The sequence below is a fragment of the Cyclopterus lumpus genome, chromosome 22 (genome assembly GCF_009769545.1).
Source record: "Cyclopterus lumpus isolate fCycLum1 chromosome 22, fCycLum1.pri, whole genome shotgun sequence".
Classification (NCBI taxonomy): Eukaryota; Metazoa; Chordata; class Actinopteri; order Perciformes; family Cyclopteridae; genus Cyclopterus; species Cyclopterus lumpus.
The window spans coordinates 9,758,115-9,826,992 of record NC_046987.1 but is presented as its reverse complement, the minus strand read 5'-3'; the positions used below and the strand labels follow the sequence as shown (position 1 = coordinate 9,826,992).

The window sequence follows — 68,878 nt, the reverse complement described above, 5'->3', positions numbered from 1 at the left end:
TATCTCAAAAGCTGTGAATGTGTTACAAAACAAAAACCCTAGCTCAGCATTAGGGTGGCACTCATATTTGTGTGTTCTCATGTGTGTACTCTGTTGGGTAGAGGCAGTTCCCATCAATTGAGGATTAAAATAGAAGGGATTCAAGAGTAGCAGCAGTATAATTAACAGTGATGATGCGAGTAGGAGGGCTGAGTGAATAGTTTGTGCGTTTGCCGTCTATAATTCAGCTTCTCCACGTGCCAGAGGACTGGGGATGGGGGCTTAGCCAGGGGGCCCGCCAAACACTTCCCAAGCCTGCTATTACTTCATTCTCGGATCACCGGCACTCACGAGCAAAACAGATCAGAGTGAGCCTGCAGTGCTGCTCACACATCGTATGTATCTAGCATGTTCTGATTGCTTTTGACTGCTCCACTGGATCAATGTCACATCACCGCTGGTGGCAACAGTGTTGTGGCGCTGGAGAACGTTTGAACATAAACAGATAAACAGAGTGGGTCAATTAAAATGTCAATTACATCACAGTATTTTGATTGTGCAAAAGCAGGTGCCGGAGATGGGATGTTTTAGCGTGTGGCGTGCACAGCTCGAGGCTAGGACATCCAGTGGTCACACACACACACTGCATGTAAGAGAACGCTGCTGTGTGCATGTGTGTGGCCATCAGTGACTATTGGTCATTTGGCGCATGCCGGTCCTAGCTGGGCCAGGCCAATGCAGCCATTTACTCCTGTGGCCCATGGACACTAGCAGTGGAAAAAAAATGGACGCAGTCAATAACGTTCCTGAAAATCATCATGCTTAGAGACAACAAGCGTGCATGACACATACAGCTGGCAGGAGATCATCTGGAGCCGGAGGAGTTTCATAAAGAAGTGCAGGCTCTGTTGGCAAAAGGGGATTCGTGCAATGACACCATCCTCCTGGACTGCCGCAATTTCTACAAGAGTCAAATTGGGCAGTTTACTCAGTGTCTGGGCCCGAGCAAGTTCAGATACTTCCCGGACTACGTCGACCAGAAGCTGGAACTGTTCAGAGACAAGAAGGTGTTGATGTACTGCACAGGAGGGCTCTGCTGTGAGCGCGGCTCCGCATACCTCCACTCCAAAGATGTGTGTAAAGAGGTTTACCAGCTGAAAAGGTGGAATCCACAATTATCTGGAGCGATTCCCGGAAGGTTTCTATTGAGGGAAGCTTTATGTGTTTGATGAACGCTACGCCATTTCCTCCAACTGGGACCAATACGAACTCTGTTCCACCGAGTTCTGCTGTCAGCTGGTTCTGTCCTGTCCCGCCTAAAGACGGGACGACGGACACACTGCTTGCTGCCCCACCTGCCTAACCAAAGGACAGGCTCCGCACCACAGAGAGGAGTGTGAGTGCACTGACGGACGTCCCAGAATCCCTCAGGATGCGTAGCGACAGAGAACGTCACGATTGGACGTCAACACCCGCAGCCACATGAAAGGGGAAATTAATCCCAATGTACAATTAAAGCTGCAAGCAGCGATGTGCGGGGCCTCGCACCTTTGCGCACATCGGATGTACTGGCGGGATGCCGGCTTGAGCAACCGAGAATGTATGCAACCATCGGACCACGCCTCCACGAGTTAGACGTTATTTTCCTGCATCGAGTGACACTGGAATTTATGCTTTGCAAACAGTTTATGTTAATTACATGCTTTATTTATTTGCAAGAAATGGTCAAGGTAAAGATGTTTATTGTCATTGTAAAAACATACAACGAAATTAAGTCGGCGACTCATCAGTCAGTACAGCGATAACAAAAAAACGAGAGTGCCGAGCCGCTGCGTACATGCGCGCCGCCATCTTGGAAAGATATGATCAACCGAGAACTGACCTCGACCAAAAATATTATTAGTTGACTTACACTCATGCGATCTTGTTGACAAATCGATTATTTGATTTAAATCGACGATTCTGTAAAAGAGAATCACACAAAGGCAATCTTGTGTTTACCAAAGATGTGCTCATAAGTCATTCAGAAGCATAGTAAAATGATCTAATGGTTTCACAGACTGTTTTAAATTTAATTAATTTGTTATGCTGCATAAAAAGAAGTGTAAATATATCAAAAACACTTCCTTGCGTAACTTTCTTGTGCTCTCTAAACCATGCAGTCTCTTAGGGTAGTAGGTCACTGAGACTGCAGGTGTCATTGAAACCAGAAGCAGCAAACACATCTCTGTTCTTTACTCAGGATGACACATTTGTTTGATAAATGTCACCCATGTGTAACGTAGTACGAACCAGTGTCCGTTTGAAACCACGCAAAAACAGGCCAGTGATGTCCGGCTGAGAGTTAAATCTTTAGGGGAAATTCACATAGGTACACTTTTATTGTGCTTATATGTGAATTGTTTTTGTCCATAGGTCACTGTGTCTATCGATGAATCTTAGTTGCATTACGTTATTGAACATTTTGTAATTTCAAAAAATCTAGCCAGGGACAGCAGATGAAAATTAGCCTGTTGATTGGTTAAATAAACAAATAAAATGAAAGTCTTGATTTTGTTTCTGTATTACTGTATTTCAAACTGCAAAAAGTTAATAACATTGTATGTATGAGGGCAGAGCCAGGACTGTGTATGAGCAGCGAGGTCAGTTGACAGCAGCCTGACGGATTCTCAAGGCAGAGGGGTCAATATGACAGATGTCTGTGACGTCTGGAAGTCATCCACTGCCCTGTCCTCTCACATCCTCTGCCTGATTACACAGGTAGCAAACCAGCCCAATCACAGGGGACTACAAAGACAGAATCCTGATTGAACCAGCTTTACAACAATAAAGTACATTTTCATTTGTTGCAAACTAAGAAATAATCAAGCGTTTGGAGTTAAAATCATAGCCTATGTGCCCATTCAACACCAACCTTGTATCTGTTGCTAAAACACAGACGCAATAAATTAATGCTCTGATCAGATAACAGCCTGCCAGGAGAAAAGAATGAAAACATTGTCAGCAACAAAGAAATAGCTCGCAAGGAACATGAAACCAACCACAGGACCCCTCTGTGTTGCTGAAACGGTATTTTAAAAATGGAATACTTTGGGAATGACATACTGGTTTGTTCTTTGTTTTCATAGTACTGTCTGGACAAGTTGTGGCAAGGTGATGTTATGGGAGAGGAGCCCTTGTTATGGTTTGAATGGGCAGTTTGGGAAGGGTCAGGACCCCGCTGAGCAAACATGAGAAACATGAGCTTCACTGCAGCAGCAGCAGCAGCAGCATTGACCACAAGCTATTTAAAAGCCCCCCAGAGAAAGAAATTAAATCTATCATAAGATGCTCTAAACATCCTTGGGAGTTCATTTTGTCAGACAACTTGATCTATCAATCGATCAACAGCTGGCTGGCCAACAAATACACCTCTGCAGCAATAAGGGTGAAGCACATCATCCAATTTAATAACCGAGATGAATGGGGGCAGCCATAATGGGATGCATTTCCCCACAGACTAATATCAGTGACAGAGGAGCATGAGAGTGCTGCTAGGAAACAATAGGATCCTTAGTTAACAGGGCAGCAGTAAAAAGGAATACAGAGGCGGCCGCCGTGGAAGGCCAGAGTCAAGGTGAAAGCTTGATTAATGATCCCCCACATGGGCCAAATAGCTGTTGTGCTGCCACAAGACATTAATTGTATGACTTGTGCATATGCTCTTCTCTGCAATTTAGTAACTTAGTTTGCAAGGATGCATGCAGAAACATGAGAATAGGATCTTGCCAGGTAAGCGATTTAACAAGGCAACAACATGGGCTGCAGCACTGGGGACACGAGGATCAGCACGGTGAGGGCGTGTTATCCTGCCGGAAACCTCAGGGGGATTCTCCGCCATGTCTCTGGAGAAGCCTGGCAGACTGTGTCGTCCCCCACAATTTCGAGGGCAGCCTAATTCCCCAACTGTGGACTCAGTGGAAAGCTCAGGTGTGCCTCAGTCGTCAACATTATTTGTCAGAAATGGCAAATAGTTTCTGAATGTTCAGTCCTGGACGTGTAAGGGCTTGATGCGGACACAAAGTCCACAACAACAGCGTAGCAGAGTTTTTTTTACGAGTGAACCATATTGATTTTGGCACGTTTCCAGCGCATCGCACAGTGCACTTCCAGTCTAATTATGAAGGTTAATCAATTCATACAGAGTCATTTGGACTGTGATAAGTCAGCTAGTGTTGCATAACAGTGGTGCCCTGCTATATCACAGTTTGTGCCAGCACACCACAGCAGCACACCTGCAACGCGCTGTGCTGCTGCTGGCTTGCAGCTCTGCAACTGTGGTTTGTCATGCATGTGAGCCAGTTCCATGAAAGCCACATCTCATTTGAAATATGGGGTGCAATGTTTTCAGTACTTTTGTTTCCATTAAACACCAGAACCCCACAATATTGAAAATACATAACAGCAAAAGGCAAGCAAATTAACAGTTGTCCCAGTAATTATTTTGAGTGAAGCGGAACGCAATTAACACCTCCTCCCCACCCCTCTCCCCTCTTATCTCCCCTGGCTGGCAATAATCAGGACGTTGCATCCCCATAAGTCACACAGAAGAAAAACATGCCAGTTTTGACTGGCGCTCTCAGCGAGTCCCTCTTGTGCATCTACCATCATGAGTGTTTGCATACCAAATGTATTTGTATTATTGTATTTTAGGCTAAGTTAAAAAATAGGCAAACGGTTAATATTCATGGCTCAACAGCAAACCAGGCTGTACAGGTGAATGTTTTATCTCTCTTCCTCCTAATTAACATTCAAGGCAAGTCCGAGTGCTTTGTAAACACAAACATGGCAACAACACTACCACCGCACCTCCTTACCCAGCAGAAACGGTGATAATAACTGCTGAACTAAGCACAGTTGCTCTTGTGTCAATGTTCAACTTTGCATCCATGTATTTTACAGGCCCGGTATCCTGGAATACATCAATGAAACACACAGGAAACAGGCAGCGAGAGAGAGGAAAGGCTGGGAAAGCTGCCATGTTTGTTATTAGCCAGCCCTATCTGCCCTTTGCACCTGGAGCGACTTGAAAAGCGAAACTAATGCTGAATTCATCAGATAGTGTTCCGTTATAAACTCTACAGCATGATTATTTCAATATTGTAATATAATACATGTTTTTGTAATTTTTGGGGTAATAAAACAGAACTACTTGGACATACTGCATTTTCCTACTCACTTCACTCAGTCCACCTAAAACTACTATTTGTTTAAAAAGTCATCTGAATTGGGCAAAAGAACGCCTTCACACTGGTCTCATTCTTCCCTCTTGGCTTTGCTACGAGCAAAGCAGGAACTCGCCGGGTGGAAATGAACTCCCTGGTTCCAAAGCAAAGGATGTGAAATGTTTGGAGCAATCTGAGAAGAGATTTTAATTTAATATATATATATTTTGTAATGGAAACACAACACACAACACAAACTACAGAGAGAATGTTTGGACTATTTTAGACACCTTTAAGCAGCTCAGCCGCAGACAGTGTTCAGAGAGCAGTGTTTCTCAGGGGGAAACCTCACCTCATTGTTGTGCCAGAAATCCTGTTTTACTACAACTCACATGGTAAAAGTGGCACCTGAAAGTAACAAAAACAGTTGTAAGCATGCAGAGGAATGAGGACAAGCTGAACAGACCTGTCTACACATTGAGATCTGTTTTGAGCTCAGCCATGACCAAGCCCTCACGCATTCCTGCCTGCTTCTCAGATTTCTGTCCACAGGAGGGACAACAGCAAAGACCTCTCTGTTTTTTGAACGTAGAATTATTTTTCCACCGCTGCTCACACAGGCTCTGCATGGGGCACGGGGCCTTTAGCTCTGCGTGATGTTTTGATTCCTCTCCAAGCAGAGTCCTGTAACCCATTCTAGCCGAGCACAGAGACAGGGTTGCAACTGGCAGACATGTCGAGACAATATCGAGCACGTCATCGCTGTGCGGCAGCAGAGAGATAGCCTGCGGCAACACATCATCATCACCAGAATTCTAGATTTTATGATGGAAAGTTTATTTTTCTTAATCTTCTCTCACTTTAAGTTTTTCTTCAGTGGTTGTTGGACAAACTGTTCATGTTTTTCTTCCCCACCTTCCGATCTTTACGCCATGTCGTACTATTTTCGGCATGCATGAGGTTTGATGGAAGCAGAAAAGGGGAATTACACAGTGTCTGATCTCTGCATGACTGTGGGTTTTGGTTTGGGCTTGAGAGTTGGAAGCAGCATGACAGAACCCAGACACAGAGAGGTTGCTTTAGTACATGAGCGCATAAGTAACAGACAACCAAATAAAGACACAACTGTCAATCAGGTTTAAGGTTCAGACCACAGTCAACAGCAACACTTTGCACCCGTCCCACCGCTAAACTCCCTCAGTGGCGTTGAGCCCCACATAATCTCTTGCATAGATAATTACAGTGTCCGAATTGCCGAGCATTTAATTGGGAGGCAAAAATTCCCCAAACTCTGTAGCAGGTGGGTTCAAGGGGAGTGGAATTTCCCCTTGTCTGCATTGATTTACTCTGTGACAGTGCGCTGGAAAGGGATTACATCATCACTATTGTAGTTTCCGAGCCCTCTGCTTTCCTCCATTGGCTGGTATACAGTGGACTGTCCGATCCAGACAAAGACGGAGCATTCCAACAGTTTAGCATGCAGGAAACGCAGACCCGTAGTCACACTACATTACAATCAAACTCATCAACCCCCTCAGTCACCAGCGAAAAGACACTCACACAAAAAAAAAACGCTGGAGGCCATATTACCATCAAGACTTCTGACTATCGGTGACTCATACCAGCCGGACCTATCACTCATCTTAAAACTGACTAAGCTTCCCTTTTTTTTTCAAGAAAAGTGATATATTTCCAGCTACAACTGAAGGTTGTGTCAAAACTCATGAATACATGACTCATTTTGGTGTCAGCCATAGAGTAAACAAGCATGAAGGAATTGGCCTTGTAGCCACACTGGTGCACCAGATCATCCAAGGCCATTTCTGAAGGTCTATGTTATTAGTTGTCGAGTCCGTCAGTAACAGCTACAAGTGACAGGGACACAAGCTTAATAGCAGCTAGTCAGGTGGTAACAGATGCATCCAAAAGATGAGTTCAAGAAGTTTGGAAAAATGATGCAAACTCAAAGCTTTGAGAAACGAGTGTGGTCAAAAACCTACTTCACACATTACGATCATTAAAACAATGAAGATAAATTCACTTTGAACTTGAGAATCAATCATAACAACAATATAATTATTTGTTATACAATTAATTACAACTGTTAATTCAAACATTTCGTGATGGCAACTTAACATAATTGCAGCACACACATTCCGGAGAGGCAAATTATAAAGCAGCACAATGCTCCTCTTGTCTTTTATCTTTGCTCGAGCTGTTCCCTTCGAGCCAATGCACGAGAGACAATAGAAACATAGGCTCAGTTTAGCAACAGGAAGCATCCCTCTGTGCACGACTCTACGACAAACGAAGCACAATAACTATTGTTATTGTTGTGTGAGAAGTATGATGCAAAAAGTGAAAATAGAAAGACCGTCCTTCAGTGATAAACCAGTCGGAGGACTATTAATGCTGGTAGACGTGAGAAGCAATGGCTTTTTTTTTCCTCAAGGAACAATCACATTTAGAGTTTGCATGCAGATGCATTTTGATGAGAGCAGGCAGGCAGCACAAATCTGATCTTTGGACTTGATCTACTTAAATGAGATGTTTTTAGTCCCACGCAGGTATGTTTCATCTCAACCTTGAGTGGGATTTTGGTCGGCAGCATTAAACACAGACTTGTTGGCCCAGTGTGGCAGATTAAAACAAAGCATGCAGACTTTCCCCGCAATAGTGATGCAAAGCTCTTGCCTCTGCATGAGATTATTTCTCTCTAAACAATCCCATCAGAGAAAGCAAGAAGCAGTCCAGTGTGAATAATTGCTATGATTGAGATGGGACAAAGCTGAGATTAGACTCACTCGTAAAATATTGCAGTGCAGTGTATGATCAGTCATGCCCACCGCGCCGCAGGTCAGCTAAGCCTATTAAGAATGCTAAAAATCCTTGATCCTCGCAACAAGCTAGACTCCAAAGCTTCCTTTTTTCACCTGACTCATTCAATGGCCAAGTTATCCACCTCCAAGCTACCGGAGCAGGCACTGTGATCCAGTTAGAGGGGATGTTCATTGTCACACCTGCATAGTTGGAACTGGTTTGATACTGCTGATACTTTGTGAATATGCTTGTTTAGACACAATAATGCTTATGTTTGAACTTTGAAAGGTTGCCACTGTTTTCTGGTAGTTACTACTGTTACGTATGTTTGCATTCTTGTCCAGCATTGCCAAATATTTCCTATTCTAATCATGGTCTGTATTCTCTATACATTTCAAAGTGGCCTATCTATAACCACAGTGGACAAAGGTAGTATGGTTTCTGTATATTCTGCACATTATGCATACATAAAATCAGCAAATGGAGAGTCTGATTGGTTGACATCTGATCAAAGTGTCATGGGCGTGACTATCGTAGACACCCTGTTACACAAGATTTAACATGGGTTACTTCCTATAAGATGAGCCTGCATGCAATCAGCTTGGCCTTAGCAGAAGCAACAGCAGAGCTCTCGGGGCCAGGCAGATGTGGCGCAAGGAAATCACCTGCCTAAAATCTGTCCTCGTGCAGCAACAGCAACATGCTGCAATATGTACAGATTTATTCAGGGTGGTGACACTTACACAAGGAGACCTCCTATATATCTGTGCGTGTGTGTGTGTGTGTGATACCACCTGTACAGCGTCTGCCCAAAAGCAGTGCCATGGGGAGAACAATGCCCTTGACATGCAGCCTACAACGACGCCGCGGATGCCAACGTCTAAACCCAGTGTCGGTCGGGGAGAAACGTGAATTACCGAGTCCATGCCGTTCACCACCGACCCTGTCAGTAAGACGGAAACACCGGCACTGGTAGCGCATTGGCTCCACACTGCACCTCCACGGAGCAAAGATACGCTTTGTCCACAGACAGCCGACAGATGTTGCGTGTAACGTTATGGTTGCCCTGTGCGCGAGACGAGCGCCACGTTCCCGACTCACCTTTCCTCCTTTCTGCCTTGAGCTTTCCGATGTCACACAATGCGAGGCGGGGTTTTTTTCCTCTTTTTGTTTCAACTCGTTAACAAGGTCCTGTAAAGTCCGACACACACGCTGCGCACCACGCTTTCCTCTCCTTTCCGGGAAACGTGTTCGCTCCGGTTCGAACCGAAAATGCCCCGGTGTCGCCCTCCGACAGGCAACTTGGAAGTTTGATAGAAAGTTACGGGTTTGACTGGCTGCGCTATGCAGCTGCTGGAGGGATGAGATCATTCAAGCAGTCTCTCTCTCTCATTCTCTCTCTCTGTCTCTGTCTCTCTCTCTCTCTCTTCCCCCCCTTCCCCTCCCCTCTCTTCCCCGGAGTCTCGCGAGAAGCCTTCGTTGGGCAAAGCAAACGTTACCGTAGCAACAGTGCTCACCTGTAGTGGGTAGACGAGGAGACAGCAAAGGAAATGAGGAGCTCTCACTCTGCTGTGAAAACACAGGTTGTACATCCTGTGAGATAATGCGAGGCAGCGAAAGCCCTCCGAGTTTACTCCGAACGTTTATTTACATCCTTTCATCTGTAGGTACACACTTTGTTATGTTTATTATGTTTTGGTTTGGTCAAATCTGAGTAAAGTTATTTTAGATATTTCTGCGGAAATGTAACAGAACACATGAGCTCACATGAACCCATTGACTTATTGTTCGGAAAGTAACAACCTTTGACCTACTGTGGCAAATGTCCATTAAACGCACACACACACACACACACACATATATATAATTCGAGTTGAAAAGCGAGCTTTTACAATATCATAGCCTACATTGCCCTGTCTGATATCGGACATCATTAATCATCTCTGGAGTGGGCTGAACCAAAGGTGTGGGCCCAGGCAAAACATTGCCTTCTAGTAAAGAATTACATGCGTATTTCTATTATTTAGATACTATTTCTGCAGTTGCAGGAACGAAACGTATGCAAAACAAAAGTATTGTCTCGAGATAAAGTTAGAATTTGTGTTAAATTTGACACAAAGTAAAATGTGATGAGGTAGTTTTATTCTATTATTTTACATTAGAATTGGATAATCCAATTGAGTGATTCATCTCTCAAACTTAAACGATCTTTGGTGTTATTTTTCTGCAAGCTGAGTGTGCAGGGGAGCAGTGTGGAGTGTGGAGGAGAGGCCCCTGGTATTCCTCCTCCAATATTTGCTGTTTCTAATAAGCAACAATACTGGGCTGTAAGCCACAGACCAGTAGGCGTGTGGGAAATATATTAATCAAATGTCCTTGTGTATCACGACAATACAAATATTTAAATGTGATATGCAAAGACAGTGAGTCAGGCTATCTACAAGCATCTAAAACAGTGTCAAGTGACTGTTCCACTGTTGTCCCCACAGCAACCTGCCAAAGCCATTAAGGCACTGCCTGGCCTGTAGCCTGTGGCGCTGACATCATCAGATGATGTGGATGTGAGTGGATGTGCAGAAAACCCACAGCTAATCTGCAGACCTCGGAAACAATGCACGCTGTGCATAGAAAATCAAAGCATGGATAAGAGCTCATTACACTGCAAGGCTGATGCTCTTCTAAATGCATGATTTAGGACTTGTCTTCAAGTGTCACTGTGGTAGTAAAGCATCCCTGCTGCTCTGCAGGCTACTGGTGTCAGCAGACCTTACTTGGAAATGTATATCTTGTGAATATAAAAGATAAAGACTGAATCAGCAGAGGAGATGGTGCATAATGCAGAGGAGCCTGTGAGCTTTTAAATGAGCAATGAAAACATGCATCCGAGTTCTGCACCCTTCCCACTGTTTTTCAAGCCTCATTACTATGCCTACACAGAGCTTTTTCAGACATGACAGCATCTATTTTGGTCAACCTCGCATCAGAGCAACACATCTTTATAGGAGGTGCCTCGCTGGTTATATGGTCTGATTAAAAAAAGATACATCAGTGAGAGAGAATATTGTTTTTTTAGGGTTTTATTCCAGTGCAAACATTTTGTGAGCGTGTGTGTGTAGTGAATGTTAATTCATAACATGATGACAGGAGTTGTCTACTTGTAAGATCAAATCAGTAGCACCATCTGCTGGCCAGACTTTGGTAGGACAAGGAGCAGAATGACATGCATAAGGAAATACCCTGCTTACTCCCCTACTCTTAAGCACTTATAAGGCCTCAGATAATATCCCCTTAGCTTTTCAGAATATCACCGTCATTTAATAAGGCTTAAAAGTGAGGAGGACAGCATATCAGCTTTGACTGCGATTGATAAGAAGTCATTAAGAGGTGGAGACTATTCTTAGGTTTTGGTTAATCTTAATAGTCTCTGAATGTCAGGCTCAATATCAATGGTGGGGAACTTTTTGCTGTATCTTTTAAAGGGCTCTCCCTCCGGCCCAATGACAAATTTCTCAAAGTTCCAGGAGACGTCCGTCCTGCTGATGGGACTCCAAACCAGAAACTTGGGGTCCTGCATGAAGGAGGTAGGGTCATCATCAGGATAGGGGAGCTTATCTTTGAGATAGGCAAAGACTGGATGTGTGTGTGTCCCGTTGACGTCACACTTCTCAAAGATGGTAAAGCTGGGTAGAAAGCCGCCGCCAGGACGCACATGTTGCAGCGAATTCAGGATCTCACCATTGCTGCAGTTCTCCTGTAAAAGTATTCATTTGTTATATTTTCCAGTTGTTTTATACTCCACAGCAACATTGTAAAGACTTTGAGGTCATGCTTTGCCTATAGTTTTGGTGATAACAGGAATGGTTACAGTGTATCAAGCAAGCTCACTCTCGAGTGTCAGGCTGTCATTACAATCTAAATTCAGTATCAAAGCATCAGCTGCAGTTCTCACACGACGCAGTCATGCGGTTCTTTTGAATTACTTTAATGATGGATATAATGGGAATCACGCACAGAACGCACATAAGTACAATAAGGGATTGGAATTCACTTTAATTATCTCATAAAATGTAGGTGACCAATTACAAAAACAAATTAAAGTATATATATATATATATATATACACACATATACACATACACACACACAAGTGAACTAATACAACAGGTTCTACATCAATACAAACCCATCATCTGCATAGAAAGTTGTGTAATGGGCTTTCTGGTATCCAGATAACACATATTGATTGTAAGGTCAAACCATGCTGCTCGACTGACCTGATACCCAAACTGGTTACAGGGGAAACCCAGGACCACTAGCCGGTGGGGGTACTTGCTCTGAAGTTGGTTGAGCTCGCTGAAGTCCCGGGTGGTGGTGCCTCAGAGAGAGGCCACATTCTCGATCAGGACCACCCGTCCCCGAAACACATTGAAATCCACCGAGTCCCCCTCCAGCGTGGTGGCTCTCAGGTCGTAGAAGGTCTTGGCGATGAACGTCATCTTGCCCCCTGTGCTTCCTCACTGGAGGCAGACAGGATCTCAACCTGTGACTGTATCCAACCGCTTGGTCACCTGACTCACTCAGGGCAGAAATACGCCTTTCATGGGTGTCAAATGGCTCTGCAAGAAACTGATCTCCACCTCACAAACATTACTCTTCACAACTTTCAGATAGTTGGATTGTAAAACCACTAAAATACATGAGAGTTTTTGCATGATTTGCAATGACGTGCGTTATTTTGTTTCGGAGGAGTTTTTGAAAGGTGTTTACATTTTAGAATGTCTCTGAACCTAAATGTGTTGTAATCATTGGAAGTTTAAGTGAGTGTTATCCCCGGTATCTATTTGACATTCTCATTGTAAAGAGAAACAGGGGAAATAGCATGTATTATGGCATGCATTTGGGTTTGGCATCTCTATGACATGTTTCAGATTTCTTAGTGGTTAAAAATTTAACTCGTCTTTCAGCTGATGAAAAATAAATGAACCTGTCTGAACTTTCCGTGGACCTAACTTACCTAACCAAGTGACTCAGCAAGGCTCATATACCCAATACATCCGTTTTAAATATGGCAATTGAAATTTATTACCTGAAACATTGCTAGATTCTTTTGCAACATCCTCGAGATTCAAACATTACGTTAAAATTACATATCATGTGGCACCTCAGCAAACCCTGAAAACATCATTCTAAGCAGTCGCAACGCTGCTTAAATGTGTAACATACAGTAGGCAATGCCAGTCACGTTCGTAACACAAACTTACATATACATTTACATTCAGGGTGGTAAACAAACATGACTGAAAAGGTCACTAAACATGGCACAACACTGTCTCCCTTGAGCAATTAAGCCTATTGTGTAAAAGAATCCACCCCTGCATGGTTCGAGTTTCGAGGCGTAAATAATTCAACTCTGTCCTCTGGCTACCTTGTTGTTGTAGCTATATATATATATATATATATATATATATATATATATATATATATATATATATATATATATATATATATATATATATATATATGTGTGTATGTATGATACAACAACAACAGCTACACATTGTTAGGTTGTATGATACAACCTAACAATGTGTAGCTGTATAGAGCATTACACCAGGGAAAATCAAGCGAGCATGTGCATTGATAGGTTTGAGAGAGCAAAGTCACTGCAGCCGTTCTCTCCACTGGGTCCAGGGCTCAGCAGTCAGGCAACAGAAACTGCCCTCTGCTGGTCGCTGCTGCTAACTGCAGTTACCATCTCACCTACTTACAGAATGTAAACCAATTGAGCACCCTTCTGGCCAACAGATCCCAGTATCTATGAAGGAGGCGGAGGAGGGCTGAGTGGGGAACATACTGTATGTCTTAAGCTAAAGTATGAGCCATAGTACTGCGACCTGCCCCTCTCCTAACAGGTGCAGGCCTTCCGAATGTTGTTGCAGTCGGTGCCTTCACTGCCGTTCTCCTCTTCTAAAGCGGCCTTGTCCAGATAATCATCTAGAGATCCCAACAAGTTATCCACGTCTCTCTTGTGAGCCTGCAGCACCAGTTCTGTCACTCGAGTGAAGGCCTGAAGGAAGTAGGAAGTGAAAAACACAAGATAATACATTATAGTGAGTTCCCCGCAGTATTTGTGCACATCTCTAATGTGGCAGACAGTTTCTGTGGACATGACCTTGTATCCTACCTCACTGATTTTACTGCTGGTGGAAGCACTGGTCTCAAAGAACTCCATCCCATAGGTTTCTGCTAGCTGCAATATGCAGGTATGATATGGTAAGAAATAAGTATTTCATATAATTTATCTGTGAGAAAATTAAATTAATACAGGGTTCAGGAGACTGAGTGTTAGTAGTTATTAACCGGCCTAACATTTTTTTTTTTTTAAAGAAATATAATAGTGTCCACTTTGGAAAAATGTAAATAAAAGTAGCTCTAATTATGTCCAAGCAAAGTAAGTGATAAACAAAACCAATAAAAAACCTTCGCAATAAGCCGATTATGGTGAAATTCCATTATCGGGATAAACGTGAACATTGTCACGAGTGACTTGAAAATACTGTCGAGCTTCCGGTCATGTACAGAACAAAAAAATAGACCCCGATTAAAAGAAATACAGGAATTAGTATGTAAATAGAACAGGCTCACAACATGTTGTATTTATTGATCCTTTGTTTGTGCAGAGAGACCTTATGAAATTATGTGCTGTGATGCAATACAAATATTAGTGTCTTCAAGCATATTTTTATGATTATTGGGATAATATTGTGAATTGCAATTACTTTGACCAAGATCATTTCATGTTGTACCATGCCAATACCATAGTTAGTGAAATACTTGTCAAACTAATAAACTAAACTGAGATCTAGCCGGGTATCCTTTATAAATGCTTCCTATATTTAATCTTATATCACTGGATGGATAGCGGAACATTAGAAACAACAAAACTACTGAGTACTTTGGGATCTGCAACATCCCAAACACATGATCACTTATTATGGAAGTTATATGCAAAAATAGAAAAGAATCCTAATAAAACCCACAAAATAAGGTTAAATCGAACCTTGCTTCCTTGGTCCTTTGTTACCTGCCTCCTGAGCTCCTCATCAGACTTGTTTCCTACCAGGATCCTCTGCACCTCGTCCGGGGCGTACTGCAAAACAACAGCAGGAAAAAAAAGACAGTTGCGGAGAGATAGGCGGCCTGATAATCTTGTAACTCGCGGCAAGAGAGCACCATGTAGGTGTTTATACTTCGTCCACATCACTGGCCCACTTCACTATGTGCTGGAAGGACGACTCGCTCGTGATGTCGTATACAAAGATGATGCCCTAGACAAGAATCCACGAAGAAGGGTTAGAATGAGTGCTAAAGAGACCCATGAAGGCAATGTGTTCAGATGGGGGAGGGGAGGGGGCGGGGCGGGGTCACCTGTGCACGCCTGTAGTACTGCTTGGTGATGGTCTGATAACGTTCCTGACCCGCAGTGTCCCTGCACACAGGACAACACACACACACACACACACATCCGCAGAAGAAGAAGAAGATTACACAGCATGCAGGTCAGCATACTGCTCACGCAATACAAATTAGACATGACTTACCATATCTGTACTCGCACCTTGATTCCATCTACTTCTAGTGTTCTCATTTTAAAATCAACTCCTACGAAGTAAAAAAGGAGAAAAATTACATTTCATATTCACAGAAAAGCAGAGTCAACAGAAGCAACCACCTGCACAAGGTCAAACTGGAATCACTTCAAAACTGTGACAAATTGGTGAAACATACAGCTTTGTGGTATTTTACATGGACAGTTGTGCGTTTGTACTTAATAATTGTTGCTCAGACACTATTATCCCTAATGAATAGTTTCTCAGGCACTGCATACTGTCAGCTTTTAAATCACCAGGTCTCCACAAATGCAACTGAACAAGCTGCTGGGTAACAGGACAAGAGAGCTAAGAAATGTACAGCTGCCAACAAGACTTATGGATACATTAAAGTAAAGATAATATACTGTTCATATACTTAAATCAATTCTCATTTAGTTTTTCTATCCACACTAAAAAAAAGATGTATTTATGTTGTTCACGCTACATACTGTCTGTATTAGTACGGTTGTATTGCAATTTTGAGATTATCTATCCTAAATATACTATACGGAATAATATTTCATTAAAAAAAAGAAGAAGAAAGCTTCCCAATGAACAAGCTAACAACATCTTCAAATTGCCAGAGGTCACATGCGACAGATTAACGCAGCAAAACTGCTGAGTAGAGATATGATAAATTTATCCATTTTCAATATACAGACTAACTCACATTTCTCAGGAAGTCAAACGCAATCAAATATATATTTATATAAAATGGATAGTCTTAATCTGATTACTCTGTATTTGTGTGCATGCCTGCAAACATAACATCATCAGAGTATACAGCTGGAAATGTGTATTTAAAAAAAAAATGTTTAACTTGAAACTGTTGTTAATTTTCCACTCAAATTCTTAATTAATTGATAACATACTCAGTAGTTCTCATTTGTCATGCATTTAATTCACACAGGAGTATGCAGAAATATGCTTTACCATGTGGTTATGTCATATAGACCACTATTAAATTAGCAGAAAACATGATGGTCATGTATATCGTTGTCGAGATATGAGATTTGCTTTATCGGGATAAGAAAATGTTGTCCATATCACCAAGATAATGTAAATTATTGCTTGAAAAATAAACTAAATACAAAATAAAAGTAAAATCAATGTTATGGGCCTTTTTTTTCATGATAGGAAAAGCACAGGTGTTGAATGCATTAACAACGGCCCTGTTCTATATCCAAGTGTCCCAGTGAGCCATAACAGTTTGACTGTAAAGATTAATTTTACTGCCAGTCAATAATCGATTTGTGTCTCTGCTTCAGGTCACATCCAAATGAGTTGTATTTGAATGTTTCTAATGAAATCTGAAAAAGTGCCTTCTGTGCATCTCAGTAAAATGATATCAAAAGTAAAATTGCGTCCCTAGTCACCGTTATATAGGATGAGAGGAGTTGTCTTCAGGTTGTATTCTGTACAGAAATGTGTATTTGATGGTGCGTTTCACCTTTCAAACAGTGCTTCTTGTGGAACAGAAAGCCTTTTTTAAAGCCTTGTTACTGACAAAAGCTTGTATTACAAATATGTGTGTGCCTTACTTGTGTGTGTTTATGTAATATATGCAAAGACATGTGTGTTCAGCTGGCTTCTTGCTCCCACAGCTCTCTGAAACACACCGTGCTCAGGAGTAATGGGTGCATATCTGGAGGGAACCAATAATAACTACCATCCTGAGATCCAGCTCTCCAGCTTGCAGTTCACAAAAAAATGTAGCCTCCCATGGAAGTATGTGTCGACTGTTTTTCTTCGCTAATGTGGAAATAATTTACTCTATTGTGTGTAGCAGCTTCCCACCGAGTCATTAGTTTATCACACAGTCTGAGCACTAATTGCCATTTTTCCTAAATATCATAACAGGATATGATAACACTCTCAAGGCAGAGAAACTGTATTTTCCTGTGAACCTTTCCTTTCCATTGATAGTGACTGTGACAGTTAAAACCCATGCTTTCAGACCTCTCCTGCATCCTTACGTATAAACTTCGGGGCATATCTCTGTAATAAATTATTAATATTTCAGGCGAGCTGTCTAAGCACTGGCAGGTTTTTCAGTCAGTGTTTCAGGGCTGTTATGGCCTGAGGATCTTTGTACTAATCCTACTAGCTGAGTGGGCCTGCTTATACGTTGAACAAAAGGTAAAACGCTCAACTGTTCTGAAAATCATACTGTAAAAATTAAAAAATTAAAATGAATTCACTGATGTGTATCTGGTTCAACCTGCGTCAACAGGCATCAGTGAAAAGTTGTTGGGTGGCTTACCGATGGTGGAAATGTGTGAAGGATCAAAGTAACTTTCCGTGAACCTGCGCAGCATGCACGTCTTCCCGACCCCCGAGTCTCCGAGCATCAGCAACCTGAACAACACGTCGTACTGTTTAGCCATGACCAACAACTACAACTTAGGAGAAAGCATGACCGCTTTAGGCACACTGTTGCTAGTGCTGCTTTCATGGCCCCTCGGAAAACCCGCTCTGCTAGGAAACGTCAGATGCAAGTAAAGTTATAATTGACAATTCGCATCATTTTATGTAAACTGGTTGCTTAAGTGGCTTAAAAAACATATATATAATTATATATAGAATATATATTCTTATTTTTTTCATATTGTTGTTCCATCCGAGTTTATCGGCGTATAGGCTGATTACCATCTGATTTGTGTACATGTATTTAATCCACACAATGTTTTCAATGGCCACTATCTTCTCATTTACAGACTTTACACTGCGCAACAAACACTAAATGATTTCATTTTGAATGTACCTTGTGTTTTCAAAAGCATTTCCAACGTCCCCTGAAGGCAGCACACGACCTGCATCCTTGAAGAGGCTGCCTCTTGCAGTGGGAGTGGAGTGTTAGCTGAGACACATCACACAAGAGTTGATCCTAAAATCAATATGTAAACAAAGCTATATCCCGGTATTAGATAGACTGAAGTCATGAGACTACATCCCCACAATGTAACCCCACCCTCCCCACAACGCGTTGGCTTAACACCAACACTCTTGTTCATGTTTTACATTCTTATACATCGGAAACAATGCTTTAAAATGTACAAAATGTCATTTTCTTTTTATGTTGTTCATTCCAGTGCATAATTTTGCCGTAGAATACTAAATATCTAATCCAAGGCCATTTAATATTTATGTTATCTCACCTTTGCATAACAACAATCACATCTTACAATTTTGTATTAAAACTATCAGAATCAGGCTTTAAAGAAATCCAACATAGAATCCCTCAATGTAAACTTCTGTTGATGTAAAGCCCCAAATTCCCTTGAATATTAATAAGGATTTGACCTCTGTGTCCTAAATAGTATCCCGAGTGCAGGCACCTGTCTCTTATTGTCTAAGTAATATCCGAAACTGAGAAATACAAAGAAACCTGAATCTTCATTCTACCTGACACCACAATGCATTAGAAGTGATTTAGGGAAATTGAATATCCTCAAAAGTGTAAATGATCCCTCTTGATTGCTTTCTATTAGCAGTTTCTTACATTTGATGAAGCACATCTGATTATTTCATGAACTGGGATTGGGATAAGATCACGCAGCCACTTCCCTCCACACACACATAACAAAAGGAGTAACCTAGAAGTCTAATGTACAAAATCTGTCATAGGATGTTATTAAAAACATGTTGAGTCACAAAAGCATCCCAAAAGGATAAAATAGTTTTATTTATAGTATCATAATAAAGGTATGCCTTAACTTGCAAGACAACCGTTGGCAGTATGTACAACATACCTGTAATTTCCACAGAATGGAACAAACAAATATTGATTAGGTACACACAAATTTAACTCTGCAAAAGGAAAGAAAAGAAAGAAAGATAAAGGTTCCCGGCACAGGCAAATATTTCTAGGGAAGGCTTTTCTTTGCAGAACTGACACCATTAAAGAGTATACAGTGTTATATACTACACACTGAAATGGACTTTCATTAACAAAAATAAAGGTTCACCTGCATTGTGTAACATTCAGTATCCAATAGGGGATTTTTTTTTGTTATACCCATTTTATCTGATAATAAAAATAGAGGAAAATAAATAGTTGTACCTGTAGAAAATTCACTAAAACAGCAGGTCAACATGTTCATCCTCCTGTGCTCTCTGGAAAATCTCAAGCCAAATATTGGGGAGATCAGACATGAGGGTAAGAAATTAATTTCGGTGCATCAATATAAATAGAGGGATTCTTTGATTACATAGACATTTTCAAAGACAACAAACTTCAGCCACTTACACTGAATAAGGAGGGTTGCATTTTGCATTGCAGACATTTTTTTTTTCAAAAGCAACTTCACATTTTTTTCTGGAAAAGTATGAATATGAAAAAGGTAAACTAACCCTAATTAACATTTTGTCAAAAGGTCAAAAAGTCTCACAAATCCAACAGATTGCAGAGGTTGTCCAAAACAACCAAAGGAGAAAAAGAAAAAAGAAACATATTTTTGTGTAGCTTTACTAAAGTGTCATACCTTGTCATCTCCACATTTGATTATAAAAGGTTATCATGAGGATAGAAAAGAAAGTCCTTCAAAACTGCCGAGCTGCCTCACTTTGGGGGTCTTAAAAGTTGTTGCTGGGCCATGAACGGGATGTTTGCCAGGAGGAAAAAAAGAAGGTAGAAGCGTTTTATACATAATAGCATCTCTCACACAGCCTCCACCTAGTCACGTGGACTGGCGTTAGAAGGCAGGACTTAGTGCAGACCGGTGAGAGGATTCGGGGGCTGGTGGGCAAAAATAGTCTGTTTGGAGAACTGGAGGTCGACCCGAGTCTAGCTGGGCTCCACGCGCAGCTTCTTTCTGTTGGGCGGCTCGTCCGGCTCCGATTCGGAGCTGGAGTCGGACCCGCCGTCGAAGGCGGACACCGCGCTGCCTTTGCGGTTCGTGTACAAGCTGCTGTCGGAAGAGTAGTTTGTCTGGAGCTGAGTGTTGCCCTTTGCCTTCTCCAGTGCACGCACTGCAATTCACAGAAGCAAAAAGACTGCAGTGGAAAAGGATCAAATATTGCTCATTGGAACCGAAAGACGACAACAATGTTGTAAAAGGACAACAACAAGAGACAACGTGCGGTCCCCTCCACTCACCCTGCTGCTCCAACAGTGCATTTTGCTTCTTTAAGTCATCAATGTCTTGCTGGTGGGTATGGTTTTTTCGCCTCATGTACTGGATGTACTCAGTGGCTTTGTCTAGAATCTGTGCTCGGGAGGCCTGTTTGACAGAACTCTGTCAGCAAAAATGTCAGAAAGCCATGGGGAGAAGCTGCAGTGTCTGTTCGTTCAGGCAGAACAAAACATAAATTGTGCAAATACAGCTATGTAAAGATCACTATATATACAGTATATATGTGTGTATGTATATACGTATATACACACATATAAAATATACATATATATGTGTATATATATATATATATATATATACACACATATATACACATATGTATATGTATATATATATATATATATATATATATATATAATGTATGTATGCAATTTATTTTTAATCTGGATTATCAAATAAAGGTTAAAAACAGGACTGTTCCAAGGGGTTGGCAACCTTTGGCATATGTGCTAACATCGACACACTGCAGAATTATAGCACTATTCACTTATTTCCCGCACACCTGCATACTGAATTATGACAATTCCTGCTGCACTTGGATTTAATTTGAATGATTTACTGTCTGATAAAATGGACTGTAGATACAGTCCATTGGGCTATGATGCTAAACGGTTATAGAGCCGTGGCCTTCCAATCCGTAAAAGTACACTGAGGACATTGAATTGGACAATCTAAATTGCATAATGGAGGTATCACTTCTTCGGCCACGTTCGACACATGGACGTCTTTGCTTGGCCAGCCACCACTTAAAAAGAGCCCATGATTCTTCTCATTATTATACTTCAGACCTCAAAGAGAGCTGTCCAAGCAGGACACAATAGAATAGCATTGGCTTTAATGGGTACAAAGTGGAATAAGGTCCGATAAGGTGGTTGAATATTATGGACTTATAAAACGAGCTGAACACTGTGGTTTGCATAGCAGTGAAAACGGTCAGAAAGTACGGCAGTGCAAGAAGAGAAAAGCTGTGTTTTCACTTGCTGGTCATCTGTACCAGAGAAAAGCATTGGTCCCTTGAGCTTTGTACTGCTGGCGCCGACAGTCCTCGGGTCAACAGTTCTCATGCATTACAAAGGGGCTTTGCATGTGCACCACTAAATACAACCCCTCTGCAACAAATTGCAGAAAGGAAAATAAGATTCGATGTTTTATATGTTTTTTTTAAAGAATTCACGGATGTTTATCCGGTTCAACCTGTGTCTGTAACTCAGGGCTACAGGATGAGTTTTGAAACGGGCGCCAGTGAAAACTTGTTGGGTGGCTTACTGATGGTGGAAATATCAAAGTATATTATTCATACTGACTGTTTGGCATCTGTTTGTTTTTCTGCATCTAAAGGTTAGCTAGCATTAAGGTAGGCGAATAGATGGTCACACTGGCGAGGAAATCTAAAGGCGTCTCTTAATCTAGACAAGGTTGCTGCAACCGAGATAGACGGCTGACATAAGTTTTACCTTCAAAACGATAAAACATCTTTGCTGTTATGGAATGTAGAAAATGCATAGAAATTCCTCTCACCTTCTCCCCTTGTAATGCAGGCACAGAATCTCGTAAACCGTGAAAGCTGTCTTTAATGTGGTCCCTGCGTTTGCGCTCCAGCGCATTGTGATGGGCTCGCTTGTCTGCCTGCAAAGGGACAGGCAGAGTTTACACTTAAAATGGCATGTGCTATACGCGGAACCGGGGAAGGTACAAGAAAGTTTGTGATTTATAACACATGAGAAGACGAAAGCGAGGAATTGGAAGCTGTAATATGCAAATGCTGCAGCTTTAAATTGCAAATAAGTTGGATAAGGAGTGATCTTATCTTTCACAGGGTCCTTGTTTGTACACGTATACATCTGTTTACAGAATCTCAAGTGCTGTGTGCTTTCAGTTGGTTAGAGGGTTGGACCAGCATGTCCTGACAGTTTTAGCACTTTGAAAGACAACTCAACTCCAATGTCTAACTTCTCTCTTCTGTTTTAAAAGGACTAAATCTAATCTTAGACTCAATATTTCCAGAAGCTCCATCAATGCGTGCTTAACTGGTGCAGGAATTAACTCAACTGATGATGGCTTGATTGGCAACAGACCTATACGGGGTATAGATTTGTGTAATGCGTGTCAAACGCTAAAGGCGCATAAGGCGGTGTGGGAAGATTTCACACCCAAAGCATCATATGGCTGAATGAGGCAAATAAACCAGAATGCATTGCTTGATCTTCTCATAGTTATCATACAATTTGCCAGGTCAAAGAACGTACACATTTTATTATAATTTTTTTTTTTTTAAATAGCACAAATACAGTACATTTATTAATTCCTATACACATTTTTTTATTAAGATATATGTCAATAATAAGAGTGGTCAATCACAACATATATAACATGAAAATATGAATATTTCCATATAACGATTGAACCTATCATGTACGATTAGAACTGTTAAACAATGGGGGCTTAGCAGGCCTAACAGTATATGTATACTGTATTAAGAGGATCTGAAGCTGGAGATCCCAGCTTAATCAAACGGGGGGAGGGGAATCCAGGGCTCTGAGAAATATGTGACCTGATCGATGATCAGACACGATTACATATGCATACTCAGTTAAAACACAGCAGCACACGAACGTGGAATTAAATGCTGCCGGTTCGTAAACCATTGGGAATTTAAATGAGCATGTCCAGTGTGCTCAATCTTGCATTCGTGTTTCAGATGCAGTGTAAAGCCCTGCAGCAGCACTGAGTTTCTTGTTGGAGGGGAACATATTGTACAAGGTCCAGAGAGCTGAGGGGGGATGAGAGCTGAACTTGGCGTTTCCCTGATCGACAAAACGAGAACACATCAATCAACACATCCGTCTTGTCCCGTTTGCACAGCCGCCGATTCGGTTTCGTTGCGCGTGTGTTCACGCAATTACGGCCACATCGCGTTCAGCCGAAAAGATGGACGGTTAAATACTCTCGCTGAAGACTTGGAACAAAGTTGGTCCTTCCGCTATCTACCATAAATCCTGACATATCCAAAAGGGAAGATATTAAAACATATAAAAGGTCACCTTTTCACACTACAACTGAAATCCAATGGGATGTGCAGCAAATCTAATATGAAAACGTTTTTTATCAAAAAAATTATAATTTAAAAAAAGGGAATTGCCTTCCAAAAAGTATTTAGATTTAAAAAAGGTATGAAAAGGAAGCCATATTTAAAATCCATACCACACACGGTCTCGTATTTGAAAGTAGTAATATAATACTGAGCGAGCCTGTCTGGCTGCTCCCAGCACCTGTACCGTAATTACACAAATAGCGGCGCCGATGGTTGGTTTAACTGTTGTTGCGCAAACGACGGCTCACTTGACCCCACTTGACATCAGTAAAACGGGGCAACCTATTCGCCACACCGGTTGTGCTCGGCATTCACGAACAAGCCAGCCGGTGAGAACTACGGAAACATTTTCTTTTCAAATAGCTCACTCTCGAGTCGTCTCAAAATCCAGTTTGAGCCAAGAACCCGGCTAGCTCGCGAGCTAACTCAATCAGATAGCTGAGGTTGGTAGGAATGTTAAAGTTGCTGTTTGGCTAACAATTTGGCTAGCTACTTCTAGAGGAAACTAAACCACATACATCGCTGTCGACGTCGATGTCATCGTTTTCGCTCATTCTTCGGTAAACAGGTACCAGAAAAGAAAACAAGCAGCTGTCAAAACAAAGTGCAGCGACAACTGAAGGCAAATAATAAAATCTATCACGGAGCTGTGCTACAGCAGAGACATGACGATCAACGGTTTCTCTCCACGTGATTCGCCTACACATGGACGGGGAAAACATAAACAGCGCAGGCGCAGCAAAACAAGACCCTGTGGGTAATGGAGTGATTCGCCCACACGCACTCCGGTTGTCATCGGCGATTGCTTCCGGAACGTGAACTGCATTTCCCACAATCCCACCGGTGTGTACGCGCCCACCAATATATACCGTTATACCCTACAAGTTGCAAACACGGCAGTCTCAGGACTTTTTAGTCGCAAACGGAACGTCATGTTCTTTGCTGTACGGTTATAAATAAATACATATATTAGACACAGCATTTCTTCAAATGGTCATGAATAAATAAGTAAACATAAACATATCCTCTCTCAATATAGCCGAACTGTCATGAACACACGAGGCTGCGGTAATAAGGACATGCATGCATTGTGCTCAAGTCTGCCGTTTCAGTGGTAATTGTCAGCAGTGTATGCTACAATAACTAGGATCTCCTCCCAACATATGATTATGAGGCCAGATGGTGGCTCACTATTGCTGCCCTCCCCCACTCACCATTCATGACTGCACACTTGCCTCCATAGGACCTTTAAATAGCTTCTGCAGCAAGCCATCACTGCTTGTACACCTACTGCAGCACTATAGAAGTGCTTTATTATCAGGAATGTGTTTTATTTGAGTAAGACAAAGCTAAACACAGGTGGTGTGATATCCTTCAAAACAACTTAATCAACACCTTAGCATTTACAATTTCATTTCATATTTAGACAGAGAGTGTCATCATGTCACTTTTAGATGGTGATATTCATTAAATGGCAATATCAATTAATATTTGTATTACTTGTGCTTTGATTTTTCAATGACCGTTGTCCCCATTATTTATACTTATCTTTCTTCCAGTTACAAACCAGCTCAGCTTTTTATCAAATGTAAATCTCTTTATAAATACATATAATTATACGTTTCTTTTGATTATCCTCAGTGCCTTCCAAAATCTTAAACAACACCACTGTATACTCATTTTCTGATTAATTCATTCGGCAAGATCAATGACAAGTTGCATCATGTTTATCCAATGCATGTGGGAGACACACATCACATTACTTTTTTCTACATTCTTCTACATTGAATACATGTGAGGTGCATTTATGTTTCAGCCCCTTTAACTTTGACCTAATCTCTACCATGCTTCAGATATCAAGGCAACAGCATTTGAGCCATGTACATCATATTAGCATCAGCATCAGTTGTAAATAAAAGGTCTTGTTGGACAAAGCACCAAGTCTCACAATAACAATGGGGCCCCTTTTGAAAAGACTGATAGCCCAGCCAGCCAAACTAAATCCTCTGCCTGGTTGCGTAATATTAATTGAGAGTGTTTACACATGCAAGTGAGGCCAAATGAATAAAGTTCCTCTTTCGAGGTACAAATGCATTCAACATTTTGGTGCCCACCGATGCCAAACTTTCCCACGGTGGCCTGAAAATGAGGAACTAAAGGGGAACAACTCAGTATGGATGGGAAATGACTTTCGGCAACGGGCTGGACAGTAGGATTCACTGGAATTCTGTGCTGGGCGAGGAGGTGAGCGTGGTGTGCATGGTTTGTTACTTGATTGCCATGTTTACTCCTACCATGTTGCCATGAGACCCTGTGACGGAGAGGGGGGGGGGGGGAAGGTTCAAAAGGAGTTAGGCGCAAGAATGTGGGGAGAGATGGAAACAAGAGTGTGAGCGAGCACAGCAAAGTTGCAGAAGCTGGCCTGTGATTAAGGTAAGAAAGTGCTTTTATTTCTTAGCGTATCCTTCCTCATCTTTTCTTTTTAAAGAGGGCGACTGCCACTGTTTTATTCTTATATTATCGCCAGTAATTGTCATAAAAAATGTATGGCTTTAACACCAAAGCTGTATACGAATATTGCACAACACTTACTGGAGGATTACATAACGGCAGTTTTTTTTGTAACGGCTTTATTGAGTTTTGCAGTGTGTCAACTGCTCTTCTCTCACTTTTTTACAATGGTTGAGGTCGGACTGTGACATTGTCTGAAAACTGCTGGCATCGTGTCCGGCTCGGTTTCACATCAATGAGATTCTGCATTCTTGTTAGTATAGTGCTCATCAATCAACACTCATACTGATAAGATGTGTTTTGCTGGAATTTTTCTGTCTGATATTCGAACAGCCCACCTGTAGAGCACTGAAACAAACTGCAATCCAATCGTTTGGAGTAAAACGTGGATGAATTAGATATAAAGCAGGTTATTCAGTAACATATCATGAGTTGCATGGCAGTTCAACCGCTGCAGCTCATTGATTTTGCCCACAGTAAAATCAATGATTAAAATAATTTTATGGATTATTAAAATCCATCAGCACAGACATGCACTTAAGAAAAAACACTTACGTTTTCTATGGTTATGTTGTCACTCTTAGGCAAGATCAACAACACAAATTAAACACCTATGTTAATTTATTAAAATGAACTGTAGCACTATAGTTTATTTGGAGTAAATCCCACTCATATTGTCACATTGGTAGCACCAAATCCGCCACTGAAAGTAGTCCTTAACCAATGCACTATTTATTATTGTATTGTAGTATTTTATGTATTATTGATGTAACATCTGCCAATAACTACATTGCCCAGGTGTAGAGTATTTAGCCTTTATGAAACAAATTTGACATGTTTTAGAAACAAATTGGCTTGGGGCTAAGTACAACAAAATTATTAAGAGATGGACTGAGGCGTTGATGGATTTGATCTTCTCATGGAATTAGTTCATATAAGACAAATGTGGAATATTTAGCGCTATGTATCAATATCTACAGTATCTACATTAACAGTGATGCTATATTTTCTCAATATTAAAAGACAATAGTTGCTTGCAGCAACTGCTGTTTGTACTTCTATATTTTCTATAGGGCACACTAATGATAATTGTAGAGAATGACCAAAAAGCTCCTCATTTGGACATTTGCAAGCTGCAAAATGTGAACGAGTAGGTTTGTGGGTGAGTTATATGAAAATGATGAGATGCATTGCATAAAAAACCCTAAAAGTAAAATAAGCTTCTTAACCAAATAATAAAACAAAAAGTAAGCGCCTGCATTTATATATGTGTATAAAAGTAAGGACAATAACCTCATACTGCCATTGCTATGCTGTTAATGTCTTTGTATCATACTTGCTTTGTGGGACAGGTGAAAACCGTAAACACACAGCGTTGGGAAGAGCAAAGATGAACGTGACAGAAGTCTACGTGGGAATAGCTAACATCAATACCCAGGGAAATCTGTCTGGTAATGGCAGCATGGGGGTCTTGAGCATCCCCTCCTCCCTAAACAAAGTCATCAATATATTCACTGTCGTCATCCTCTTCATCACCATGATTTCCCTTGGCTGTACCATGGAGATCTCCAAAATCAAGACCCATCTCTTCAAGCCTAAAGGAGTAGCAATTGCCCTGCTGGCCCAGTTCGGCATCATGCCCCTGACCGCTTTCTCTCTAGCCAAGTTGCTCCAGATGGATCCTGTCAAGGCGGTCACTGTGCTCATCTGTGGCTGCTGTCCGGGGGGAAGCTTATCAAACATTTTCTCCCTGGCCATTAAGGGTGATATGAATCTGAGGTAAACCCTTGTTGATGTGTCGATTCATGACAGAATTGTTCCTGCGTCTCCCACTTGAGACATTCTACTAATGTTTCTTCTCTTTCCACCCTCCCAGCATCGTAATGACCACTTGCTCCTGTATCGCGGCACTGGTTCTGATGCCTTTGCTGCTCTACATCTACTCCCAAGGCTTCCACGGTCTGGAAAATGCTGTACCATACGTCGGCATCATCTCTGCTCTCGCATCCACCTTGGTGCCCTGTGCCGTTGGCATTGCCATTAATCACTACAAACCAAACTACTCATCGCTGGTCAAAAAAGTGAGACTCCTGAAATGGGCCTCACACAAACGTAATCCGTTATAGGCAGCAGGCCTTTTAACTTGTGATCGGAGGAAAAACCAGCATGCACAACACCAGGACCTCGAAGGAGCTGAATATCATTCAGCTATTATTAATTTTACTGTTTTCATCTGTCAACACATGGCGTGGGTGTTATTTGTCGGCCAAATAATCCTTTAATGATAATGAAGAGCAGACCGTGTTCATGATATTTGGCCAAATGGGAAAAGAGACATTTCATGCTTTGATGCTGAGATGCAAGTCCCTTTAGAGGAGATACATTGTTTTTATTCCTCGACAGGCTGGCCTCAGCATCCTGATAATCTCCGGCATCATAGTATTCAGCCTGTCTGGCGTCGTCGTCAAAGACATTCTTTGGATGGTCCTCACACCAGATGTTCTGGCTGTGGCTGCACTGATGCCGCTGATTGGCTTCATGCTGGGTTATATCATGTCTGTCATATGCAGACTCAGCCCACAGTAAGTGTTCACACGCTAGATTTACCTTTCTTTGAGTTGCTTTCTTGATTTTGTTAAATTTAAGGATTTTTTTGGCAATCATAAGCTGAAAATATCAAGTATTTAATGAGAACAAAAATGCATTATTAGAAAGAAATCAAGATTTTGTGAAACAGAATGTTTTCTTGTTTATTCTTGTTAATTTAAGCCTTGTGTGACCCATCAGTTTAATCATGGGACCTCCGAGAGGACTGACCCCCAGGTTGGGTACCAGTAGTGTTTACTTGAAAATGTCCATTTCATGCTACATTATAATTTTATTTCATTACAGGGGGAAATATTGTGCTTTTTAGACAGCTCGTAGTTACTATGAGTTTATGACACATGATGCAGTTATAGATTAAACTACTGTTTATGAAATATTTTTTCAAAAAGAATACCTGTTATTTTATCTGACACCTTCCCCAGCTGTCCCATATTTTTGTTTCTAGTTGCCATAAAACTGGTGCATTTTTGTATGAAATAATACATTATTGACTCCTCTTTTTAGATGCAGCAGGACAGTCTCCATGGAAACAGGATGTCAAAACATCCAGCTGTGCATTACCATCCTAAAAGTGGCCTTTTCCCCTGAAGTCATCGGCCCCATGTTTCTCTTCCCTCTGATATACTACACATTCCAGTGTACGGAGGCCCTGATCTTGACCCTGAGCTTTAGATGTTACCAAGCATTCAAGCCACCAGCTGAGGGTAAATGGCACCGCTGGCTGTGTGTTTTTGTAGAGTGAGGCTGGGAGGAGGGGTCAGACGAGCACATGCACTCTCTCCACACAATTGTAGCCAGAGACCAAAGAAAGCAGAAGTCTTAACATCTCCCTTCTCTTACACAGACGGCGTGGACATTCAACAAGAGGAGGTGAAACAGCCGTGACTGCTGCACAGATGAAAATCCAGTGTTGGAGAGGGAAACCAAGAGGAGCTGCATTCTGCCTACTGAGGAGCCCTCGCTGCCTCCATATCGTCTGCATATGCTTCACTTCGCCCTGTAACACTAAGACTGTTAAAGCAAACTAATACCTTTATTATTGTTTTCTTAATCAATTCCATGCAATGTTACTGTTACTATGGGTAGTGCCTGCTAGCCAATAATTATGAATATTTCCATTTTGTATTTATATTTTTGTATTTTGAACATCTGGTGTTATACTGAAATCTGCTAATTGTATGACACATTGAGAATTAATGAGTTTATAAAATTAATGGACGTGCGCTCTTTTTTTTTGACTGGATGCTCAATCAGACCAAAGAGGTCAATCCCAGATCTTCCAAAGATGTGAAAAGCAGTCGAATGAAAAAGAAGGAAATAGACAATTTGAACACCTTAAATAATATTAATAAAAATGGCGTATGTAATATACAGACTAAACTTAACTAAAAACTTTTTACATATATTAAAAAAACATCTTCACAAAAACACAAATCCCTTCCTCAGTCTAAAAGCAAACAAATGGAGGGTGAAACAAAGTGAACAAAGACATTACACTAATCTGTACACTTACTCATTTTTGTGTTGGAGCCTCCCAGCCATATTTACAGTGTCACATATATAACGTGCCTGCAGTAGAACCAAAACTGAAGCGCCGAAGTGAAAAGACATACTTTTTTTTTTTTTTTTTCGTTCACAAGAGTTGTAGAAGCATCAAAAGAAGCCATGGCTGATCAACAGCAGTTTGGTCACAAGTAAATTAAATAAACATCTTAGTTCCCCGTTTACACATAAAACATTACAATTATGTTACAATGTACAAGCAGCCTGAATAAATTAAGAGAATAATATTTTCTAGTGTACAAGTGATGTGTCTGACAAAGCCATACTTAATATCACCAAGCGGTGGAGGCTTTTAACCGACATTCATTTTAAAACTCCCTATTTTACATATGTGCATAGAAGTGGAAAGCTAAGGCCATTGAGGACAAGGGTATAAAGAGAATACATCTGAACACTTACCAAGAGTGAAATGTATCAAATGCAGGCCTGAATCAACTATCTCTTAAGATGTTTGCCCTCAGTCCAATGAAAAACACAGCAAAGGGAATCTTGGTTGGAAAGCAGCCTCAAACTGTACAGTGGCATCTGGAATGACGTGAACTATGATTAACAACAGCTTAACTAATTATTTAGAATCACAAAAGTCTTCCGAGGACAATACTGTAAATGTGCATGACTTGGACAACAATCTAGACTAACTGGACTTCATGCATCTCGGCCAATGTGTCTCAAATGGTGCGATATGTGGTAAAAGAAAAGTAACAGTGACCAAGACACTTAAGAGATCATTAGCTCTCAAAATGAGTTTGCAGCTTTGCCCATTCAACCCAAATACGTCAGTCATTTAGCTCCCCTCAACAGCCTTTAAGACACATTCCTGCAGGAAGTGCCTGTTCTTTCTGTTTTGTTTTACATTTTCAAACTGAGCTTCAGACATTGGACATACATTGTGTAGGAATTCCAATGAAAAAATGTAAGCATGTATGTACATGTGAATCCCTTCTCTGTTCTCCTTTGGGATGGACCGAGGAACCATTTTGAGTAACCCACAGCTTCACTCAGAGCCTCATCTGTGTTGACAGCTGTGTTGACAAACTCTCGAGAGGCATCCCGCTCACCAATATAGGTCAGTAGCAACGCTGGTTGTCTCGGGGAGTCCAAAGGCTGCTGCATTTTTCAGGCCTCCTTCAGCAATGGCATATCTGAAGAGAACAGAACCATTTTCATCAGTACACTGTGTGGATCTTTAAATAATTAAAAAGTGTGTTGGAAGAGGGCTTTACCATCAGCGTAGTCCATCTCAGAGTCCAGAGACAGGCTGTGTTGGTCGCTGCCTGCAGTCGGCCTTCTTTGTGAGGATGAAGGAGCGGCAGCACCTGCATGCTCTAGGACCCAGGTAGAGGAGGACGGTGAGGAGGAGGAAGAGGACGATGGCACAGGGTGCACAACAGCCATCTCCGACTGCTGCCGTTTGAGGGACGAAGGCCTAGAGGGGCCAGCCTCTGGCGGTGTTGCATGCTGACCCTCAGACAGCACTATCTGGACCCGAGACTCAGAGCTGAGAGGGGAGCTTGAGGCCCCACTAGCATTCACAGCCTCCTCATACGAGGGCAGAGACACCGGGACTCCTTCCACCATGATTGACACGGGCTGGCCGGTCACACCCTGATCACGTCTAGGTGTGGAGAACGAGAAGAAAGTAAAAAACTGGTCAACTGGTTACTTGTACGTCTACTCTCCTGAATGTTAAGTGCCTTCCACGTTTCGAGGGCAGACTCACCGATGGAGGGACTTGAGTTTGGGCTGTAAAAGTACAAACAGCACCACCAGGAGCAGTATTAGGGCCACTGAGCTGGCTGTAGATGCCACTATGGACAATGCGGGCATCCCTAATGGTAAAGTTGGATTGTGGTCTGTGCGACACATAATAATTGATAGTTATCAATGCAGAACGTACTGTAATTATCCAATTGTTCAAATGTGCAACCTACTGTTTACCTTGCTCCATGAGGCAGCTGAGCTTCATTTGGCTGTCCCACTCTCCATACTGACAGGTAAGGTATTTGTAGTCTCCCTTCAGAACATAGCCTTCATCACAGAAGTATTCAATCACAGTGCCATGAGAAAGTCTTTGGCATGGGGCAGGGTGGCAGGCGAAGCCCCCATTCTCTGGCTGAAATGGAGGCTGGCATACTATCCACGGAAAGACAGGAAAACAATAGATACATGAACTCCAATGCTGTACACATCTAAGTATACAAGAACAACATGCAGCGTTGCCCACGTTTCTCTTCCTGTTCATTCTTCTGTTCAACCTCTAAATACTCCCTACTAGCTCAAAATATGAAAAAAAACTAGAGGTTTGTCTTTACCGTCACTGCGTATACAGCGAGGAGGTTCAGAGGACCAGTGTCCCAGTGTGGAGCAGGTGAGGATGCTGGGTCCATCTGGCAGGTAACCAGGGTCACAGAGGTACTCCAGTACTGTTCCCACAGGGAACGAGCTCCTGTTAGTATCTGTCAGATTAGTTGAGCCATGCTGCACGGTAGAGGGTCTTATGCATCCTTAAAAAAAAAAAAGAGCCAAAAATACAGTTAATAGCCGGGATTTTTTTTAATAACAAATACAGGAAATAGGAAAACATAACATTAAAGCGGTCTATGTCACAGATAAACTGTTGACGTGATTATCTGTTCAAAACACAATGTTTATCTAATAGTTCAAATGTGTCAATTGATCTACCGTTACCTTGCTCCATTAGATTAACCCATTTCCCATACTGACAAGTACGGAATTTATAGTTTGCCTTCAAATTATAATCTTCATCACAGAAATATTGAATCACAGTGCCATGAGACAGCCTTCCACATAGGGAGGGGTGGCAGCTGTAGCTGCCGTTCTCTGGCTGATATGGAGTCTGTCATACTGTCCATTGAAAGAAAGGGGACTAAAAAATACATAGATTCTGTTGTATAGTGTGTCACTGTATCTCATCTTGGTGTATTTGTTTGTAATAAAAACCTTCTTTGTCTCTATCCAAGGACATTCGGAGTATGCTACAATCTGGGCAGCATGTTGGTGTTGTATGTCCGTTCCTGTTATTGCAGTTGCTTGATTTTAGACACTAATGTGTCTCCGACCTCTTGTGGAGTTGGTTTGTATGATTAGAGCCCCATTATGTCTCTGACGGCATTTATAGGAAGACTTTAACTTGTTTTTAAATAAATCCACGTCAATATTATTAATGTAAACCAACTGTAGGTGTTACAAACACAGAAACTCAGAAATGTAGTACTATGAGGAGGCTCGTCTTTACCGTCACTGCGTATACAGCGAGGAGGTTCAGAGGTCCAGCGCCCCAGTGTGGAGCAGGTGAGGATGCTGGGTCCATCTGGCAGGTAACCAGGGTCACAGCTGTACTGCAGCAATGTGCCCACAGGGAACAAGCTCCTATTGGTGTCCGTCAGATTAGTTAAGCCATGCTGCACTGTAGACGGTCTTATACAACCTTCAAAAAATAAACAGACAAAAGTACAGCGAATTTTATGAAAAGATTATTTGTTTTGAAGAAGGATTAAATGAGGACAGTACAAACATCTGAGACTATTGATAGTATTGAAATCTCTATGTGGATTAATTTATCCACACAATCCAAATTTTGGGGGCATTACTTTGCTAACCGGTGAGTGTTTAAGATACGTGTGTTGACCTCTTCCTACATCGGAGTTTGAGGACTGACCAACCTTGGCTAACGCAACTGATCTGCATGGGGCCGTCCCACTGTCCATCCTGACAGGTCAGGTAGTTGTAGTCGCCACTGAGAATGAAGCGCTCATCGCAGAAGAACTCAATCACAGTGCCATGGGAAAACATCCGGCAGGGGGATGGGTGGCAAGTGTAGCCACCATTTTCGGGTTTGGAGAGGGGCAAGCAGGCTGATGGGAAAAAGATTCAACACATAAAAGTACCAGCACAATTTTTAAAGTGTGTTAAGTTTTTTTTAAGTTTATATGGAGGCCAAATTAGCTAAAAATCCACATAGAGACTAAAGCAATGCAAAAAGAAAGTAAAGACGTTTTTATTTATGAAAGAAGGATTTTAAATTAGTGTAGCTGCTCACAACAGTCACACCTCATTACTTGACAGATCAGAAAAGACCGTGGTGGACAAAATATCTTACCACCACTGCGTATGCAATGAGGAGGTTCAGAGGTCCAGCGCCCCAGTGTGGAGCAGGTGAGGATGCTGGGTCCGTCTGGCAGGTATCCAGGGTCACAGCTGTACTGCAGCACTGTGCCCGCAGGGAACGAGCCCCTGTTGGATTCTGTGAGGTTTACCCAGCTGTTCTGGACCATATACGGCCTCACACATCCTTGGAAGAGAACACACAAAATAAATTCTGTGAAACTACTTAGGTTTTCAGACAAATGAATACAACACATATTTTGAGACTGGTTTGATATATGTGCTATCCAAACACAGATTGGTCCATGGTAACCATCTGTACTAGAAAGTCTTTGCAGTGGCATCACATGCGCTGAGAAAATGACACGGCAGTCCTCCGTGAAAGGTGAAAGAGTTAAGGCCAATGGGTCACCACAATCAGCAGGATTAATCTCCTCGAGATCATGAATAACCATTAAAATGTTTACAGATTTGTTTGATGTGGATTGGCGGTATCATGATGGAAATCCAATTTGCTTTTAACTACAAAGCTTTACAAGTATTTTATTATGTAGTCACATTAAATATTAGTAATAATTCGTATAGTAAACCATAACAAAAAAAGAACGTATAAATGACAATGAGATCATATGAGCTAATTATGGGGCTGTTTATTAGTGCTGCACTCTTAATGATGATAAATCTGATGGAATAATCTGCCATATCTGGGTCAGGTTGCCTTGACGAATGTCAAGGCAACCTGACCCAGGTCTGTATCCTGACAAAGGTGATGTGAACATATTTCTTCAGCAGAGAAATTAAAGTTGAATAGAATACAGATATAAAACATGTTGCCTCTTACCTGATCCTTGCCCAGTGGGGACTGCAGTCAGTATCAGCAGCAAGAAAAAGAACCGCTGAGTGGCTGAGGTGTGGGCCCAAAAGGCTTTCGATATTGGCTCTATCATTCCATTGCACATCTTCCCCTGCAGAGTCAACTCAACCTGGTATGATCATACAACAATTAGAAAATTAATTAATAAAAGGTCTATATGCATCATGATGAAAAAAAGGCAACCCCAATAGCCTTGTGATCATATGCGGTCACCTGCTTGATGCAGGTACCCTGCAGAGCTTGGGCAGCTGCCAATGAAATGGGTGTGATTGTGGAACAGTTGCACAATGACTACTGAGAAGAAGAAAAAACACTAGCAATAATAGTATAATCATTTAGCAAGCTAGCGTGTATTACAAGCCAATGTCAATGCATCTCTTTAACACCGTTGATCATGTTAGCGAAGCAACGACTTTAGCTAATTATATCTCCCACATATCGAATACAACTCTGGTTCCATCTAATCGAGTGATTACACACCCATTTTCTGTGCAACACATTAGCTATGATAGCGTTACAGAGCAAAACAAAAATATCTCCCAGTTACACACTCGGTGTAAGTCGTAGTGTTGATGGTACATATTCATATCCAACAGAGCACATCTTAGCTGGCTTTAAGTGTTCGGTTAGCTCATCAATATTAGCTTTCTTGGTTTGCTAACGCTAGCTAAACATGAAAAATGCTGGCCGGGATAGCGTCACCCACCTCAAAGACACTGCCTCGAATCCTCCACCCTCGCGTCCTCACACTGTAGACATGTATCAACAATATCTCAGCTACACCGACGACATTTAAAGTCACTGTCGAAACGGCGATACTATGATTTAACGAGCCGAGGGGCACTGCTCCGGCTAACCGCTAGCTAGCTCTCTGTAGGCTAGCTTGTTACCCGCTACGCTAGCTAGCTGCATCGATCGAGGCATCAGCTGAGCAGCCTCGATGTCGTCCAGTGGCCATAGTAACAAATGCACATTTCCATAGTGACAACATCCGGGAGTGTTTGTGTCCATAGTTACCAAAAGTAGGCGGACAAACTTTGGACGTTTTCTGTTGACGGGTGTTTTACTGAGCCAACATTTTTTAATAACAGTGAATACCGTTTTGTTTGTTTAAAATATATATTTAAAAAATACAGTCCCACGATGGAAATTATCAGAGGTAGTTTAGATGACATTTCACGCCCTGCATCGAGCGAACACGCGGGGAGCCGTGTGTCGAGCGTGGCATTGCCACACAGTGACAGGACTAGTCCTACAACTCCATTTTCACTTGTTGTGTTGACCAACGATGCTGCTGATATTCAGGTAATTAAGTCAAGACGATGCATCCACATTATAACACGATTTTCGACTTTCAAAATGTGATAATTTCCATAACTTTAGAAAACAATTCCTCATAGAGCCAGAGCAGCTCTGAAGGAGCTACAATCAACTCAGCGGCCAGAGGTCCTGACACAAGTAAGTGTTCTATTGGAGTAGCTGTTTAGGCTTGAGTTTTTATGAAGTTACCTGACACAATTGTGCATCGTTTAGGCCAGTGTCCCATTGAAGTTACTGATGAAGAGAATGACGATTCCAAGCTACAGGGAGCTATTGAGGACATGAGAAGACTTGATGAAATACTGTCTGCAAAGATCTGCATAGAAAAGGAAGTTAGGCGTCAAAGGAAAGACCTTCAAGCAAAACTCTGGCATGAGTTCCTGGTAGACAAAGTCGTTGCATTCACCCCACTTACATTACCAGTTCACCATACCCGTTCTGTTATGACTGCAAAGGTAGTCACTCTTATCACCTATGGTGTGATGTTATATTGTCTATTTGTCTGTAGCAGAATACACCTGGAGGTCACTCTGAATGTGCCCAAGAAGCAATGAACACAAGGTTGTTTTTGGCTCTGGAGGCCCCCACTGGTAAGCCTCGGCAATAAAATACAGAACAGTGCTGAAAAGTTTAGCCGTCGTGCAGTTTCTGCAAGACACCTTAAATATGTTCTTTTGGTTTGTTTTTATCTTAAAGGGACAGAAGAGGAGGACGACTTTGTGCCTTTGTTTGAAACTCAAGTTCCTTACTGTGAGCACAACAGAGACGGAGAACACTTGGAGCAAAGTGAGTTAGGGAGACTCAAATACAAAAGAAAAAGCAGCTACATTTTCAGATTACAATCGTGAGTCTTCAAATGTATGCTCTCAGTTGTATTGCCTAGATTGTGCACTTGATGGCGCCATGACTTCATGGAACTTATAGATGCTGTTTTTGTGAGGTAGATAATAGTGTTTCAGAAGTGAATGCATAACAGTTGGCTTATGAACAACTCAACAAGATTTTGCAGCTTTTTATAATATTGAGCCCAGAAGGAAAAATTAAAAAACAGCAGCACATGTACGGCATCCATTGTGTTTCTCTGTTTAGAGACATTCCTAGAGTCTTCACACCCACTATGCAGCCTTGCAGGGTTAGCAGTAGAATTGTAGATTTTTATATAAAAAAATGTCTTAAATCCAATCTTTAATCATGTGGATCAGATGATGAAATAAGAAGGTTGACTCATATATAGTATGTGTTGTTTGAGCTTTGACTTTTTTACATTTTTATCTTTTGGAATTTAAAGTGTGGCTTGCCTGACAGGTAAAAAGAAGCCAGCCAGCTGGACAGAGTCTTCAGAACTAAGCCGCGAGGATACTGAGGAAGAGCAATTTGAAGGCAGCCACTGTGGAGCTTCCAAAAGCAAGAACAAACAGAAAGACTTTGTCAAGAGAAACATTGAGGTATGTCAAAGTTCACATTGGGCCAAAAGCTTTGATGGGGTATATCGCATGACTGAGAGCAATTCTCTTGACTGTTAGTTTTTCCAGTTAGGAAAATATTTGTCTCTGGTTCAAGAAAAGGATATATTTATAGCCTAGTAGGGCACGACTGAAAATAATAGAAATGTTATGCAAATAATGATTTGATATATGAAGGATTAATAATGACCACTTTCTGTTTCCCCCCCCTAAATGCAATAGCTAGTAAGTGGTGAAGAGGATCACGGTCTTTTGACTCAGACAGAGAACGATCGCCTGGCCAAGCTCCTGCAAGGAGTAGACGAAGGGGAAGAGGGCAGTGCCAGAGGCGCAGACAGCGAGGTAGGCTGACATGGAACCCTAACAGACAACATATGCTGGAGGATGAGTCTGTCTTTTTCAAGTTCCTTAATACTTCCCCCTCATGTCCAAACATCCTATGGGGAGCAGCAAATAATCCCATCCTATCCACTGCTTCTGGCAACGTTTTGATCTAATATTTACATTCATAGCATAGCGTGTTAATTCTAAAGCAAATATGGCTTCCAGTGTCACCAATCTTGGCATGAATCTTCTTTGATTTCATTTGTTGGAATGTGTGTCATTCTCACATTTTGCCTGACATTGAATGCTGTTATTAAATGCATTAAGTGACTCCACCAGACTGTGTCCCTCACAACTGCACACAGAGTAGCATTGGTCAGGTGTCAATGTTTTGATGAGTTCAGAAGGCCTCTGGGCAGAAGATTCTGACACATCAAAGCAGTTCAGATTGCAACCCAGATGTCAAGTGCCTCATGCAGTTCACGGATCGCTGCATGTTATGGCTTGATTATCATTTTAATGACAATTCCCTCTATGGTGTTTGTACCAAATTCAAAGGCCAGGATCTGCCCTAATATAAGCTACAGTGGCACTCATAGCAAGGGAGTGCTGATCGAGCTTAAGGCAAAGAGACTGAGGCCTCTTGTTTTTCTTCGATGAATCATCTGCGACCTCGAGCTCCCTCAAGCAGTAGACCATTTCAATTCGAACCCTCCTAAACCATCGTACTCTTTTTTTAAATGTATTTAAAGTTTGAATTTGCTTTAATACCTCTTTTGGCAGCTTTGAGGCCAGTTTGAAGTTTGATGTATGAAGCCTGTTGGAAAGCGAGCGGGAACATACTTACCTTTCACATACGGATCTATTTATCTTGACCCCGACAGTTCTGCATCCTTGGGACGGCTTGCCAGGGTTTTTCTTTTTCATGTCTTGCTGCTCTATTTATGGTGTTTGCCTTGACTTTTAGAACAATACTGCAGTAATTGTGGTGGCAGATACCAAACTGAGGGGAGCACATATGTTGTTTTTTTTATTGGAAGGAGGAAGACTTCCTGTTATTGCGAGGCATGCTATTATGTATGGCCATAACCGAGCAAGCACATTATTCATGTCACCAGTAATTTGGCAGTGACGCGTTACTGTTTCTGAGGACTTCACTCAGTTCTTGGCAAAATCCCTCTGGACACATCTACCACACGCTGCTGCTCAATGTTGCCTCACACACTTAAAACATTTTTTTTTCTTACTGACTCTCGTCCGAACAAGTTCCCCAGTTTTGTGTGGTAACGCCAGACATTAAATCAATAGCAGTCAGTAATCACGGAACATTTGGTTGCTGCAGTAGTGAATGCAGTCTCTTCACGTGCTAATTTGACCTCTTGATGAGAGTTGATGAAAAGATTGATTGCTCTATTTCTCACGCAAAATTTGAAGCTCTAGCCAAGGGATGATTAGCTTACCGTAGCTTAGCATAAAGACTGAGAATAGGGACACAGCTAGTCTGGCTCTGTCCAAAGGTAACAAAATACTTGTATCGCTTTTACTCTGAAACAATGGCAGGTCGTTGTTTGGCAGACAGACCGAGGCTAGCTGTTCTCCCTGTTTCCAGTCTTTTGCTGCCTCTAGCTTCATATTTACTGCACAAACGATTAGTATCAAAAGAGTAAAGGGTACAAATATGACTATAGAGCACTAAGGCTTGGTTTTATATATTGTCGATGACTCCATGTGTCCCATTGTAAATGAAACACAAATCGGTCTCATAAGAATTTGTTGATCTCATTTTGTTGAATGTTAGCTTTGTTTTGGGCTCCATCTAGTTGATGGACCCCTGTTTCCCTCTGCTCCAACCTCAGAGGTCAATGTTCTGATCTTTTTTGGCATTAAAACCTTACTGCAAGATCTTATCTCACCGCTGGACTTTGATGAGCTCACCAGCCACACATTGTTTCCCATAGGACATACGGAGAGTCTCACTGGGAGATTTAAAGTGTTGGCATTTGACAAGAAGAGTGACCAGCACCATGTTCACCATCCAGACGTGAATACCAAGTGCGAGAGTCAGACTTGTACCCATTCCAGACGTCACCGTCACAAAGTTGTTTAATAGGCAAGAGTTAATGTTTATCAGTCCACTATTAAGGCTGCCACTAAGGGAGGCAGGTTAGAACCCAGTGGGCCATGACTTATTTCAGCAGTGATTGTCTTCCAGGAGGACATGTGGGCTGTGACAGTGCCGACAGACCTGGGTTACACCCCGGAGCCATCTGACCTGGAGCAGCTGACGGACATTGACTCCAAAATTCGCCTTCTCTTTCCCGTCGAAGAATTTCTCTCAGTTCAAGGCTCTTATACAAACCTTAGCATGTCGCAGGTATGTATCCCACAGCACGACTGTCTACATTACAACAGCATTGGGTTTATATAGAGCACTGTAAACTCCCCAAGACACCATCCATGACTGCACTGAGGCCATTAAGTCTTATTACAAGCTCAGTATGGCATCGATGGCAACCTCTTGTAAAAGCCTTTGTCATTGACCCTTAGGGAGTCACTCCCTTTATTCATAAGTGGGGAAAACAGAATTATGTAAGCTGCTCTAACTTGAAACTGAGGGTTGCCTCACTTTTCCATCATATAAATTGTGCATTATTTGCTCCTTGTAAATTGAATGTAAAGATCTGACTGACTGTTCTATAATTAAAACTATTATTTTCGATATGAGCAATAATATATTAGTTTTTTTAGATCTACTTTCAGACATGATTGCCCACTCTTTTTTTGTGATTCATAAAATGTTGTCAATTATCTGACTGCTCTACCCTTTACATACTGTACATTGTCTGAGTTTAGAGTATAATCTATACATATACCACATCAGACTGGAGAACCAACTTAACAGATATTTGTAACTATAAAACTTTTCCATGCCTTTGGTCTTGGGTTTGGGCCTGCTCCTAGACGTGAGCTCAGTTAGTTATCTCAGGACCTTATCTCACTACATTTTAAAGGCCAGATGGCATGTTCATCATTTACATAGCAAACATGTCAGTGGAAAAATTGTGTTTTTGAAGTCATAAAAACTTTACAATGCAGTTTTGTGAACCAAAGGTGCCATTTTCCACTACCACTACATGATGTAGACAAGGAAAAACTTCAGTTCTTGAATCCCAGTGCTGGAATAGCTCATGATCTATGTCACAGTGTTTGGAGTATTTATGTTGCTGGCCTAAATATTTCCCAATTTCCCACTGCAAATGTGCTCACTCATTCACCAATGTAGTAAGGAAATGGCAGGTTGTGTCCTCCAGCTGTCTGTTTAAATGATATGGATTCTCAATATCTGAGCGGGATGTAGCCTTTAATAAGATAAAATATGTTTGTATTGATGTGACATTTGGAGCTGAGATTAATTGATTGACAGAGTTAAACGCCAAATAATATAAAACAATCCTCCCTTGTGCTCTCCCTCACATGATGTAGAATGGATTTCAGCCAAATAGTACAAAACTGTGTGATTACTGCACAGATGGATGTGTTACTTTGTGTAACCTGCTTCCCTCCCTTCCCACCCTTTAATCATCTTGCCTGGTTAAAAGAGTTTTAGGGAAAGTAAAACTCTCCATCATCCATCCATCATCTGCTATCCATTAGTGCTGAAATGGCTAATGCAATGATGTAAATCATGAATTAAACAATCACACACCACTTTTGTCTCTCATGTTACCGTTAGCAGATGATTCACCATCAGATGACGAAGCATTTCAATATTCACAGTATTTGAGTGTTTTCGTAAAATAGAAAGTGAAAGGTTGGTGAACCTCACACCTGTATTTCTTAAAAATAAATACCCTACCATTATCCCTACTCACTGATGTGGCATATATTAAAGATAGACTGCACTGGCAATAAATCTGTCAGTCATTCATTCCACATCGGTGACCATAAATCTTAAAGGTGGTCATAAAGTAAACATGCTTTTGTTAGCTTTATTCTTGGCAGTAGCTTGCACAAGTCAGATTTCCTAACTGAAACCTATTAGACAGCAGTTGAGGAACCTGCTTGTTTGCACGCTCATTCCAGGGCAGTCTCTAATGTACACAATAAGAGATAATCAGTTTCAACACCGATGAAACATTCATTTTAGCATAATATTAAATCACAGCCTTGATGTCCACGTTTGCTGTTGTTTTCTGGCCCTGTCAGATCTGTCACTTATTACACGGAAGAGGGAGTTATTTACCTCTCCCCAGTGGGCACTCACTCATAAAGGATCAGTCAAGGCTTGAATCTATGATCTCAGAACTTGGCGGCATCCTTTTCCAAAAAGTTGTGATTGATATTCTAAGTAAAAAGCGGCCTGTGCATTCCTGTGCAGTCACCTTAGTGTAAGCTTCTCTGGCTAAGCTGGTCGTTTGCTTGAGCCTGTGGGGTTGAATGTAGTCTTGTGAGGCCTTGCACCAGCCGAGATACTGCCACAGAGGAGAGTCAGCTCCCCATCAGATCCTAATTACAGAGCTGGTGGAGGTAGAGGAGTGCCAGCTCCAGAAAAAGAACAAGATTTCCCCTTTCATTTGGAGATGTATATGCAGAAAGGTTTACTGTGTATACAGTAAGGACTACTGTATACTGAATTGACCTTATTATTGCATCCAATAGCAATAGAGCAGCAATACATTGTTGTACCAAAATGTACAAATTCATACATATTTGTACAGGTGAAAATGTCTTGAACAGACTTGGTCACCTGTGGATTCTAGGTTTCCGATATTTTAGCGCTGGGACCAGCTATTTGGTTTTCTCTCCATGTCTTTAAGTCAATGCAGTTGCAGGTGCACATTGTTCTGCACTGACTGAATGATAAGGCACAGACAAATTCCCTTTCATAATGCCATAAACCACACAGTTAATGTTTGTAGAATCACAGTACCATTCGTTGTATGGCCACACGGTGAGTCATAGTGAAAGTCTTGATGAGATAAAGCCTTGTTTTATTTTCCTTCGGCTCATTTTTGATGATTTCTGGATAAAGGTCAGGTAGCTAAAAACTCTAATGATCTGAATTGATAGAATCAAAACACAAGTTTAACAGTGTTTTCCTTGGACTCTGAATAGTGTGCTTATGACAGCATTGCTGCTTTTGCATTCTTCATTTGCTCCCATTTTCTCAGGCTTTCAGTCGAAATAGGCCTTCTGTCATTAAAAACATCTGTTGGCACAAATTATTAACATACAGTACACCCCTCCTACTGTACCACTGTGTGGTAATGCCTGCACCACCCACAGTTTGAAGCCAGAAGATGGGGATTCTGTCATGTGAATTAGCTGGTGTTTGGTGACATGGGTGTGTGTCAGAATTACATAGGCTAATCTCTTAAATGTGGTTACAATGAAAATTAATGAATGGCTTTATACAATATGGTTTTCTGTCACTGTCCCAGGGCATTTGATTGCATCAGATCTACTCCTTCTATGTTTGCATAGTAACTCCAGCTGTGTTTTTGGTGTGCATTGGTTGGCTATATTTTGATGTAAGACTATGAGGTCACTTAGTCACATTGTGTGGTTGCTGATGAGCACCCATGATTTTAACTACGGCAAATGTTAAGTGAGTGAGCAGAGTTTTGTACAGAAAACGCCCTTTCGACCGACACAGTGTGGTCAGCAGATAGTTTGCAAATTTATCTTATTTGGTCCGGGTCATATAATTAAACAGCTGTGGAAAAGCTTTGGTCACGTTATATTCATCTACAATGTGGGTTAGTTCTTATTGTATATCAAGTGTAAGCTGTGACACAATACATGACAGAGGGTCAGGATACCTGCGGACCTTAACATATTCATAATATTCAGAAATGTGCAACAGATAGTATTCATGTAATATATATCATGGCGTTCATCGGAGGCAGTGTCATGCCAGCAGGCACACACAAAAATACATCTTATCCTCTCTGGAATATGATATTCATGTCCCCACTGAAATATTGAAAATATGCTAATTCACAACAGACAAGGATGTGACTATTTTGTTCCTTTCCGGTGGCTGAAGTTTGGCTCCATTTATCTCACTGGTAACCACCTTGCCAGTGAATGGGTGTGTTTTATTATAAATAATGTATTATCATGAATGTTTTCTCATAAGAATCATATTTGCAACCTTTGTGGCTATCATATCCTGCAGGAGTTTGACTTAACAGCTGCATGTAGAGAATACGATATCAGGTGTGTCATGTGACATGCTTGGTGTTTTTCACAAGGTTAACTTGGCTAAAAAGAATTGACTCCACACCCTTTCCCACCCTATAATTCCCATGAGACCCAGTTTATTGTCTTCTTATAAGCGCCTCTCCCATTGGTGTCACCCACAGAAGCGGTTGTGTTAAGTGGTTTAAAGTTATTTTTCCCTGTCATGGTTGAGATCTTTCTTTCGACTGTTCCACTCAATATCACGCTCTGTGGTGGATAATTCAGTCACAAAACCATCTGCTAACAATACATGATGCTTTAAATGTTGCCAATCTTCTCAATGATCCAAATTAAAGCATTAAAAAATATTATCACAACTCACAGTTCTTTGTGTTTGGATACATTGCAGAGTTTTTAAAGGAATAGTTGGACATTTTGGGAAACTTGCTGATTGGTGTTCTTGCCAAATTTTGGTTGAGAAGACCAATACCAGTCGCATGTCTTTACGTTAAATATGAATCCCCTGTCAGCAGTCGTTTAGCTTAACACAAAGACAGGAAACAGAGCTAGCCTGGCTCTGTCTAAAGCTAACCAATCTGCTTAAAAGCACCTCTAGCTGTGTGTTCAGCCAAAACGTGAGGCAACTTTTAAAGGTAGCGCAGTCAATTGAAAGATCCAATCAGCTTACGACTAACAACTGGACAGTACAGTGTTTGGGGCGAATCAACAGGGCCTGTACAAACTGCAACCAGTCAAGCAGGCATTGTTGTACCAAAGATGCAAGGCAAAAATGTGCCACGCCATCTGTTTGAACACACTTTTAAGCTCTTTGTCATATCTCATTTGTTTAATTCATGCGAAAACCACTGCGAAAAACTATACTATTAAGCATTGCTCTGGCAATGCTCACAGTCCCAATATTTGATCAGTCATTAAAAAAGCAGAATGTAGTTGGACAAGAAATACACTAAAATGTAGATCCAATACTGTGCCTGTGTCATTGGCGGACAAGAAGTGCAGAAAGATGCTTGGACGGTTTACCTTCCATATGCTTCTGATAAATATTAAACATGCTCCGCTTCTTAACTCTTTAAAATGATTTTGTCTGTATTTACTTAGCAAACACTTAAATTACCTCATATTAGCCACATGATGCTTGGGTGGAGGTCTCAGCAAAAGCTATTGACAGATGCAAGATTTAACTTCACAACCCAAGCAGTGAAAACTTCAAACAGATCAAACATTTGCTCTTTGGATTCCACTACTAAGAAAACACTGGATGTGGGGATATTTTAAAATCACATTCAACATGCTTTTTTGATTTGAAGGTGCACCAGGAGGTTTTGGTCTGTGAAACAGTAATAGCTATTGACCACCCTTAGTCCTGAAAGAAAAGATAGTATAATATACTTCAGGAATGTTCAGCAATCACCAAGTAATCGAACACGGATCCAAAAGACAAACAAATGTAATACCTGGAACGTTTTTTAAGATGGTGATATACAAACCCTCACAATGAAGCAGTTTTAGATGGATTTGAGGTCTGACTTCACTTCTGTTAGCAAAGAGTTAGACTTTGTGAAAGGGGAGTGGTGCAGGATCCATTGGCACTACCTTGCTCTGGTCAGCATGCAGGTAGGTGTATCGCATGTACTGCAGACGTGTCACGGCACCTCTGTCTCGGACCTTGGCAGATGACGGTAGGTCATAGCGAGGCAAAATGTCTGAGAGACGGAGAATACAGGAAAAGGAGAGAAGTCAAGAGACTCTCAGCCATAGCTTCCGAACAGCTTACTCCCGAGCTCTCACAGGGAGTGTTCGTGGCGAGGCACGTGGACAGGCCTTGGCAGGTAGCCTGGATCCACGTGGCAAAGCCAGAGCTCCTACTATACTTGAGACCTGCAGATCATCAGAGAGAGAGAAAGAGAGGAGAAATGCTGTTCTGAACAACACAGACATCTTAGGGTGAGTCAGTATGGCTGCCTCCTGCTTCGTCATAACAGCACTGTCCCTTTGCAATGTGTGGACAGGGGTCGCTAACAAGAAAGATTGCCCGTCTATCAGTATATCAATCAGTTTCTAGAAAGGTAAAGAATCTTCAATGTATTATCAGGAGTTACCCTTAAGTTACCAGTAATCTAATCAAATCCACATCATTCTAAATGGAGTGGATTTCCAAAGTAATGCACTACAACAAAACTACACAAATTGTCTTTCCTATGACAACTTGTCCATCTATCTATTATAGCTAGTTCGAAGAAGGTAAAGAAAGGTAATGAAGAACATGGTTGAAAAAGACCACATGTTGTACAAATTATTTCACTGTTGACACTTCCTTGGATTAGCTGCCTCAGAGTTGCCGTCCCTATTTAGCTTGTGTCGAGTGTGTACTAGATCATTAAGCTCTCTTAGTGGTTCTTGGTCACCTAAACACCTCATACTGTATAAGAAGCAAACAGTGGACTGGCACACTCTTGTTGTGTATCTAAAGAACACATAGCAGCAGGACACGTGTACATAAAGTTGGCCTATAATTATTTGTCTTGTTTTATTGTATGTTTTCCTGATGTATATGAGAATACGTCTGCATGTGACGTCATATTTGACAAATCACACCACAAATGCAATCCACATTGGAGACAGGGAGAAGCTCCAGGCTCCTCAATGGCTCCCCCCTCTAGCTAACACAACTAATATGATTGACGGGATATAATTAAATGCTACTTTGATGGGAACATCAAGATACAGTGCAGTCACTGTTGCTGAGCGTTATCCAAGATTTGTTTGGAATTATATACATACGATTTGTCTTATTCCATCACGTTGGAAAACCTCAGATCATCCATCAACTGCTGCAGCTGTTTCACACCATGACAACCACCAAATGGAATGTATTGGATATCAATAACCACTGAATGAATGTGAAATGAATGCTTTAATAAAATGATCTGATACGAATAATGATGGTTTTGCTTACAGAAATTGGAAAATCATAATTTATTTCATATTACGGGAAGGCAATATCTGTACCACAAGGTGAAACAAGGACAGCATCTCAGGTGTCGTCACATCAGGTACAAATTACTTTTCCTTCTTTAACTTCAAGCATTCTGCATTCAAGGCATACTTGTCTGTCAGCGTCATATTTACAATGCTGCACTTCATATCAACCCGTGACACTAATGCAGCATCAAAGTCCAAGGAGTTTGGTATTTCATCAATAGGCTGACGCCCTTAAAAAAATATGTTTTTCATATTGAAAGAAAACAAAGTCTAGATCGTTGATACCTACCAGTGCTCTTGTAACCCAGAAATGTTTTGTTTTCACAAAATCCATGAAAAGGAAGCACAAATACCATAATTAATTAAAACAATCACTGGAGTATATTAAGGTCTTAGTCTTCTCCAAGAACTGAATGATTACGACCAAGGGCGTAGGTTTGGTCTCAGCATTGGTAGGGACACTGCCAGATACCTCATGCATCCTATCATTTTAATTAGACAGTGCCTTGCCTCCTGCTGTGTTTTAGCCATTGCAGTTGGGTGTAAACTGCGTTTTCTCCAATGCATTTGTTGTTGCAGAATGATGGTGTGCTTTACTCGCTTGATGACGATTAAAGCTTCCAAAGGCATTTTTCCAATTACTAAAACCATTTAAGCAGAAGGCTGGGTCATTATTTTTTTCCAGAGTGACCTTTTTGATGGTGTATGCTTTGATACACTGAAAACAAAGTACCTTTTTCAATGTAGGGCTACAATGCAGCCACAGATACTGACTATACCACTTTGCCTGAAACCGTAACTTCTTGTACTGAAGTTGCTGGACTCTGATGAGTTAAAGGTCAGGATGGTATGGTTCACTCCTCATGTCCAGGACACTGCTACACTCACTTCATGACGGTCACTGTCACTCAAACCTAAAGAGCAAAGAAAACTTAGCCTAGACTGCACATGCATATTTTAACATAATAATAATTCATATAAAACAGGTAGACAATGTTTACACTGTCAGCCATGATAATACACCTCAACACAGAATTAATGTAATACCACACCTAAAGGCCTGGTAGTCCAGCTGCTGCTTCCTCAACCTGCACTACGTCTGCACTGTTTCCTGAATGCATTTCAAAATAAGGCAGGTTTGCACTGTGTGGGTAGTTAGCCTACTAACGTTAACTAACAATGACCTGGGCTTCTTGATAGCTATTTACTCTGGGTGGTGAACAAACTTCAGATATCTCTTTTCTATTTTGGTGTCATTTTCCTAACTACAAAGCACAACTGGGTCAACAATATCAATGCTGAGACCAAACAAAATACTAATATGAGGCTTTATTATTTCCTGGCATATTTAGTAGCTTACCGTGACTCCGGCCAGCTCTCTTTCTGCAAGTTACGATTCACGGAGTGTTTCTGACTCCAGACAATTAAATGACAGCATCTTGTCTCGCAGGCTCGAGGACGCATTGGAAAATGTGGAAATGTATATGCTTCGCTCTTCTGGGCGACGAACATAGTATAGATATTAATATGAATGAGTTTGCAAATATATTGTGCACAATTATTTTTTTGAACAGGCAATTCAAATTAACAAAATATTGGTGGGGACAATTGTGTCTTTCACAATTGTCCCCCATATGGACCATATGCAAACCTACGCCCTTGATTACGACAACTTGACTTGCACGAGATCATAGACTAATATATTGTGCATTCTTGCCAATGCCTCGGAAATTGATCTAAATGTCTGGCACACAGTTTGCAGACATAAACTGCAAATGATATGTTATATTAGTCTTCAATGAAACAGAAACTGAACGCTGTCACAGGTTAACACATATGAGCTCATACAGCTTTCAATTGTTAGTCGTCAAAGCAAGTTCACATTCACACGCAGTTCACAGCTAAGGCTGCATTTAATGTCAAGCATTCAAACTAATACATTCAGATGAACCTTCAATGACATATATATAATGGTTTACTTTAGTTGTTATGTACACAACTAATGGGTTGTAAAGCGTCGTAAAACACACAAGGGCTGATATCCTGAGCAGAATTATCAGAATTGCGGGTAACTCCCTTCGACAAAGTCGACAGAAATGTTTGCTTAAAGGGCTCAAAATGTAAGAGAGCCCTCAAGCACTAGACAGTGGGACAGCCCTCAAAGTCTGTGAGTGTGGACATTGGGATTGGGCCCTTGTCTTGTTTTTATCCATTGGAATAAACAAGCTTGTAGAATCTGAATACTCGACTTGAAGGGCGCTTGGTTATGACTAAGCTAATACAAGGCCGCAATATAGTAAGGGGAAGGTGAAAGACAGGAAAGATGACGTGTACTTTGTGGACCATCTATCTTTGTTTATACAAAGAGACTGTGGACATTCACCTCACACCCACCAGAATCCATAGGGTGTTCATTTAGCCACAGAGAATTGGTTTAGTATGGAAATATGTGACATACTGTGCATGCCAAATTCATTCAAGAATTGTTCACTGATAGCTTTATCATTTATCATTATTTAGCCCCTCAGACAATTTTAAAGTTTGCAGTCTAGTTCTTGAAAAGTAGGGCAGCTGTCGTTTCCAAATTAAATAAACAGTTTCTCCCAAAGATTTGGGCTTTTTTTGAAACATGCATTTAGTGGTGTGAGTATGGTGGAAAAGCTAGACTTTAATTTTTATTTTTCCTGGTTGGAACGCTGCGTTTCTCACTCTGGTGCATGACAGGAGTCGGATCCCATCGTGGTCCTGGCTTTTGTAGTCTGCATGAGGCAGTCTGAACTGAAGGGCTCTAGTAACGACCACTTAAAAGAGGCTTCAGATAGAAGCTGTTATTATTTCCCTATAGGGAGGCATAGTGCACTGGTAGGTGAGGCCGCACACACACTTGGGAAAAATCTGCTTGTTTTTGCCAAGATTTAAATATATAAGTTAAGACTAAATTTGGCATTAGTTATGTAGGCATGTATTTTTTGCTTATTAATAATGGCAGAAGCATTAATTCTTCTTCTCAACATAGTGACTCCACTTAACTGAAGTCACCTCCTACCCAGGGTTTAACTAAAATTCAAGTCCCTATTGAGATGTCAACATTTTATGAAAAACTTTAATTTCAACATTATTAGATCATACATACGCCTGCCTGGCATCCAGACTAATCAAGAGAGATGGAGATTTCAACCACATGGCGCTGGACTGACACTCCCAAACAGCTCTGCGGTTGGCAACATCCTCTTAGTGCTTTTATAGAATAACTGTTTTTTTAGAGGTCTAAATATGACTGTACCACAGGTCACACACTGGTCGGCCTCGACAGTATGTTCATTTGGACTTATACTTACTTATACATAAATAAATTGTGGTTGAGGTGGGGAAGGATGTGAACCGTTTGACCTATCCTTTGATATTTGCCACAATTCATCATACTACGCCTGCAGAAGACATCCCTCCATTGTAGGAAAGCAATTTTGTTTATATGTTTGTGATCAAATTGACTTGGTGGCTTTACTTCAGATAGTTCTCTATCTCTGTGATTGAAACCCAAATGAAAAACATCCATCCTGTGGTCCGAGAGACAAGCCTCTTACTTATCAGCTGCTGTGGATGGTCCTCAAGGCATGAATGACTTTCCCGTATCCTCCTGACTCATTTTCAAAGTTTGCCTTGGATGCTTGACGTTCATTGTGTCAACTTTGTGCATGTGTTTGCCATAAATGTGTTATTCAGGCTGGGCCCCATGTGGACTGTGAGACATTGGGCTTTCTCAGGTCTGCTCTGTGCTGTGAAAAGCAGGGAAGAAAGATTGATGTATCTATACAGTTTAGAACACACCATAATAATGGCATTTTAACAGAGATAGACAAACTGTAACTCAAGAGACTCTGAGAAATGGAAAACCCTCACTCAAATTGATTGTGATGAACTGTGATATGATTTTGATCCCTATTTAAATGTTTCCTAGTGAAAGCCATACGCTGAGATTGCAGCTCTAAGAGAGAACCTAAACACGCGAGATGAGATGTTTGCTCCCTGTGAGAACCAATCGTGTCTGTTGTGTGTCAGGACCGGGGCTCAGAGGTTGGCTGGAAGTGTTATGGGGACCTGCAGCCAGGAGAGAAGGTCCTGCAGGATATAAAGGAGAGGAGAGGGCAGGAGAGGCGGCTCCAAGAGATCCAACAGCAGCTGGAGATCCTGAACAAGGGCCAAGAGATGACTGTGAGTTCAAAGAAGCTAAACACACACACTCTCAAATTCACACACACTTGCATCCCCACACTGTCTATGTGCATTATAGCACTCCTCAGTGCTTCTATCTGCAGATACGTGTGACAAATGGTTAAGTGCACAGCTCGTTCTGTCATTCTCACAAGCGGACAATGAAATCACGTGCAGGCCAATATTATATATATATATATATATATATATATATATATATATATATATATATATATATTAAATATCCTCTTTGTCTCCATTTCCTTTTCTCTTTGTATCACTAGCCAGGGCACAGTAGTAAGCGTTGCCAGGTTGCCACTGGCAACTATTTGGAGACATTAGCAGCCAATTCTTGGCCTTTGGTTGCCATCAGTGGCAATGACTTTTTAACAAAAGCAAAATGTGCACCCCAGTCTCGTCTGCAGTGTGAGAGGGGATTCAGCTGTCTAAGCAGAATCAAGAGAGCCTGAAGTTCATCTCATAAAGTAGAGATGATGGACACACTGATGTTGGTGTCACTCGAGGCACCCGCCATCCAAAGGAGCGATGGATCTGTGGTGAGGATCAGCATCAAGGTCCCCAAAAACCTTAAAGGGAGAGAATGGATGAAGAAGCAACCAGTGACTTGCTGGATTCACTGTGAAGAACATGTCATTAGCTGCACTACTTATTTAGTATTCCAGGAATTGAGGGTGCACGCATTAACACGTAAGGTTCAAATTACCAGCTTGGCAACCACTTTTAGAAGTTAGTGTTTAGCCATGCTAACATATTAACTTGACAGTTGTGTGCCAGATCTTGATTTACGTTTGAGTGAGCAGTTAAATATCTTTCTCTGCTTTGCTTTGTGCGTGTGTTTGATGTGAGGGCGAGGTGTTGATTTCATTGCTTGAAAGCATTCTTGGCTTAAATTCGATGTCCATCCTCCACAGTGTCCCCTAGAGACCATTGAGCTTTGTCTGCTTTTAGGAGCCACTGCAGAGTTACAACCACAGAAGTGTCGTACTTTCCCCAAACCCTGTAGCTAAAGGTACAACACAAGAATGTCTCCAGAACAAAAGGTGGACATCTCTGATTTCTGCTTTCGCTGACATTTATGACTTTATATTTTGTGGGAAAGAAAAGGAAAACATTAGAGATAGACAAAGTTGTTTGACTTTGCCATTGTTCTTATGTGGCAGCTTCTCCCGGTCTTGCTCAACAAACTAGCTGTTGACTTCTTCCCAGCGCTGCTGTCCATGGCATACAAATTTAAATGTGTTCACTTAAATTTACAGACACATCGGTTCTCAAAGTGATGAACCACAAGATGATGTATAAGGGCCTAATTTAAAGATAAAAGATGCTCACAAACAGTGAGGTAATAAAAGCATTAAGTGGCAGCCACACCCTTACATCAAACAAGGCACCATGCCAGGCAACGAGAACCTATTCCCGGCCTAATTAAGGAGACACAAATGGAATTCTTTGCTAATTAAGCAAAACTCTGTTTTAAGGAAACAATTCTCTCATTATGATCACAAAACATCAAAACCACCCGTTTCTTAACTTAGGGTAGACACTCTTTATATATAGCGGTGTCTCACTATATTTTATGGTCACTAAGTTATCGAAACCCAGCGAGCGACTGCAATGTAAACAACACACTCACTGTGTATACTCTTTGTGCCACCGGGCTTGTTTTGTGGTTGGGAACGATTTATGTGTACGGAATTTGTCTGGGAGGGCATTCTTGAACAGTTTCACACAGCTCCAGTATACTCATAAAGTTGATTTGTGTCACATCCGTAACTCAAATGTCTTCTCGCAGCCTTTTCGCACCTGAAGGGTGAACCAACTGTGCAGGCTCTGTGCATAGTTGTCTATAAGAGCATGATAACTAAGAAGAGATTAGTTTGTGAACGGAATACATTTTCGTGTTGAATTGCGATAGTTAAGTCAAAGTTCCTCCAAATGATACTAATACTAATACTATTAAAGTATTAGTTCATCCTTTGAGAGTGAAAATCTAGTCGCAATACAATACTATAAGCTTGTGATACTGTGGCTCACACAATGTATTTCTTTGCGTGTCAAACCTTTTAAAGAGTGTCTTCTTACAGTCGATGATGACAGTAGAGTAGTGAGTTAGACAATCAATCCTGAATTCCAGACAAGGAAGCTAAAAGTAAAAGGCTTGACAGTTCATGAATTTGTTTTAGGAATGTGTTTGAAATAAAAAATGTTTTAATGAAGTACAATATAGAAAAACTCTACCAGGATTGATAGGATATAATGTTCTCCCTCCAAATTGGAAGCTTGCAGCTCGATGTTTAGTCTGATTTCAGCGTGTGATGTTAAGAATTCAAATGTTTGTCTAGAGATCTACCTGATTTACCTTTATGCAGTGATTTATTTAAACAAAAGACGTGTTGTGTTGGATTCCGATCTGAGACCTGTAATGTGTAATTGTGTGCGTCATCTCTGCTTCTCCTTTCTCTCAATCCAAACAAAATCCCCATTCCAGAGAAATGTATCTCTTTGCCAAAGAATCTCTTCCCTCAGCTTTTCTCTTTCCAGTTTTTTTCTTATATCGCTGTTAATAATATTTGCGGAGGATGGTTCTCACCTTTTTTTTCTAGATAACGGTATTATTGTTTGGTAATTTTTCTCTTTTAATGACATAGAACTACAGTAGAGACTTCAGCTGGGTTAATTTCATGTGTTAAAGCTAAATCTGTGAACTCAACAGCCGACCCGGTGCAAGTTTTCCTGGAACCTCAGTTCCTGGATCCGCTGCAAAAGGAAGGACAATGGTTCCAGCAGGGCAAGACGGCATCATTAATCATACACTCTTTTTCATGTTAGCCAGGCTTGCATGCATTGCATAGACGAGAAAGTATATATTTTTGGCAATGTGAGACCCTTATTAACCCCACCGTTGTAGGTCAAGGTTGGCCTGAATCTGTTGGGTGCGGGTTGTACGAATACTGCAGTTTCAAAACGCTTTTTCCAAAGGGAGGCTGCTCAGGTTTGCCAGAAAAAGGGATTATTTTTCTCTCAACCTCTTCTCTACTCTTCATTCCACCCATGGCTACTGGCTGTTAGCTTTTGGCTTGTCACACTGTCTCCTCTCGTTTTCCACTTTATGATCTCCTGAAAAAGAGACAGTTTGACTAAAAGGGTTATCCACAATTGTCTCTCCTTTTCCTGTGTTACCGGATCTAATGAGTGGCAGAGAGGCATTTTTTGTTATAAAGATGGCATTTGAGATATGTGCACTCACTAATATAGATTGGCATTAGTGAGGTACCCCAGAAAGTCTCTGGGGCAAATTATTATCTATATTAGCCCCGAAATCTGACAACCTTGATTTTTTGCCTTCTAACCTCGATGCATTCAGTGTCATCGGTGGGCTACAGCAGAATGTATTGCCAGCTTGCGGGCTCAAGCTCTGAATGAGGAGCACAAAGTACAGAATTCCTTCCTCTATTAGTGGAGAACTGGCCCCGTGGGTCTCTGGCTGATAAAGCTGAGTTATGTGACTGATGTCAGCGACCTTGAAAGCTGAGCAGCCCACGCTTGTGGTAAACCGGTCCTGCACCCTCTGTGTACAGGAGCCAACAGTGAGCTGTACATGGGTGGTGGTCCCCTGCAGTGCAGATAGCTGGAGGGCTGAACAGTTCTGGCTTTGTCAGATTCCTCACTAGGTGGGAAACTGATACGGGACAGTGAGCAGGAACCTTGATCTTTTAACAACGATTGGAGGTTCACCCACCCTGCCATTGTTTGTGGCAACTGGACTCCTCCTGTCTGGAGGGCGGACAACACACTGAACTCATCGTCACTGTTGGTGTAATTTAGATCCACAAGACAAATGCCAGTGCACAAAGTAAACATGAATGCACGTAAGGAGTCGCTAAGCAGGGCAGTGACAGAGGTTTTCCCTTACACTTACTGTCTCTGCACATGGCTACGGGTCAGACTGAGGCTGACGCAATCAGCCCGCTGGGTCTGGATAGCAGGTGGGAAAGCAAGAGCTCAGGGAGCAGTATGAGATGCCTGGAGCTGTAATATTGGCATTCTGACAATAACCATCAGACATCTTGTGTTTGGGGATTTATTTGACTCTAACGTTGTACTTTTCAAGACACGCTGACTTTAGTAATGAGCCAGTCGAGAGCCGTTGTGCCTGCAGCAAATGTTCCTATCATTTGTGGAATCGGTCATGCGTGGAGTATAGATAATTAAAATAAATAGTTGTCGGGTTCATGAGCAGCCACGTCAAAGCCATTTCCTCGTTGATGCTTTGTTGTTCCTCCTCGAATCAATCCAAATGTTCACAACAACTCTCTGAGCATCAGAAAAAGCAGTGCAGGCAGTGAGGGAGAAATATTACTGTAGGGGGAGAAAACTTGTTTTTGAATGCACAATGACAAAAAGGTCACAATACAACAACACATTGTTATCCTCTTAAATATGTATGGTTTTCTTTCTGTTGATTTCATTCTCCCAGTGTTATTTATTTCTCAGTATGTGTTAAGTAAGTCAGTGTTAGTATTACATTGGCGATAGTGTTCTGTCTTTTTCATAAAGCTGTCAAAGGCCAGAAGGAAGTGTCAGCGGTACGTGGGTCTATATATTCTCTTCCTCCAGCTTGTATTTCACATGTTAAACCGGAGGAGGTTTGTTTGGGAATTACCCAACTACACACTTCCATTGACTTGGAGTCGTTAATGATTACCAGTGAAAAATACTAATTTGTCTGTATGTATTTACTTACATCTTAAGATCTCTCACAGTGTGGTTGCTTGCACTAAAGACACTCATGGTAGCTTAAAAACAGAAGCTTGTCCAGTTCTGATAAAAGTTGTATCTGCCTCTGCTCTGGTGAGACGCCGATGAGGAATACAGATGATCGATGAAGAGTATTACCTTCAACTAGTGGGAATAGATGAGACACAGGAATGTGATTTTGTCTCGACTGACTCAGCGGGATGTGTGGAAGAGGTAATGGGCATAATATTCTCTAAGGACAGAGCCTGAGACGATGCACACTGTGGTGCCAGGCTGTATTTCTTCCGACATCAACATGCATATTTGTAATGGGTTTGCTGTTGAACTAGTGTCTGTGGATCTCAAAACTGCATTAATGAATACTTTTATGTTAAATGAATTCACTTTCTTGCAGAGAATTAGATGTGCAGTTCAATACCACTATTAAGCTACAGCTTATTAAGGTTTAGCATGAAGGCTAATGGTAAACCCGTCTGTCTCAAAGGGAACAAAATGCACCACCCAGCACCTCTAAAGCTCACTAATTAGCATGCGGTGTCTTCTTTGTTTAATCTATACAAAACAAGATGAAGCTAGCTGATTCTCCGTGCTTTGGGTCTATGTGCTAATCTATCACAGATTCTCAGCAGGCAGCTGTTTTCAGCAAAGAGGCTCTGAAAAGCTATCAGTGGGCTATGCTACTTGCCCTGCAACAAGCCGCAGACACACAAAGTTAGTTCTGCCTTGACTGGCATTAGAATTAGGGACAGAATAATCCGGGCATTTCTCCTTTAAGGCCAGGGACATTCTGTTCGGCATGTGATGACAGCTAGAAGCAAACATGCACATGCTAAAAGAAAGATGCCAATGATTAGCCTATTTGACTCAGAGATTAAGGTCTGGCTTTCCCGGACACTTTGTTGGCATACTGCTAATGTCATGAAAGGCAATGATTCGATATTATCGGAACAAGTTGACTGTTGGGCTGTTGCAGCTGTCTAAACAAAGTACTGCTTTCTCACAGGAAGAGATGGAAACTGTCTGTGAGCATTTGTGCATTGGTAAATTAGTCGTGTCTCACCTTATTATTATAATAAAGGTATAAAAGGTGTACATTGTCAATAAGAATATGAAATCAGAAATTACAGTTGCCAGATAAAACATCACTCCCATGAATAGATACTTTAAGAAGGTTGGCTTTTCTCCTTGAACTCACATGCACTTCTAGAAGGCTGCCTGTGAGGAGTCTGACTTATCAGTAGAAAAACAACGGTTACATCTCACTGGAAGTGGTTTTCCCCGGACGACTTCCAACTCAGCACAGCAAAGGAGCGCAGCAGAATATTGTGTAATTACTTCTGTAATATCAGGGCCTTGAGACCTTGATGCTGCCAGTGGTCCACTGTACATGATGTAATGTAGGATGTAAAAGGCTTCTCCGGTCTGCACATATTCTATACTTTTTTTTAATTTGACCTTATGTTCTAAAATCATAGCTATATTACGGAAATCATACGTACATTATATTTGTGTCTTCCTGCAGAATGGGCCACCAGACCTGACCGAGGAGCAGTTACTTCTTCTGCTGGATGAATGTGAGCTGACGGAGAGCGTGACCCAGGATCTTGAGAGAAATGACACAACACCATGAGGCCCAAAGAAAACCTTGATCCATCTAAATCCCTGCTATCATAACACCTATCAAAATGCATCATTGATGGGGTAGAGAAGGATTACTGGATGTAAACATATTTAATTACCAGAATATATCTAACTCTACCACAATATACTTTTAGGGACTAATAATCTTTTTTTTATGTATGTAGATAACTAACCAGTCTTATATCCAGTATAACCAGTCCACTCAGCCTCTCTGTCCCAGTATAACCAGTCCAATCGGCTTCTGTCCCAGTATAACCAGTCCACTCGGCCTCTCTGTCCCAGTATAACCAGTCCAATCGGCTTCTGTCCCAGTATAACCAGTCCACTCAGCCTCTCTGTCCCAGTATAACCAGTCCACTCAGCCTCTCTGTCCCAGTATAACCAGTCCACTCGGCCTCTCTGTCACAGTATAACCAGTCCAATTGGCTTCTGTGCCAGTATAACCAGTCCACTCAGCCTCTCTGTCCCAGAATAACCAGTCCACTCAGCCTCTCTGTCCCATAATAACCAGTCCACTCAGCCTCTCTGTCCGAGTATAACCAGTCTAATCGGCTTCTGTCCCAGTATAACCAGTCCACTCAGCCTCTCTGTCCCATAATAACCAGTCCACTCAGCCTCTCTGTCCGAGTATAACCAGTCCAATCGGCTTCTGTCCCAGTATAACCAGTCCACTCAGCCTCTCTGTCCTATAATAACCAGTCCACTCAGCCTCTCTGTCCCAGTATAACCAGTCCACTCGGCCTCTCTGGTCCCACTGAGCTCCTCAGATTCAACCCGTTTGAGATGAATGATTCTCTCCCGTCATATCAGGCATCAACAGTCTCAAATAGCAGAGAGTCGTCACACGACTCCCTGAAGGTCAAAGTTCCTCCGTGAACACAGAAGTCACCACTGAAGGATGTTAGCATTTAGCATTTAGCATGTTAGCAGACCCAGCGGGCCCAACTGTAGGTCACCAACATCTGGGTTTGTCAGTTAGCGTTCTAGCGGGTGTGGTCTATGAATCAGACAATAATTAAGATGCATGCAACATTTTAACTTTTCTAGCTATGCCAAGGTACAATAATGTCAATTATAAACACAATTATAAACACCCCCCAAATACGACCCCTATTATTCCATAATGCTTGAAGTGGCCCCGGCACGTGCACCCAAACATTTATAACTAATCATTTCCAGAGTGTCCCCTCTCTGGACGTGGAGCTTTGTCCTCCTGCAGCTTCTTCTCTTTATCTCCTTTCTTCTGTTCCATTCTCACAGTTTATCAGGACTTTTTCATGTGACTTTTGTTTTTACTCTGTAACCTGAAATGTAGCAAAGTACAATACTTGCGATAAATAGTAGCCTCCTAGTAAAAGTAAAATGACCGATTATAAATAATACTCAATAAAGTACAAGTAACAAAAACAACTTTGTTACAGTAACAAGAGTAAATGTAATTGGTCACTTCCACCCTGAGAGCTGCTATGCATCCTAATTGGTTTTCTTGTTTTCAATATGCAGCAGGATTACATCCCATTGTGTTTATTTGCGTTTATGGCCCTGCATGAGGAAACCGAGCAGCAGGGCCACCCTTTGTATTAACCTAAGTATCATAGATGAGAACAGAAAATTACAGCCATTAAATCTAATAACCGGGTACGGGGGCCACAGAATGTTCTACTGCTCACATAAACACTTAGCCGATAGCAGCTGGTCATGAGGTGAGGTCTGCACACTATATTGTGTTTACTTTAAGTCCTCTCCTATGAAATATAGTATGTCTCTGTTGGTAATGTGTGGCTGTTAATGAGGACGTTAAGTGTGCTCCACAGGAGGGAAAGTCAGATCCACTTTAGCATTACTGTCATTCCTGCCTCTCTCGGTGATCTGCTTCAGAGGGGCTCAGGTTAGTGGGTTAGTGGGATCTTCTGAAACTGGACCCTGTGTCACCTCTTTCCAATATTCATAAAATAAAAAAAAACGGACAAAAGATGACCAGCTTTGAGAGATTTGAGGGCTGTTAATACTCTGTGTGAGTAGCAAGTCTTCACCTGGCTGATCTCGGCCCAGAGGTTCGGCCTTTCCTCTCTCCTGGTACTGTAGACTGCACCTCACCCACACATTCTGACACCCACTCAACGGCAGGAATTATCTCAAATTTCTCTTGGCTAAAAACACGCAGGCCAGGTGAGCCTCCAAGGTCAAACAAGAGCCCATCTATCAATGAAACCTGCAGCATTATCTGCACAGGTCCAATAGAATAGAGCACCCTCGACTAACGATTTATATCATACAGTTGTCATCAGTTCATAAATTTACATGAAGCATATGGATCATTTTGGTCTGTTTTACAAACACCGTTTGTGACACAATATATCTTCAGTAGGGAAGATATGCTGCTCATTTGGGGAAATGGAAACACAGTGAGCTCAGTGTGGTAAGAGTGAGGTCACTTCTAATGTAAAGAGAGCTGCGGCAGACTGTCTGGGTTTTCTGGCACGACCCTCACTGTTGCCTTAGATTGCAACTTTCAGGCCCTGTGAAACATCTAAATTAGCAGTCTGAATTCTGCTTGCTGATGACAAACGGGTGCAGTCTTTAAGCTTACTATACAACGAGCGGCACACCAAGTCTACGGATACCTCATCTACCAAGTTTTATTAAGACATTTTTATGACAAAATGTGGAATTACAATGCACATTATTGCTGGCCAGAGTGGACCACAACCATAAGTGTACGTCCCTAAAGAGAGTGAATGTATCACTCTAGAGTGCAAAATATGTCTAAATCTCAGGTTTTGTTGTTTGAAGGGGTAAGGCGATGCCTGTGCAACGTGTAAGCAGATCTGTATGGACGAGCAGTATAAGTGGGTTATACTTCATCTTGAGTTTTCCTACTGTTGACTCTCAAGGATACTCCCTTTCTCTAAGGTTTCACCAGACTCAACTAATGGAGTCCAGCATGGCTCGGCTCCTTTTGCTTTTCTAGGGAAAGGACCACCATCAGAGTAGATATGACGTCCACAAATCATTGGGAAAGAAGTCTTAAGACTGTTCAACGAATTGTTTTCCCAACAAGACACCAACTGTCCAAGATACTTTTAAAAAGTGTTTATTGTTCACTTGACATTACAAAATATCAGGTATATATAAACATCGCTTTGGGTAGAAACTATAGTACAAAGTTTATAGAAAAGCTTCAGTAATAATTAAAAAAGACATACAAAAACCAAAATACCAAAGACATCCTCATGTCAGTGTGCAAATAAGTTTATACAGACAGAAACGCTTCCATATGAGGATACGCTTCTAGATAAATTATTTAAATAGCATATATCTACACAAATGAAATAACCTCAACATAAAACAAACATAATAATTTATCAAAACAAATGCACAGGAAATACATATAGCACAACATAGTCCAGATAACATTTCTTTAATCCTTTACGGTCCTGTTTGGGCTTTTACAAAAATATCTTATATACACCATAAAAATGATACTGAAGTCTTGCTTAAAAAAAAGAAGCCAAACAATTCATACTGTGATGCTAAGGCATGTGATTCTTGTGCATTGCTGGCCTCAATACAAAAATAATTAATGAGGTAATATTTGTACATAAAGGGTTTCCTTTGATTTTCCCTTGTCAGCAATGTAGGCCTATACACAAAAGCTCAGGCACACCACTCATGCACACTGGGGATATTTAGAGATAATTATATTTTACTTTTACTGTTTAGTCATAAGCGCATATTGATTTCAGTAAATTCCGAAGCAGTATTAAGTGCAGCTGCTTCGAGGCCCTGTCCTGTCCTGATTTGTGTGCTCTCCTCTTTTCTTCTAGTGCTCTTTCCTGAGAAGATGTTTTGGGCCAGCCCTAAGCCTTGGCTAAATACAAGACCTTGTTTGTACAGGTCTGTGTGTGGGCGGGGTCATTAAAATAAATCAAAATGAAAAATAATTATTGTGGTTGTCTTCATAACTATGCTTGTTGGGTGGCACACATGCACAAACACATACAAAACATTCACTCTCTTTACAGTCAGTCCATACTGTCCATGGTCCCTCAAAAGTTCCTTCATGGGGTGTATTCATTGCAGCCTCCTACTGCTTTCTTCATACTGACCAGTCCACAGCAGATGTCTATTAATGCTCAAAAATATTATTAAAAAACATGGACCACTCTTCCCTTTGGTCCCTCGTCCACAGAAGAATACCGCCAACAGTTCAGGTGTGCAAAGCAATAAAATGTGGGCTCCCCCTTCAATGCAGATCAGAGCAACAAAGTGAGAGGGCCAATTTCTTCTGAGCAGAGCCGCGCTCACAATTTGAGTTTGGTGCAATGAATTTTCATCTGGCTTAATGTCCTGAGGTCAGTTTACCTCACATTTACTCACTTTCTCGTCATTCCTCCAATGTGCTCAAAGTTCTCAAAAGAAAAATGTTAAAGAGATATCTATCCAGGTCTTATATTATATATTCATACTGACGGACATTCTGCAAGAAGGCTCTGTGGTCAGATTATGTATCTGAAAGAAATGATGGAGAGAAAACACGTTACAAATAAAGCCTACGGTGATGGAACCATTCTTCTTGGAATATCAAATAATAGTTTGGTTCTTACCTCTGCATTCGTATTTAAGGTCTGAGAAGTAAACCATCTCCTGAGAGAAGACGTACAAGCCTAGCCGCCCGCCAGCGTACGTCTTGTCAAAGATGTTTCCAGAATCAGCCATGATTCTCTTGCCTTCATACATGACCACTCTAAAAAAGAAGACGTAAACACATGAGCTCATTGGCACTGTTATAAATGATGCAGATGTGGGTAATTGAATGAAAGGGCATTGAACTCACCTAATAAGTCCAGTCTTGGGTCTGTGGGTCAGATGCCATCTGTAGGCAGTGAAATCCTTCCAGCCAATGTTCTTGGGGTCGTGCCACAGAGTTTGTACCTGGAAAGGAAGAATCGCAATGGTTAGAATGGGAAAAGTGTCAAACAACGTGTTGAACGATGTCTCCAACCCGGAGTCAATGAATCTACTCTCACCTGTCCTGCGGTGTCTCCTGTGTGCCACAGGGCGTTCCTCAAATGCTCGCCGGGTCCAGTGGTGGAGTTGACCACTTTAATTGACAGGCCTGAGTAGCCTTGAGCTCTTGTAGGTGTGTGGGACCAGTAGGTCTGTGTGATCTGTTTCCACATCACTGTGTAGAAGCGTGAGCTGGACTGGTAGCCAAATACGAAACCAGCGTAGTCGTCATCTCTGTCCGTGTTGACGAAGAACGTTCCACTGAAATCCACTGCGCTGAACTCATCGTAACCTGAATTAGGAAAAGAGATGGTTTAGAAGCGGTTCACTACCACTTTACGCCCATGCAGCGAGACATCTGTCTGCGTATTACGTACCAACAGCAATGCCAGGATCGCAGTTGACAGTCTGCACCAACTCCTTGCCCTGATGCCGGACTACCCAGTTGGGGTCAATCTGGGAGGTGCCCTTGGGGTCCAGAGGAACCATTTGGAATCTGCGGAAGTCTGTTTCACTGATGTCAAAGTTCTCCGGGCACACGTCATAGATGTCCAGAATACTGTCTTGGTCAAAATCGTCTTTGCACACATCACCACGGCCATTGCCTGAGAGAAAAACACGGAATATGGATAAGATGAAAAACGAAACCCAATTAACTGAGGCACTATTTATCAGGTAGATGTGAATGTTTCAAAAGAGCACATATGACAAGAAATTGAAAGCCTGACTCACCATCAGAGTCCAGCTGATCAGGGTTAAACGCCAGCCTACAGTTGTCCTTGTCATCGGGAATGCCGTCGTTGTCATCGTCATGGTCGCAGGCGTCACCCTTGCCATCCTTGTCGTGGTCTACCTGGTTGGCGTTGGGTATGTAGGGGCAGTTGTCCAAGTTGTTCTGGTGGCCGTCCTCATCAATGTCCTGGTTGTTGTCGCACTTGTCTCCGATGAGATCTGAGTCAGAGTCAAACTGCAGGAGAACAGAATTCCGTTTTTATGAGATTTCCCACTATAAGACTCTTGTCCTCTCTTTACTGTTTCTCAATGTGAGAGGTGCTACTGATTGGGGATCAGGGATGCAAGCAATGTTCTAGTGTCTAGTGCCCTTGTACCTCACCAAAATTACACATTCATATTTGTTCCAAAGCTGGATACACAGAGACATTACTCTCTGTCATTATTCGAGCATAGTTACATGAAACATTGATCTATGTTAGCCAGCATGGCTTGCAATGCACAGATGAGATGGGATGTTACCTGATCGGGGTTGTGCTCCAGGGGGCAGTTGTCACAATGATCTCCCACCCCGTCCCTGTCGGTATCTCTCTGGTCCACGTTGTAAACATAAGGGCAGTTGTCGTTCTCGTTCAGAATGCCTGTTGAGTATAAAACATACTTATTTTAGTTTACTGTGCAAATGCTTTTTTTAAGACTAAGGAAAAGCATTGAAACAAATTTGGTACAAAAAAACACTTACCATCACCATCAATGTCAACAGCACAGGCATCACCCTCGCCATTGTTGTCAGTGTCCGTTTGGTCTGTGTTGGCCTCGAACACACAGTTGTCACAGCTGTCGCCAACGTCATCTCTGTCTGAGTCATACTGGGCAGGGTTGTACACTCTTGGGCAGTTGTCCTAATTTTAAAGAGAAATTTCAAAAGCACAATTAAATTACAAAAATGTATCATTAGTCAAATAAACTACATCGATAGGAATAAAACTCTTGTTTGTCACTTGTTTTTTCTCTCCTTTTTGCTGGAACGTGATATTCCACTGCAAGCGAGCTGGTCATTTTTACCACAGCAATTTTCTTGCCCAACTTTCCAAATCCACACTAAGAATTATGGGCAACAAGCCACTACGTTCTCAGTTCTGGCTTTATCCTATGCTACATGTTTTTCCACTCACTGGTGAAGGCATACAAACATAGAGACTTTACATTCCTACTGCCCAGAGGAAGGATGGCTGCTGCTGATTGCTATGTCTGGTCTCTGAGGAAAGCACAGTTTGTGGCTAAAATAAACTGCTGTGATGACTCACCCTATCATCGGGTATCCCATCATTGTCATCATCATGGTCACATTCATCACCCAGGCCATCTTTGTCATGATCTTCCTGGCCAGAGTTGGGAAGGTTGGGGCAGTTATCCTGTAAAGGAACAAAGGAGCGGTGAAGGAGGCGATCGTCACAATAATAGAGTGCAGGTGGCTAATAATGGCCTTTTGTATTTATGCATGTCCACGTGTGGTCTGGCTACCTTCTTGCAGTGGTAGGTGGCGTTCTCCACACAATGCAGGTTAGTGTTGGGCCATCCGTCCAGGTCACTGTCCTCTCCGCAAATACGGCCATTCCCAGCATACCCTGGCTTGCACTCGCAGCGAAACATGGACTCGGAGAAGACGCCCAAGTAGATGCAGTTTGAATTCCTATGGCAGTCGTGGCTCCCATCTTGGCAAGGGTTACGGGGTTTGCAAACCTAAAGAAAATTAAGCAGAATTAAACAAATGCAAGCATCTAGCTTTGTAGCCAAACACACAATGAGCAAGTAATAACTCAAACCTGTTTTTTAGCAGTCGCCTGTTCCACTCCTCTTCCAAAGGGCTGAGGACCAGAGAAACGTGCAGGGCAGGGCAGACAGTTGTAACCGGGCTCAGTGTTCTCACAGCGATGGACTCCGTTGTGTGTGTGGCACGCATCGGGGACCTCTTTACATTCATCAATGTCTTTGCAGGCAATGCCGTTCCCAGTGTAGCCAAGTGGACACCTGCCGCACTTGAAAGAGCCATCGGGGAAGCTGTTGCACTTTGCTCCACGGAAGCATGGGCTGGAGAGACAACCATCTGGAGAGAAGAATAATTGACACTTAAAATAATAATAAAATAATGATAAAAGGGTAATCTGTTGTGAATGACTTGTTTCTTTTATATGTGTTAAATCTTAAATGCTTACCAATAGGGCAGTCCTGTTTGTTGCACACTTGAGACACAGAAGCATCACCAACACAATCCTTTCCTCCATATTTGGGGACAGGGTCGGAGCAGAGGCGTTTGCGGGTTTGGACTCCTCCATCACAGGTAACAGTGCAGGTGTCCCATGGTGACCAAGGTCCCCAACCTCCATTGACTAAAAAGTATCATGAAAACAACATTGAGTTTGTTCCCTTGAATTCAGACGCTCTGGCATACTGTTTATACGTTGCTACTGAAATTCTACTCACTAGGACAGGGTGACATTTGGCAGATTTCCGTTTGCCGTCCTTCTCCCTGGCAGTCCCTGCCACCCATCTGCGGTGTGGGGGAGTTGCATAGGCGTATCCGGGTGATGACGCCCTCACCGCAGGTCACAGAGCACGAAGACCAGGGAGACCAGTGGCTCCAACCGCCGTCCTGTTTGACTGTGAGCAACGCATGCACAATTAATTCATCATGCTCTCAAACGGAGAACAATTATCACCACAATGGCTGTGCTAAAGAATGCTGAGTGACTTACAACGTTTGTCACATTCCTGGGGGTAGCAGTCACGGGTCTGGACAGAGGTGCCCTCACAGTTGCTGTTGATGCGGTCACAGGAGCGTCCGCGCTGCTGGATGCCCCGTCCACAAGTCACCGAACAATGGGTCCAGTCAGACCAGGGGGACCAACCATCCTCTATGTAGTCTATCGCAGTAGGCGGGGAGACAAAAGGTTACCTCGGGGAAAAGATATCAAGAAGGAAACAAAGACAAGCCAATGACATTTGACTAAAAGCAGATTTAACAAGAAGCTTACGTCTTTCACAGCGAGGGCAGCACTCTCCATCTGGCATGGTGGCGTTGGCACATGAGATCAGAGGGCAGGAGATTTTGCGACACACGGTAGCAGAGTTCTGGACAGAGGAACAGTTGAATTAGTACACAAATAATGAGTGAGCTGACTGGTTGATTGGCTACAGACCTGGTGCTGTTCCAAGCCTAATTGCTCTATTTCACAATGAAGGGATCTTTATCAGTGACATGCCACTTGTGCTGTGTTGATAGAAAACATAATCCTCACCAACACTCTCCCATTAACACCTAACTAATTATTAATACGTGAGCAGCTCTCACTCGAGGTTGCTGGTGGGGGAAAAAGCCCCCATGCTGCTTTGTTGCTAGTTGAGAATAAGTGTTGATGGCTTTCAGACAGAAGAGATGCGGCTATAAAGGGAGGTGCCAACGTAAACACTATTATCACTTCATTACAGCGGGGATACAGGAAACACGGCGGCGTCTTTCCTCAGCTGGCTTGCTCAAAGGTTGCATTGCAGCAGGTGTGATATGACCCTCACCTGGCAGGTGCACTCTGTGCAGCTATCCACGGTCCATTCATCTTTGTCCTTGTGCACAATGCCATTGTGGATGCAAATTCCACTGTGGATGTTAATTTGCTTTTTCAGCAGTGTGCTGTCCTCAGACTGGAGGGAAAAGAGAGAGAGAGTTGCTCAGGATGGAGCACGGAAAACTTTCACTTTGCCAAAGTTCCAATACAAATGAATCACTGACCGACACCGTGATTGAGACATTGCTTGGCTCTAGCGAAGCAGTACAAATGCAACCGACAGCCAAACATATTTGTGTATTCACATGGGTCTCATTAAGGACTTGGCCAGGGACTGCCATTACAGCGACAAGTGGCTATGAATTGGGAACGCGTGAACTGGAGGTGGAGGGAAAGACGGAGATGGGAGGAAAAGAGGGAGTGAATGATGACAAAGAGGAGACCCTGGTGGCCCTTGGAGCTTACCACTTTGCGGAGCTCGTTCGACAGCTGTTTAACGACAACGCCGAGTCCCTTGAGCTCCTTAAACATGCCGGCAATGTCCTCACAAGAGAAACCGCAAACAGACGGCAGATCTGAATACAAGAAAGAAGGGTTCAATATATGACTTTGCTTCTTGGAACTTGAAACCAATGAGAGGAACAGAGACACACTTTGGGGAGGAGAGGGCTCACCTTTGGCTTTGTGACCAGTGTAATCAGTCCTAATGGCCGAGCTGGAGCCATTGACTGGATTCTGCAGGGTCATGACATCAGTTAAGGTAGCTGTAGGGAGGAGAGTAGACAGTCATTTCTGTCCACTGGAGCACAAGGTGGAATTTTGCACCTGAATAATATTAACAGCAATTGATCTATTGTTCACACTTACCTCCACTCTGGCATCCCTTATTTCTCAGTATAGCATCAAGCGTGGTCCCAAAGACAAAGCGCACATTTTGAAGCACTCCCTGAAAGGAAAATACATTTCAGTTAAGAGACACGTTTCTATGAAAGCTTTATTTACTCACATGACTAAATGTTATTTTTCATCATTAGTCATTAGCTAAAACACTCAAACTTACCATGAATTTGTCCCTTACGGCTCCCTT

General features: G+C 41.9%; 9 protein-coding genes across 16 annotated transcripts in view; 3 read left to right on the top strand and 6 right to left on the bottom strand.

Moving 5' to 3' along the window:
- LOC117751711 (signal-induced proliferation-associated 1-like protein 1) overlaps positions 1-9,427 on the bottom strand; it is a 35,502-nt gene extending 26,075 nt beyond the window's left edge. The window contains exons 1-2 of one of the 2 annotated variants that reach the window (XM_034563673.1): positions 9,105-9,427; positions 5,536-5,591 (exon numbers count right to left, since the gene is read on the bottom strand). The gene's annotated coding sequence lies outside the window, so the exon portion shown is untranslated. The remainder of the gene's footprint in view (positions 1-5,535; positions 5,592-9,104) is intronic. The other variant, XM_034563672.1, reaches the window with a different exon arrangement.
- Positions 174-1,419, top strand: LOC117751570 (thiosulfate sulfurtransferase/rhodanese-like domain-containing protein 2). The gene is given in 3 exon segments (XM_034563496.1): positions 174-179; positions 834-1,136; positions 1,138-1,419. Coding segments are annotated over 3 exon segments (591 nt in total).
- Positions 9,428-11,186: 1,759 nt separating the features above from the next.
- Positions 11,187-12,665, bottom strand: gpx2 (glutathione peroxidase 2). The gene is made up of 2 exons (XM_034563355.1): positions 12,278-12,665; positions 11,187-11,754 (listed from the first exon to the last, which is right to left on the bottom strand). The coding sequence occupies exons 1-2, from the start codon at positions 12,497-12,499 to the stop codon at positions 11,401-11,403; spliced, it is 576 nt and encodes a 191-aa protein (XP_034419246.1). The 5' UTR covers positions 12,500-12,665; the 3' UTR covers positions 11,187-11,400.
- Positions 12,666-13,534: 869 nt separating this feature from the next.
- LOC117751497 (ras-related protein Rab-15-like) lies at positions 13,535-18,481 on the bottom strand. 2 transcript variants are annotated; one of them, XM_034563401.1, is made up of 8 exons: positions 18,420-18,481; positions 17,919-18,013; positions 15,605-15,665; positions 15,432-15,492; positions 15,254-15,331; positions 15,064-15,153; positions 14,188-14,253; positions 13,535-14,070 (listed from the first exon to the last, which is right to left on the bottom strand). In XM_034563401.1, the coding sequence occupies exons 2-8, from the start codon at positions 18,004-18,006 to the stop codon at positions 13,909-13,911; spliced, it is 606 nt and encodes a 201-aa protein (XP_034419292.1). In that variant the 5' UTR covers positions 18,007-18,013; positions 18,420-18,481; the 3' UTR covers positions 13,535-13,908. The 2 variants fall into 2 exon arrangements, with proteins under 2 accessions (XP_034419292.1, XP_034419291.1); XM_034563400.1 differs by lacking the exon at positions 18,420-18,481 and having other exon boundaries at positions 17,919-18,052.
- An 837-nt stretch (positions 18,482-19,318) lies between these two features.
- On the bottom strand, positions 19,319-24,638 carry LOC117751675 (protein max-like). 2 transcript variants are annotated; one of them, XM_034563625.1, is made up of 4 exons: positions 24,400-24,638; positions 22,309-22,416; positions 20,754-20,892; positions 19,319-20,626 (listed from the first exon to the last, which is right to left on the bottom strand). In XM_034563625.1, exons 1-4 carry the CDS (start codon positions 24,601-24,603, stop codon positions 20,442-20,444), a joined length of 636 nt encoding a protein of 211 aa, XP_034419516.1. In that variant the 5' UTR covers positions 24,604-24,638; the 3' UTR covers positions 19,319-20,441. The 2 variants fall into 2 exon arrangements, with proteins under 2 accessions (XP_034419516.1, XP_034419517.1); XM_034563626.1 differs by having other exon boundaries at positions 20,754-20,877; positions 24,400-24,598.
- Positions 24,613-30,221, top strand: LOC117751674 (sodium/bile acid cotransporter-like). 3 transcript variants are annotated; one of them, XM_034563624.1, is made up of 6 exons: positions 24,613-26,125; positions 27,745-28,171; positions 28,269-28,473; positions 28,796-28,974; positions 29,504-29,703; positions 29,844-30,140. In XM_034563624.1, the coding sequence occupies exons 2-6, from the start codon at positions 27,783-27,785 to the stop codon at positions 29,882-29,884; spliced, it is 1,014 nt and encodes a 337-aa protein (XP_034419515.1). In that variant the 5' UTR covers positions 24,613-26,125; positions 27,745-27,782; the 3' UTR covers positions 29,885-30,140. The 3 variants fall into 3 exon arrangements, with proteins under 3 accessions (XP_034419515.1, XP_034419514.1, XP_034419513.1); XM_034563623.1 differs by lacking the exon at positions 24,613-26,125 and adding an exon at positions 26,216-26,314 and having other exon boundaries at positions 29,844-30,221; XM_034563622.1 differs by lacking the exon at positions 24,613-26,125 and having other exon boundaries at positions 27,196-28,171.
- A 330-nt stretch (positions 30,222-30,551) lies between these two features.
- Positions 30,552-36,544, bottom strand: LOC117725385 (sushi domain-containing protein 6-like). Of its 3 annotated transcripts, XR_004608921.1 has the most exons (11): positions 36,268-36,544; positions 35,529-35,670; positions 34,683-34,874; positions 34,246-34,437; positions 33,819-34,010; positions 32,875-33,066; positions 32,501-32,695; positions 32,283-32,415; positions 31,786-32,177; positions 31,621-31,704; positions 30,552-31,087 (listed from the first exon to the last, which is right to left on the bottom strand). XR_004608921.1 is itself a non-coding variant. In XM_034525515.1 (10 exons), exons 2-10 carry the CDS (start codon positions 35,644-35,646, stop codon positions 31,679-31,681), a joined length of 1,632 nt encoding a protein of 543 aa, XP_034381406.1. In that variant the 5' UTR covers positions 35,647-35,670; positions 36,268-36,544; the 3' UTR covers positions 30,552-31,678. The 3 variants fall into 3 exon arrangements, 2 of the variants coding, with proteins under 2 accessions (XP_034381406.1, XP_034381407.1); XM_034525515.1 differs by having other exon boundaries at positions 30,552-31,704; XM_034525516.1 differs by having other exon boundaries at positions 30,552-31,704; positions 35,775-36,522.
- A 72-nt stretch (positions 36,545-36,616) lies between these two features.
- Positions 36,617-58,714, top strand: fsip1 (fibrous sheath interacting protein 1). Its single transcript, XM_034525316.1, has 10 exons — positions 36,617-36,866; positions 36,962-37,019; positions 37,095-37,264; positions 37,390-37,471; positions 37,578-37,667; positions 38,187-38,326; positions 38,567-38,686; positions 40,881-41,042; positions 51,917-52,069; positions 58,368-58,714. The coding sequence occupies exons 1-10, from the start codon at positions 36,705-36,707 to the stop codon at positions 58,473-58,475; spliced, it is 1,245 nt and encodes a 414-aa protein (XP_034381207.1). The 5' UTR covers positions 36,617-36,704; the 3' UTR covers positions 58,476-58,714.
- Positions 58,715-61,564: 2,850 nt separating this feature from the next.
- LOC117725477 (thrombospondin-1-like) overlaps positions 61,565-68,878 on the bottom strand; it is an 8,414-nt gene continuing 1,100 nt past the window's right edge. Inside the window, exons 3-22 of the mRNA XM_034525668.1 lie at positions 68,852-68,878; positions 68,659-68,737; positions 68,466-68,555; positions 68,257-68,366; positions 67,802-67,927; positions 67,264-67,360; positions 66,985-67,152; positions 66,713-66,889; positions 66,445-66,618; positions 66,055-66,335; positions 65,753-65,971; positions 65,536-65,643; positions 64,971-65,130; positions 64,751-64,869; positions 64,229-64,463; positions 63,874-64,101; positions 63,517-63,788; positions 63,324-63,421; positions 63,094-63,233; positions 61,565-62,998 (exon numbers count right to left, since the gene is read on the bottom strand). The exon at positions 68,852-68,878 is cut by the window's right edge and continues 533 nt beyond it. Of these exons, the coding sequence (XP_034381559.1) occupies positions 62,991-62,998; positions 63,094-63,233; positions 63,324-63,421; positions 63,517-63,788; positions 63,874-64,101; positions 64,229-64,463; positions 64,751-64,869; positions 64,971-65,130; positions 65,536-65,643; positions 65,753-65,971; positions 66,055-66,335; positions 66,445-66,618; positions 66,713-66,889; positions 66,985-67,152; positions 67,264-67,360; positions 67,802-67,927; positions 68,257-68,366; positions 68,466-68,555; positions 68,659-68,737; positions 68,852-68,878 (2,916 nt within the window). The 3' untranslated portion in view covers positions 61,565-62,990. The remainder of the gene's footprint in view (positions 62,999-63,093; positions 63,234-63,323; positions 63,422-63,516; positions 63,789-63,873; positions 64,102-64,228; positions 64,464-64,750; positions 64,870-64,970; positions 65,131-65,535; positions 65,644-65,752; positions 65,972-66,054; positions 66,336-66,444; positions 66,619-66,712; positions 66,890-66,984; positions 67,153-67,263; positions 67,361-67,801; positions 67,928-68,256; positions 68,367-68,465; positions 68,556-68,658; positions 68,738-68,851) is intronic.

Bases quoted from the DNA above. Each gene is read 5' to 3' on its own strand.
- LOC117751497 (XM_034563400.1), bottom strand. From the start codon at position 18,042: ATGGCTAAACAGTACGACGTGTTGTTCAGGTTGCTGATGCTCGGAGAC. The intron at 14,254-15,063 runs GTTCGATTTAAC...TGCATATTGCAG, and splicing joins CAAAGGACCAAGGAAGCAAG to CTAGCAGAAACCTATGGGAT. The intron at 14,071-14,187 runs GTAGGATACAAG...TACTTCCTTCAG, and splicing joins CCAGCAGTAAAATCAGTGAG to GCCTTCACTCGAGTGACAGA.
- LOC117725385 (XM_034525515.1), bottom strand. From the start codon at position 35,646: ATGTGCAATGGAATGATAGAGCCAATATCGAAAGCCTTTTGGGCCCAC. The intron at 32,696-32,874 runs GTAAAGACAAAC...TTCCGTGGATAG, and splicing joins TCGCTGTATACGCAGTGACG to TATGCCAGCCTCCATTTCAG. The intron at 31,705-31,785 runs GTAAAGCCCTCT...TGTTCTCTTCAG, and splicing joins TGAGATGGACTACGCTGATG to ATATGCCATTGCTGAAGGAG.
- fsip1 (XM_034525316.1), top strand. From the start codon at position 36,705: ATGGAAATTATCAGAGGTAGTTTAGATGACATTTCACGCCCTGCATCG. The intron at 38,327-38,566 runs GTATGTCAAAGT...TAAATGCAATAG, and splicing joins TTGTCAAGAGAAACATTGAG to CTAGTAAGTGGTGAAGAGGA. The intron at 38,687-40,880 runs GTAGGCTGACAT...ATTGTCTTCCAG, and splicing joins CCAGAGGCGCAGACAGCGAG to GAGGACATGTGGGCTGTGAC.
- LOC117751675 (XM_034563625.1), bottom strand. From the start codon at position 24,603: ATGTTTTCCCCGTCCATGTGTAGGCGAATCACGTGGAGAGAAACCGTT. The intron at 22,417-24,399 runs GTATGTGGTTTA...GTCCCTTTGCAG, and splicing joins ACATCGACGTCGACAGCGAT to GCAGACAAGCGAGCCCATCA. The intron at 20,627-20,753 runs GTGAGTGGAGGG...TGTGAATTGCAG, and splicing joins TGCACTGTTGGAGCAGCAGG to TGCGTGCACTGGAGAAGGCA.
- LOC117751674 (XM_034563622.1), top strand. From the start codon at position 27,660: ATGTGTATAAAAGTAAGGACAATAACCTCATACTGCCATTGCTATGCT. The intron at 28,474-28,795 runs GTGAGACTCCTG...ATTCCTCGACAG, and splicing joins ACTCATCGCTGGTCAAAAAA to GCTGGCCTCAGCATCCTGAT. The intron at 28,975-29,503 runs GTAAGTGTTCAC...TCCTCTTTTTAG, and splicing joins ATATGCAGACTCAGCCCACA to ATGCAGCAGGACAGTCTCCA.